This window comes from Melopsittacus undulatus, chromosome 2 (assembly GCF_012275295.1).
Source record: "Melopsittacus undulatus isolate bMelUnd1 chromosome 2, bMelUnd1.mat.Z, whole genome shotgun sequence".
NCBI classification, from domain to species: domain Eukaryota; kingdom Metazoa; phylum Chordata; class Aves; order Psittaciformes; family Psittaculidae; genus Melopsittacus; species Melopsittacus undulatus.
Genome location: NC_047528.1, coordinates 17,376,438 through 17,430,881, shown reverse-complemented (window position 1 = coordinate 17,430,881; position 54,444 = coordinate 17,376,438). Strand labels below are relative to the sequence as shown.

General features: G+C 36.8%; 1 protein-coding gene across 5 annotated transcripts; it reads right to left on the bottom strand.

The window, feature by feature from the left end:
• Positions 1–5,861: 5,861 nt before the first annotated feature.
• On the bottom strand, positions 5,862–53,515 carry IFT88 (intraflagellar transport 88). 5 transcript variants are annotated; one of them, XM_031049538.2, is made up of 26 exons: positions 53,283–53,515; positions 52,315–52,458; positions 51,255–51,317; positions 50,466–50,522; positions 48,760–48,813; positions 47,173–47,236; positions 47,027–47,096; positions 45,817–45,907; positions 44,553–44,651; positions 43,259–43,361; positions 42,483–42,597; positions 42,153–42,384; positions 40,504–40,574; positions 39,821–39,907; positions 37,002–37,101; positions 31,276–31,362; positions 30,397–30,583; positions 29,698–29,806; positions 28,150–28,300; positions 26,931–27,046; positions 24,031–24,083; positions 22,493–22,558; positions 20,627–20,733; positions 14,737–14,797; positions 6,784–6,879; positions 5,862–6,127 (listed from the first exon to the last, which is right to left on the bottom strand). In XM_031049538.2, the coding sequence occupies exons 2-26, from the start codon at positions 52,417–52,419 to the stop codon at positions 6,006–6,008; spliced, it is 2,466 nt and encodes an 821-aa protein (XP_030905398.2). In that variant the 5' UTR covers positions 52,420–52,458; positions 53,283–53,515; the 3' UTR covers positions 5,862–6,005. The 5 variants fall into 5 exon arrangements, with proteins under 5 accessions (XP_030905398.2, XP_005149809.2, XP_030905400.2 ...); XM_005149752.3 differs by having other exon boundaries at positions 52,315–52,408; XM_031049540.2 differs by having other exon boundaries at positions 53,420–53,515.
• Between the last annotated feature and the right edge of the window lie 929 nt (positions 53,516–54,444).

The window sequence follows — 54,444 nt, the reverse complement described above, 5'->3', positions numbered from 1 at the left end:
CCTGGCCTGGAACACTGCCAGGGATGGGGCAGCCACAGCTTCTCTTGGCAGCCTGTGCCAGTGCCTCAGCACCCTACCAGGAAGAACTTTATATTTAAACTAAATGCCTCAATAGACAAGCCCATTGAGGTATTTAGTATAAGGATAGTTAAATATGAAAATACTAGTCAGGAATAAAGGAAAATAACTTCGTAAGTCATACAAGGACTGTGAAACCCCAGCTTGGTAACACAGAAATAGAGGACATCAGTTTCACAGACCAGACTGGAATTAAAACAGAATGACCTGGCATTCACCATGTGATGAACTGACTTGATTTCATGATTTCTGAAAAGTGATTAAGTTGAATCTGTGATTTTTAGTGGTTTTGGTACCTTATGCATCACAGGTCAGTATCACTCGTGAGCAGTATCTTAAACTTGAAGTATATGGGATTTGAATCAGGTTTCAACTCTGAGGAATAATTTTATTTAAAATTGAATTCGTAACTCTCCTTTGCAGTTGTATCCTCAGGCTGGGGCAAGGTGGCTGTCCATTTAGCTTAGTCCAGGCTCACTCCTGGCTCACTCCTCACTCTGCGCTACATCTGGCCTTGTATTGCTTCAACACCTTAAAGTGGTATGTGTGGCAACATGACTAATACTTATCATGACAGATCTTTTCATATTACTCTTCCTATGATATCTTTCCTCAGTGCTTTCAGAGTACTGTGAGAATGTCACACTTGGCTTTGCAAAACATGACTATTATGAACTTCCTTCATATCCATGGACATTTCTGGGAGTGGTCCACCTCAAAAAATCACAGCAGAAGGAAATAATGGCACAGACATCAAATCGCCAGTGAGTTTAAGGCTTTGAGTTTCATCTAGACAACATTCTAATTCTGTACATTAGTTGCATCATATTGTCTGGTTAGCAATCTCATTGATTCAAATAACAATAAGAATCACAGAAGGGCAGCAAATGAAATTCCATTACATGGGAGCTGAAAGAGAGCTATGCCAGCTCTCATGGCAAAGACATCTGAAACATAAAAAATAGAGTTTTACACATTGGCAAAACATAGGTTCTTCCATGGCTTGAGAAGTTACTATGATATTACTAAAGTACCAGTGTCATTGTCATTGACTTTGATTTATAAATTTCTCAGAATTAGAGGGGCTTTAAAATACCTGTATAATGAAATACTGAGGAAAAAAATCTTTCATAATTAAAAAGTCTGTCCTTGATTTGATGTAATATATTGTAGTATTTCAATCAATAAATTCAGAATAGCAGCCATATGCACCTTTATGTGAATCTATAGGGAATTTCTCTTTCCAAGAGAAAACAGACAAGCCAGTGAGATGTTTTCCTTTGATGGCCTCATGTGAAAATTCCCACTGACAGAGCACAGAACATCTCTCCTGTGCCCTTGACAACAGCTGACCTGGTGGTGAGCTCTGTATGGAGCCCAGACTGTGTCCTGCCTCATCCTGCTGACCAAAGGATGTAACTCTTTGCTATTTTGTAGTGGCACCAAGTGCCGTTTTGTAAAACGTGACCCACTCATTTTCATGTGCTCTGTGATTGTCTAACGGCCATTTCTTCACACCAGCCATCCCTTCGTGCCAGCCCTACAGGGGCCTCAGAGCAGGAAGCCCCTCCTACAACAGGGGCCACCATGTTGTTTCAGATGTGAGTTCATGGCAGGTAGTCGCCATTTCTGACAGCAGGAATGTAGTCCTTCCCAGACACCAATGAGCAACCTTGTCAGGACTTGGTTGGAGTTTTTGTCTTCCACAGCTGCCCTGGCATGACAGCCAGTTCCAGATACTATGGTTCACACATAGATAAAGCACATTATCATGACAAGCATTATGAATGATGCTACAGCAATGTGCTTGTCACAGCAGTGATACTATTGCCCTAAACTGGCATATTCCAAATGTTCATCCCCATCCTGCTACAGCAGTGTGTACATTAATGAGAACCCATTTCTATTGCAAATGATGATGTGAAAAACATTTAAAAATCATTGTATAGATCTTCAGGATGAACAACTCATATTGTTGTATGAAACATGCATTCAGTTTGCATCACCAGCAGGTATAAATCTTCAGGCAGAGAATTAAATTACTCCCCGAAGATGTCCTTCTTCCTCACATTCTGTTTGCAGATAACTGTTACCCAAACTGCTGATTCTGTTCCCATTCCTTCTCCCTGCATTTGTGAGCATTGTAATGTTTTTTTGCAGTGGAAGCACACAGCAGTTTCCACAGCATAGCATCTTCTACAGCACAATCTCAGCATATTTTACAGCTTTTAGGCCATTTAGCTTTGTAAAATTGAATTCTTGCAAAGTGGAGAGTCCTTAATGACCTTCATTTTGCAAAGGAGGAAACTGAGGAGCAAACAGGTTAAAAACAGCCTTCCTATTGAAAAGCTAAGCATCTGCACCTTAGAAATCAAGACCAATCAAAGCTTAGGAAATCAGATAAATTTCTTTTGGCCTCATAGTACACTTTCAAAGGAACCAAGAAAAGAAACAGCCTGTCATAAGACTCTCAGAACTATTTACCCTTCCTTTGTACAGCTTTCAATTCCCATGTTACTCTACAATAGCTTTGTTCTGGAAGCAATGAGTTATGCAGTGTGTAGTGAAGGATGTCCAGTGTGAAACATGCAATGTGTGAATAAGAATGCTTTGATACTAGGGAGTTAGGCTTTTTTAGAAATAAACAAACTACTACCCAGGTAATCAGTTATATTTGGCTACTTATGCTGCCAAGTTGCTCATCACCGGGGTAACCAACTAGCCTCCAAAGCTTCTGCTCTAAGAGGTTATTCTCAAAAGAATTTCTCCCCCATCCACTTTTGAAGCAGTAATAGACGTAGAAAACTCTAGAGGGGATCAAGACAAATGTCTGTGTCAAGGGACAGAATTGCTGGGATTACTTTCCACCTTTATTCAGGGAAACTGAATTTCTCTGTTTTGTAAAATGACAGTGACTCATAGGGTCATTACAGTACAAAGAGACATCTTTCATACATGTGAAGAGAAAGACCCCTTTGCATTTAACCGAATCTAGCACACCCTGAAGAAGACTCACAGAATATCCCAGGTCTGAGAATTCAGCTGAGGACTGTTTAATATTGTGACTGATACATTTTTAATGATAATACAGTCTAAAATAGCTCATTAGTCAGTTCCTCAAGAACATTTGCATTTTGCTAGGTTTAATACTGATTCCCTCCAAGATAAAAATATAAATAAACTATTATAATAGCAGTCCTGTTGCATTTGCCAACACTTTATTCAGGAATTTTAATATTAATTCCAGAATGATAAACACAAAATCAGGCCTTAAATGGTGCGGGAAACACATACCTGCAGTGTGGCTTCTGGAGACAGAGTCTGTTTTGCACAACCAAACCTAGCTAATTACAATTCTCCTTGAATATCTGGGATGAAGGTAGAATTACTTAGCTCACACTGTTTCCATTCCTGTGGTTTCTAAGACCCATCACAGGACTGCAGGTATCCTACATGGTAGGAGGGAACACAATGCATGTAACAGAGCTAAATGCCAAGCAAGCTACCCCCAGGATGGGGGCAGAGCCATCTCATCAACATAGTGCAATCATTATGTGTAAACCAGGTAATTATTTTGGACACAGCACCCCACTGGCAGGGCCACACTTCCTCTGAGGCATGAGCTGCCAGAATCATGCATTCACTTACTAAAAAAGCTTGAAGCCCTCCAACAAGTTGATGTGGCACTTTGGACATGCACACAGCTTCTTTCTCCTTAAGAGGTTTCAGTTATATTAGTCCTCATCAGAAACCACTCTCCACCCTTGAGTACAGGTGGGATGTCACATCCCATGCTCCTTCACACAGAAAGTCTCACACGGCACGAGGAGGCTGCACTGAAGCTGCTTATGAAGAATGGTTCCTGGCCCAGATGAATCTTGGGTCATGCAAAGGAGTTGTCTGGGAGATTGCTAATAGTCGCAGGCCAAAATTGTACTGGGGAGTGTGCTATACAGGTCTTACAGTATGGATGGTTACACATTGGCTCCTCTGCTGCCTGAGCTGGCAGTCTCGGAACTCTGGTAGAGATGCAACCATAGTAAACATAGTTTTGAAAGAGATGAACTTGGACTAAATCATTTTGACTGTCAGCAGGTCTTATCATGCCAGTGTTGGAGCTAGATCACATGGCTGTCTGTCAGTTTAGAACAAGCTCAACTGTGCCTACAAAATAACGTGCAAGTAAATTGTAACCCAGAGCACGATATAATCAGATCCTCTTGCTATGGGAAATGGCATGTTCCAGAAGTTCCTAAGAGTTTGTGCAGGAGTGGAATAAAAATGCAATTCTGTTTGTAAAACACAGAATTTTATATAATGTACAGTTAGACTTCTGGGCAAACCAAACCAAAAAAATGCTGCTGATTAGGATCTCCATGATAGTCTGTAGAAACACTCCTATAGACAAGTCATGAACCAAATAGAATCATAGAATAGTTAGGGTTGGAAAGGACCTTAAGATTATCTACTTCCAACCCCCCAGCCATGGGCAGGGACACCTCACACTAAACCATGTCACCCAAGACTCTATCCACCCTGGCCTTGAACACTGCCAGGGATGGAGCATCCACAACATCCCTGGGCAACACATTCCAGTGCCTCACCACCCCCACAGTAAAGAACTTCCTCCTTATATCCAATCTAAACTTCCCCTGTTTAAGTTTCAACCTGTTACCCCTTGTCCTATCACTACTGTTCCTAATGAATAGTCCCTCCCCAGCATCCCTGTAGGCCCCCTTCAGATACTGAAGGCTGCTATGAGGTCTCCATGCAGCCTTCTCTTCTCCAGGCTGAACAGCCCCAACTTTCTCAGCCTGTCTTCATATGGGAGGTGCTCCAGCCCCCGATCATCCTCATAGCCCTCCTCTGGACTTGTTCCAAGAGTTCCATGTCCTTCTTACACTGAGGACACCAGAACTGTACACAATACTCCAAGTGAGGTCAAACAAAGTCATAACTATTGCACCAAACTCCCACCAGTGTTTTAAAAACAAGTGCCTGCCAACCCAGCATACCTGTTTGGCAAATAATTATTAAGAAATTCTGAACACCTGAGTAATATTTGTATTTCTGAAAAGTGATATAGATCAGGTATCCCATGTTACTATTTAACATATCTCAATGACTGCAGACAAAACTTGTTCTGTTCATACGCCACAAATAACGATTTCTGTAACTAACATCTTTGCACATACTCAACTGAGGCTGTAGAAAGCCGCTGCTGCCTCTGTGTAGTCAGGGCCACAACCCTCAACACAAGGTTCAAAATCCATTTCAACTGGCAATACTGAACAACCTAGACTAAAATCCTGTCCACTCTGACCACTCAAAATAAATAAAAAATGAAACCTTATCTTTGTAACTGCAAAAATACCCAGGAGGCTGCCATGAGACTGCAAAATGGCCCTAGTTCAGATAAAAATAGACTAAAGTTAAGATGCTTTCTTCAGCATCAGTATTAAGTGCTTTGCTGAACTGGGGCCTTAAAGATGACCAAGGTCATACAGAAACATTTTCAGAAAGTCAGTTTGCAAGCCTTAAATACATTCTGGCTTTGGATGAAGGATATCGGACTTTCAGCCTTACAACATGGCTTTGAGGTATTTCACACGAAAAGGTGAAATTTTAGAGGCTGCTGTGTTTCCTATTATCACTGGACATAATCTCTGAAAGCAAAAGCTTTACAAATTTGGTACAGCTTGCAATGAGTAACTGCATAGTTTTTATGCATCAGTGAAATAACCTCAGCATTATTTAAAAAATAAAAATCAATTATAAAAGACTGCAACTTCAAATCATGTGTTTAATGTAAGATACCATATACCCAAAGTGTTTCACAAAGATTTTATCAAAATCCAGGTCATCATGGATCAAAGTGTTATTGATAAAAAATTTAAAAGGATAAAAAGTTGTGAGTGGACCATATGCTACTCTGGAAGCATATCCTCTCCTAGTTCTTCATCAGCAAAGTCATCTTCCTCAGCTCTTTTTCTTGCAGCAGTTTTTGGTCTTTCTGCTTGTGGGCCAAGTGGATCTATGTAGGAGACATCTAGGTTTTAAAAAAATACATTTGAAACAGTTACCTACAAGTAATTTTAGCTTTGTTTCAAACATATATAATCAAACACAAGGGTGGGGTTTAGCATTACACATCTGTAAGATATGTCATTACACATCTTGTCTTTGATATGCAGACCAGAAAGAACAACAAGATACTGCATTCGGAATAACTGGGCAGGCATGCCCCAGGAGCAAAGTACCCGAGTGCTAGTGATAGGAGCTTCATTCTTAAAGATAAATTATCTTATTACAGTCATTAAGTGAGAAAAAAATTGGGAAAAGTGGATGGTGCAGCAGGACTGATGAGCTGGTTAAGGAATGGCATTTTAGGAAACACTACGTTCCACATGGATTTGGATTTTTAAACCCCTTTGAAAATTGTATCTCAGTGAAGAACTTCTAACTGCAGAGCCACAAGAACTGGCAGCAGATGTATCAAAAGTAGTAAGTATTTACATGGGCCACATTTACTACTGCTTTATAGTGAGCTCTAAACAACAAACCTGAAGCCACTCTTCACATTTATTTTACAAGGAAAATGTATTTCTAATTGTCTAATTTTACATGCTGTTACAATAACTTATTTTTTCCATCTCCCCGTCTTTAAGGGCCAGTAAAATATGAAGGTGTAAGATGCCCACTTACCTATTTCTTTACAGATGCTACTTTCATAGGGTTCACTTGTTTCAGGAAAAGCTTTTAGTCTGGCATTCAGCCTTTCCCCCTTGGTGCCACCACTATCTGGGAGGGGGGAGAAGTTGAAGACAAATAGTATGCTGTTACATTCTGTGAAATCACGATACAAGGGCAACATAAATTCAGCTACTATCTGTCAAACAAGATTTGGATGAAACCATCTTTTCATGATGGATACAGTACTTATTTGTAATAGTGGTCATTAAAACACAACGGACACTGTGTCTACATGTATGTGTTTTAATTTAAAATACATATACATATGCAGCCTTATTTACTTTGGAGTAAACACATTAAAATATTTCTGCCTCAAATGCTGACATTTCAGTTGCTTATAAATTACAGTCACATTTTGGAGTTAAAATAAGCATGATAAATATAAACACTGTCACAATGTATATGGACATTTCATACATCTATGTGCTTACTAATATGTTAGTATGATCCACCTGTTGAATACTGTCACAATTAAATGCAACACTAAGATTGCTTTTAATTAGAAGAGTATATTTGGCATGTGCTGTCTGCATGGCAGGCGGGTACAGTTCATGTACACAGACCATCCTGGCCCTGCATCTTGCTGTAAACACTGTACTGGCAGCTCAGTTTGCAGCAGGGCCCCAAGGAATGTGTCAGCTCCAAGGGCTGCCTCCTGCCCAGACAATGTCAGATTAACATTCTCTTGCCACAGCAGTATTCCAGACACTTTAAATATTCTGTTCACCTCTTAATCTCTTTCTCACATTCATGGCAAGCTTTCAATCTCTTCTGCTACAACAAATTTTAATGCAATTTTTCTCGTAGGAGAAAACTTTTAATGTTTGGCTTGCTATATTTACAAGGCAGGATATGCCACGCAGCCAAATACAAACACGCTTATTTACAATACGGAACAATGCTGTTACTAAAACTCCTCCATCTGTATGGAGGAAAAACAGATTTAATTCAGCAAACATGCATTACAAAGTCTGGAATTGGCGACACATTTCCATTGTCTTGTTTACTATAAATGTTCTTTTTATAAACGCTGTTACTATTAAAAAAATATTAAAAGGGCAAACCAAACCAAAAACCTCTTCCACAAAGATGACAAACCTTTATTTCTCTATAAACACCACTGCAGACTTCAGTTTACTCAGAACTGCAGGACAATGTCTCTGCTCCAAGAAAGATTTAATATAGTCACACATTAAACACTTAATATGTTTACAAGACACAAGTTACAGTCAAAGCATTGAAGCATGGAAAATCTATTTTAATGTACATCAGCCTCCCTTGGATCAATTCTCACTGATAGGTTTAATAGAAGAAGTGAATGCTTGATGAAGGATTTGAAGGAACTTAAAGAAATCAATGGGTTTGATTGGGAGGGCTCAACAAACAGGTTGTGAAATGACAAAAGGACTGCATTTTGATTTCACTGGGCTTTGGACACCCTGCACAACAAGGAGATGCGCACTGAGCTTCAAAGATTGTATGGTTGAAAACATTCTGTGGACTGTTTAGAGAAGAATACAGAATGTTTTAACAGGGAGAGAAAGAGTACGATAGAAGCAGGCACAAACTCTTGTGCAATGGAAAACAAGTAATTTATGAACTGATGAATAAAGTTGGAAGAAGCAGCAAGAAAATGCAAAGACAGGAACAATACAGCCGCAACTACACTAGGGGAAGACTGAAGTAGTAAAATAAACTCCATAGGTTTGGCTGGTTCCAGAAAGGAAGAACTGGGTGTAATGACAGTAAAAGAAGAAGAAGCTGGCGTATCAAAGGTTTTCAACTGTGAAGGAGAAAACACACAGCTTTTAGTGATAGTACCAGAGGAAGGCAAAATATTTTATATGAACTAAAAGAAGAAAATAAAGTGTAGCACTCAAACCAAAATGGCTGTGATAAACATAACACTGGAAGTTACCTGTACATCTTACTGCCTTAAACCAACTGAAAACAGAAGCATTCTTGGGCATCCTAGGACCCTTAAGTTTTATTAGGACTACATCCAAGATGTGAATGAAGCAGCATGTCCAAAATTTGAAGCTGAATTTCCACCCCTTTTCTCTCTCCATCTACTGGGTGTCCAATCCTTGAAGTATCTAAACCTCACCAACTGCCCCCCCCTCCCCCCCTGCATGGCTCTGACATTTCTTAAGCACTTACTGCTGTGACTGAGATGCCCAAAACAGCCATCCTGAGCAGCAAGATGCCTGCCTGATGTTCAGCATGTAATCTTGGTGCCCAGGCTTCCCTTTCTGAGTCAGTACAGTAAATGGAATTGTGAGCACTGTTACAGTGAGCAAATTTAGCTGTTCACACAAATGTAGCTTTTTTAGGTTTCAGACTTTGTTCAGTTCACCAAACACATTATTTACTGTGTTTAATGCACTCACTGAAGGGTTAGATTAAAGCTAGAAGAAGTGCAAAGGAATCAGCAAGAATATATGCCCAGGAATGGGAAAGAAAAGAAATGCTGAGGGGGACCGGACTTCCCTGAAGTTGCAAGTTATTTGATCAGTATATCCCCCCTTGACTAAATGCACCATGGAAAAAACTATGAAGAATAAACGCCTATGGGCACAGTGTCCTCTGAACACTTAAAATATAAGAACATAAGGATGCCTTAATAGATTAAAGATCTATCTAAACTGGCTTATTGTCCATACAAAAGAATGACAAGATGCTTAGGGAAGAGCATCACAAATAGAGCAAGCATATATAGTAGTTCTCCAAGAATAATTTCCTAGCCTCCCAACAATCTGTAAATCAAGCATATGTTTGGGGGCTGGGGGCTGCTCTTCATATTTAATAATGGATTGATTGATTTATTCTTCGAGAACTTGTTCAGTTTTCCCTTAAGCCCCTGTGAAATTTTTGCATCCAGAACAGAGATGAGGAGTTCCATCTTTCATTTCCTCTGAACCTACCAATCTAGCCTCACCTTGCCACAGAAAGGAGTACCCTGCCCTTTCTGCCCTGCCACATGCTGGCAAGTGGCAGCAGGCTGTGCTGGAGCAGGTTACCAGCATGTTTAAAACTAACCTAATGAAAACATTTTTTTTTTTTTTAGGAATCTCACTGGTTGCAATTCCAGTGGTGGATACTGTATGAGAAATTCCTCCAGTATTACAAAGGACATAAATTAGAAATGTAAGTAACATTTTACTGGTATTAAAGGTACCAAAAGGTAACGTTGTTTGGTAATCTACCTCCTCTGGAAAATGTTTATGCTACAAAGTGCATAGTGGGCTAATGTTTTGAAAGACTACAGGTGCGTTGCTAAATCCATGATGTGTTTAAATGCAGCTCTGTGTATCTTTCATATTTGGGATGAAGACTCCACCTTTGGAGAAGAGGGGGCTTTGGTTTGACCAAAGAGAACAGTAAGTTCAGTGTAACAGGCAGAATGTGAAAACGGAGAAACAGCCATGGGAAGCAGATGGAAGTTCATTTTTATTTGAAATTCTGTTAAATAAAAATCAACACTGTTTCTGCTATGCCAGTTCAGATAGCTCTTTAGGCAATTTCAGTTGCAGAAAACAGATTTTAGATGTTTTCTTAACTCAAGTATTTTCCATATTTATAAAAAAAGCTAAATCCTCCCCCCTCTCAGCCAATGGAATTATCCCACAATGATTTATAATGAGGTGTGAACAGGCACACAAAACCTACAAAATATAAATGATTTCAAAGTCCTGGCTAAAGGGTAACAAGAGAACCAGTTGCCTGTATCACAGTCAAGATTAAGATGCTTACAGCCCTAACATCTATAATGTGCTTCCATACAATATGATGAGACCCCTATGGGCTGGTAAAGGATGTCTGACTATGGGATGTTTGTTTGAGAGGGACAAAGCCAATTTCTCCACTGATACTGTCACAAGTAAAAATGAAAAAAAGGGAAAAAGACACCTAAATTATTCTTGCATTGTTTCCTTTCCAAATTCATCTGGCTAGGCTGAAGTAACAAGGAGAATGAAAAGTGCTCAGCCTTTCATCTACTAAGTTCAACACTGCTTCTTTGGGCTCCTGTCTGAGACAGCACGGCTCCTCTCATTCAGTACAAAACTCACCATTCACAGAGCAGGGCAAATGCAGAGACCAAGTAAACACTCCTATGGTAATGTATTCCTTAAAATCATACTTTCCCTTATCTATGAAAGGCCTTATGCTATTGAACAGTAAAAGTTTCTTAAGGTAATAAAAACCACAGTGCCTGAACTTCCAATTTCTGGATATTACCATCACATTTCTGCAAAACACAAAAAAGATAAGCATGAAAACAAGAAAAGCTTATTGGAAAGGAAATCTTTGAGAACTGCCTAACCTCAGATGTACTGCTAGCTCCCTCCAGGGGTTTGTGTTTGTTTGTTTGGGGTTTTTTGTTTGGTTTGTTTGATTGTGGGGTGTTTTTTTTGGTTGGTTGGGGTTTTTTTTGTTTTGGTTTTGTTATTCCTCCTTTTTTAAATTAGAAGAGGGATTTTAAGGGAGTGTACCGATGTCATCTACTTCCAACATGAATCAGAAAGATTACAAGTGGTAAATCTGGTAAAGTGGGAAAAAGGCAATTTCACTTTTTATAACAACAGGGAACAAGCGTGCTCAATTTTGGGTAGGCCTTTTAGATTTCATGCTTATCCTTCTCACAAAAGTAGACTTTAGTTGACACAGATCTAGATGTCAGTTTTCTTTTTCTCGATTTTTCCATTTTGTCTACTATCCATACATGCAGTAACCATATACTTCAAATTATGCTTTGGTGCATCTCATGCACCTTTTTGTTTAATTTATATTGGCAAAGTAGTAGGTGCTCTATGACGTACAAACACTGCTGACTTAAATTCTCTTCCCTCTTAACTTCCTCTTTAAAAGCAATTTTAAATCTTATTCCCTAAACCAAGGAAGCCTGATTTATTAATACTCCTAATATAGATAACCATATAGGGACAAAATACTTTGGGGGAAAAAAAATCCATTGTGCATGCCAGCAGGGTATGGGGATAGTGAGCTGGTGAAAGGAAAGAAATAAAACATGCATTATACCTAAAATATTTGGAATGCATACACACTTCATTTAGCTAGTAAGTACTCCAATTTAGCTAGCAAGTACTAAACTAAGAAGGATTCCATACTTCACTGGGTTCAGTAATGATGGCAAGTCCCTCATACAGGGTGGGAAAATGATCCCTTTTGGTCTTGGCAGCAACACTGGGAAAGGCTAATCTTAAACACAAATTTTCTTTTTTTTTTTAATTTTGAAGCCTTTAATTTATCAAAATTGTACTAAGATTCTGAAATAAAACAACCCATGTTTATACTTCATATGTGACTTCACTGCAAAATACAGATTCATAATCTGGTGAATAATGCCAAACATCGGACAAAATCATGTTTGGGCCTTCAGATTTCTCTCAGTCATCCTCAGTAAAAGGCAGACAAACTACATCACAGTCCTTAATGTCTGCTGCTGTGAATCATAGAATAGCTAGGGTTGGCAAGGACCTCAAGATCATCTAGTTCCAACCCCCACGCCATGGGCAGGGACACCTCACACTAAACCGTATCAACCCAGGCTTCATCCAACCTGGCCTTGAACACTGCCAGGGATGCAGTTTCTTCACTGATAAAAGTTCCCCAGAGTCAATCATAGTGGTTAAAAAACGTGTAATGTCCTTGACTCCTCCTAAAAATGCAGAAGTTGTACATCTCACCACAACTTTTAATGAGGAATCCCAGCAGTAAGTTAACTCCAGGCTCGACACAGGACCTTCTTTGTACCTCTGCTTGTTTGCCAAGTCATATCCAGAAAGGCTGGATCTTTGCCACTACATTTGTATAATGGAGACTTCTCAAATATGTTCTTATAAAGACTTGTTCCCAAACTGCTTTTTCCCATTCTTTCATAAATTTGACGTCATGTTTTGAGCAGCAATCTTAAGAGTTACTGATAGGACAAATTATAGGTAAATTCTGACCCTGGTTACTCTTTCATCCTTTTTATGTTGGCATCCTAAATGTCTGCATTTGCTCTTCTTGCATTACTCTCGTTATGGAGAGAAAGAGTAATGCCTTGTAGTCACTAGAATTTGCAGTCAAAGTTCCTCATGTGATCAACTTCAGAGTGGAGCGAAGGGATTTTTATATATTTTGTAATTTTTAAAATAAGACAACTTTCCATAGATTCTTCTGTCTTTAAAAGACAAATCAGTACTTTGGAGGATTAATATTGTCTTTGCATCTTTCCAGCTTGATCATTATTTTTATCCTCTTTTGTTAAATTACTGACTTACCCTCTCCTTTTCTGATAATAAGGGTAGAGATAATTACACAACATAGCTGTATGAAGAGAGACCCTTTGTGCCATTTACCCATATACCTCATGCAGTGTTTTGCACAGCTGTCAATATCCTTGCCTGCTACAAATGTTACTCTTAATTTCTATTTATTATATGCCATAGTGCATCTCCACTTTATGACAGAAAACAGGCACTGATGAGGTCTCACACTGCTGTTTTGCTGGTACCTCCAGCTGGCTGCCTGATCCTTATGTAACAAAGGAGAGTTCAGAAATGTTTCCATCCATCTCTGTTACCAAAATAAGGAATTTCACCCCAAGAATTACTTTGGCCTGGGGCCCAGAACAGGTAAAATTCAATCCTAGGTGAATGGTGTTTTTTCTGCACATCAAAAAATTATTTAAAAGCTTCTATTGTGAAATTACTGAGTTGAAAAAAAGGAATGAGATCTCTTTTAAGCATCCAAAACTCATTCTTAACCCTTAGAGAACCCAGGAGAGCAGTCTTCATAAATGTAGCATCACACAAAGGTTATGATTACACTAGGAATTTCCATGACTTTCCATGACCCTACAGAATTGGATAAATGTAGTAAAGTTATGTAGATGAAGAAATAAAATTTCCAAGTCAGAAAAAAAAATCTGTAAACTATTCCTCTGCAGGAAGAAGGGAAAAGTGGCAGGAATTTATAGAGAATATCTTTTTATGATGCCCACCAATATTAAGATAAACCAAAAGCAGAATACAAAGAAACCATTTCCTTTTTGAGTCAAAATAAGGATGTTTTTTCCAGCTGTCTGAAGCAGCCTGAAGTCTGCTAGTTTCCTTAGAAGAGCAGTGGGGAACAGTTAGGTTTAACATTACTAACATTCTGTGGATTTAAGAATGGGAGGGAAAAATCATTAGCCCTATAAATGCGGACTACTAAGTAGAGAAAAGACAAAGCAGGCCAGTTTCCAGACTTACATGGCTAAAGTTTTACATTTATGAAAGTCAGCATTGTAAATCTATAAAGGCAGAAAGACTGAGTAGTCAGAAAGCAAGCTTTCCTCTGTGGAAGACTCTAGTACTTCAACCTTGCTGTACTGGGAAAAGGGGGAGGAGCTCAAATATAGCACAAGTGTATTCTCCTTCTTATTGAAGCAGGTTGCACCAAACAGCTTCTTGAACTTTTGACAAACACCTAATGTAATAGGCTAGATGGTAGGCACAAACTCCCTTTCCTCCATGTTAAAGACTATGAATTCTTGGTTTTCATGGGTTATATATTCTGTTTTGCTAAAATAAATTATTCCTTTTTGTAAATATTCCAGAGTTAATGGAATAAAATGTTCAAATCCACAGTGAAAATAAGTAGAAATTTAGCTTTATGAATACACTGAGATTTGTATATAAAGCACAAAGCTTAGACCAAATGCATGCTGCTATAGTGGCTGAAGTTTCATAGAGCAGTGAGCTAATCAAAATGTGTGAAAATTTGTGAAGTACTTGCATATTACTCCATGCATGTTTGTGTGCATTTCAGAATGTAAGGGGGTTTTACAAACACTTTAAGAAAAACTGATTTCTTTAGAATCCAGACTAATCTGGTATTTAAGCATTAAGTACTTACCACTAATAGCATTTCCTTCTCTGCGGCTACGTGCACTGCCATCTCTTCCAGATTTAATGCGCTGGAGAAGTCAAAAAGGTTTGAAGAGAACAGAACAAAACCTCTATTTAGTAATATACAGTAGAGACAACTGAAAACTCAACTTACTAATAAAACAGTAGGAGAACATTAAACTAGGCTTGCTAAACTATAACTAATAAACCTTGTTTTTTCAATGCATAAAATTGTCCCTAAAATCAGTGTTAAATCCCATGTTTACATAAAAGAAGAGGTCTGTGAAATTCAAACAAAGTATCTCAAAAATTATTTTTCTTCAGATAAAATTTATATAAGGAATGTGTGTAAAAAAAGTTCAGATGTACCTTCATATATTACAGCTGAAAAAGCAGGCAACATAGCCCTGCTTGCATGAGTTCAAAGTAGCCTCTGCCTATTAACATCTTGTAAATCCCACAAGCTTTTTATTATTGTATAGATTCAAGGGGAGGAAGTAAGGAAATCTATAAAAAGAACTATTCACCCCATATATCTTAAATTTGGAATACTTGGCATGCCACTGTGCTTCACAGCAAAATTTAATTTGCTGTTGAGTGTTAAATGCAAGATAAAGGTGAAGGTAAATACTTTAAAAGCTGTGTTTAAAAAGTCAGCTCTCTTGCACTGAGGAAGGTACCATAAACATCTTCCAGCTGTGGGGTTTTTAGTATAATTTGAAAACTTCAACAGTTTATCAAAGCAATACCTCTGTATCACATAGCGGACTTGTCTTCTGGCAAAACACCAAATTTCTCATGCATGTACCTTGTCAATTACAAGAAGGTACATCTGGATGAAGGACTTTTCAATGGGTAGGTATAAAAACTTGATGTCTGCAGCATTCAACTGTTAGTAATCTCTGCATCTTATTTAAAAATATGAATTTGAGATCTGATTAACACACGTGCATGCTACCTAATCATGTATTCAGGTCAATTACTGTAGCTTTTTCACTCATTTTTCATCAGAAAAATACCATGGAATCTGGCAAAGTTGGAATGACACAGAAGAAGTGAATGAACTTTCATGACTCATGCCAACAGAAAGAGGAAGAACCCTTAAATCAAAACTCATAGAGTCAGACAGGAAAGCAGCAAGCCTAGCATGAAACCAGGAATGGTCTTGGAGCAGCTCAGTCTGGGACCAGAATTTCTCATGCTTTTTATTTATTTTGGGAAATCCTCAAGTCTAAAATATGTTCTCTGAGTTTTGTATTAAATATCCTATTCATGGTCCTGTGAAATAGCACATATTGGTCCTTCAGGAAGCATGTTCAGACTCCAAATGCTAAATGACTGACAAGTCTGCCAGTGGAAGCTCAGCTTCTGTCTGCCAGAGGGAAGTGGTCCCTGTATGACAGAGCTCTCATGGGATTTAAATCCTAGGACTTTACTCCCAAAATATTATAGAAGCACTGCAGCTTAAAACATATGACTCAATCCTGTAAAGTTCCAAGTGAGTAGTTTATAAGTCACCCCATTCTAAAAGCAGACATTTAAAATAGGTCCAATGTTTTCCATGCTATAAATGCCTATTTCTCTCCCATGACTGCAAAAGACATCTAGGATTATTAGTCCAGATGTAGCTATCTGAAGGTAAAGGCAGTAAATCCCCCTCATCCCCCTCCCCCATATTTGCACCTATGACCACTGCTTCACACCACTACCAATTAGGCCCTCACTCACAGTCATTAAGCCCACTGAAAGGAAATAAATAGCAATGTGCATATACATCAGTGCTAAGAAGGTTATGTGAACTTTTACACTATTATCTGTCTTTTTTAAACTGAAACATGAAAAACAAAGATTAATGCAGTCAGGAGGGGAAGAAGAAAAAAAAACAGCATACAAAGGTTACAGAAAAATCCAATGCTGTGAGAGGCAGGGAGAAACACTTCTACACAGAATGAAACCCACAGATGTTCCCAGATTCTTGGCTGGATGTCTTTAACAACTTGTCCGTATTTGAGAACCGAGTGCAATAAATCTTATAGAATATTTATTTTGGTATAAACTCTATGTGGATGTACATATTCTGGAAAAAACAATGCCAGAACAGCAAATTTTGATAAATTTCTATAGGAAGACAAAGCCTGTGTGCAGACTTTGAAACGTCACTATATTACACTAGCATTTATCTTTTCTCTCTATACTGGGTGCAATCAAGAAATCACAGGTTGGTCTGAAATTTGGAGCAGGAACTGAACTATATCTGGTATTACTAACTGAAACCAGTGTTCCTATTAGAAACTTAGGTGGTTGAATATTAAAGTTTGGTAATTTTAGAACTTGAAAGTATAGTTTATGACTATACATTCATGGATGACATAAGGAAATTCTTTGGACAAAAATACCTTGTAATTTCCAAAGCCAGATGGTAGACATAAGACTAAAAAACCACACACACACAAAAACCAACCAAGCACAGAAAAAAAAATAAATCCCTCAAACCAGGGGATGGGAACCCAGATGTAATACCAATAGCAAAAAAGAACTTCAAGACAGCATTGACATTGAGATCCTGCCCCAGAAAGATACTCAACTTATAATGCAGAACAGCAGTGTACTAAATTGCAGTAAGTTAATATAAACATCATACAATCAACTATGTTGGACATTTAAGATCAAGACCAATCATTACCCCAGGACTGCCAAGTCCACCACTAAACCATGTTGCACATTTTTGAGCACTTCCAGGGACTGTGATTCTACCACTTCTTTGGGCATCTTGTTCCAATGCTAATTTCCATTGTTCCAATCCCTAATTTCGAATCTAAACCTCTCTCATAAAGACAGGCTGTGAGAGTTGGGGTTGTTCAGCCTGGGGAAGAGAAAGCTCTAGGAACGTCTTATTGTGGCCTTTTAATACATAAAGGGGGATGCGTGCAGAGTTTTTACTGGTGCGTGTAGTGACAGGACAAGGTGCAACAGTTTTAAGCTGAAAGAGGGTAGACTTGCATTGGACATAATTTAAAAAACAATTATGATAAGGATGGTGAGACATAGGTTGTCCAGAGCAGTTGTGGCTGCCCCATCTCTGACACTGCTCAAGGCCAGTTTGGATGGTGGAAGGCATCCGTGCCCTTGGCAGAGGACTTGGACTAGATGATCTTCAAATGTCCCTTCAAACTCAAACCATTCTATGATTCTGCTTTGCAAGGTTAACTTGTGACAGGATAGAGTCACCAGACTCTTAAATAGGAATCCTGAATTATAATACACAGAGTGAACTTTCCATGTGATGCCTGAATTATGATCAGTATTGAAGTCTGAATTATGATCACTATTAAAGTCTTAAAACTACTATGTCGTAAGTTCTGATACTATACATCTTTAGTGGATTCCACTGATACCTCTGTCATTCAAGTACCACCCAATAAAGTGTCTTAGCACAATGTAGTCAGAATGGAAAAGAACTAAACAATTTAAACATTACTTCTGTGCTACTAAAAATCTTTTAAGTATTTTACTGGTAGCTTTTTCCCCACCAGAAAGTACAGAAATGTGTTCAGGAAAGCTCCTGCTTCCAACATGAAATGAAAAAGTGATGTGACAAATTATTTTCATATTCAAACATTAGCCACCTTAAAGGACAAAGAACCCTCAACATTTGCAGATCTACTATACATAATTAACATCTTCAATGTAAAAAATGTTGGAATTATATGCAAGTAAACAGATAACCTTTCCATCCCCATGGTTCTCTTTCTTTTATTAGCTATAAAAAAATCCAGTTTTAATTGGTTTCATCTCAGTTTTCCTGAGTAAAGCACCGATGTATTGGAAGTTATTGCAAAGACCTATGTATGTCACCAACATTAAACTAGTAGCTCCTGGAAACCAAGCAAAGCCTGTTTAACACACTTCAGAGAGATCTTTTTCTTGCCGAGTTTTGCAAAATAAGAACATTGTATGTGGTCATCTGTTTTGCATACGGAAACCATTATGGGAGAGATAAGGAGGAATATTAGTCTCACTGCATTTGTGGGTTGCTTTTTTTCCCCCATTTTTTTCCCCATTTTCCAAAGTGCTTTAAGTTTTACATTTTCTGAAAACCCAAACTGTAACCCCAAAAATATACTTCAACTACCTCCCATAAAGTAAGGCTGTAACATGGATTTGGAATGCTTGGATCAGTGTTTCCCTTTGTGAGTTTCATTTCTAAAATGTCCTAATGTACATGTGCACATTCAGGCTCTCTGGAATTGAAGTAAAAGTGAAGTAATTAGGGATGCATTTACACATTATCTGACATCAAAAGTGAGCCAGTAAGTGTTTCTAGGAGCAGAGTAAATTAGGTAAAACTTCATGTGTCCTAACGTGACTATGTAGCTTTGAGGCAACTCACTGGATATGAAAAGCAAGCTTGAAAACCTTGCAGCACAAGAGCATAGATAATGCTTTCCAAACAAAAAGCTAACTTTAATTTCAAAATCTTACTTTATCACAGGAACAGCAAGAAAACTATTCATACAAGTGCATGCATCACACATGCTCACTCCTCTGAATAGAACACAAGGTATAATTCCATACCTTTCAGCCTGTAGCTTTCCCATGGAACTTCTTTCGTTTTCCAGTTTAAAAATTGGCATTAACATTAATAATTTACTTCCATCTATGGAACCTGTCAATGTTACAACTTTGCGCACAGCAAAAAGGAGCTCTACTGCAAGGCCAAATTCTTAGGCTTCCCTTCTCTCTCTGTAGTTGCGGTATTATTTGGCTCAAAAATGCACTTTATACAGTCTGGCAAATAAGTAGGAAAGATGACAATCCATAGACATTGAATTATGCAGGTGGCTCCAACATTCCCATCACATCCACATAATCTATCTTCCACTAATATTTAAAATCACAGAAAATCTGGTGCTTAAAAACCATTCAGATATAAGACTGATTACGTAGTTTATAACTAACAAAACAGAAGCCTCTCCAAACCAGGAATTTAATATACTTTTTAACTATCATAAAGGCCATTTTAACTTCATCTGTATAGGTAGTGAAACTGTATCATAGAATCATAGAATAGTTAGGGTTGGAAAGGATCTTATCACCATCTAGTTCCAACCCCCCCTGCCATGGGCAGGGACACCTCACACTAAAGCATGCCACTCAGGGCTTCGTCCAACCTGGCCTTGAACACCGCCAGGGATGGAGCATTCACAACATCCCTGGAAAACCCATTCCAGTGCCTCACCACCCCCACAGTAAAGAACTTCCTCCTTATATCCAATCTAAACTTCCCCTGTTTGAGTTTTAACCCGTTACCCCTTGTCCTATCACTACAGTCCCTAATGAAGAGTCCTGCCCCAGCATCTTTATAGGCCCCCTTCAGATACTGAAAGGCTGCTATGAGGTCTCCATGCAGCCTTCTCTTCTCCAGGCTGAACAGCCCCAATTTTCTCAGCCTGTCTTCATACAGGAGGTGCTCCAGTCCCCTGATCGTCCTCATGGCCTCCTCTGGATTTGTTCCAACAGTTCCATGTCCTTCTTACACTGAGGACACCAGAACTGCACACAATACTCCAAGTGAGGTCTCACGAGAGCAGAGGGGCAGGATCACTTCCTCTGACCTGCTGGTCACATTCTTTTTGAAGCAGCCCAGGCACACTGAAGCCAGCTCATGTTAAGTTTCTCATTCACCAACACCCCCAAGTCCTTCTCCGCAGGGCTGCTCTGAATCTCTTCTCTGCCCAACCTGTAGCTGTGCCTAACATTGCTCTGATCCAGGTGTAGGACCTTGCACTTGTCATGGTTAAACTTCATAAGGTTGGCATCAGCCCACCTCAGAATCGTGTCAAGGTCCCTCTGGATGGCATTCCTTCCCTCCAGCGTATCAGCCAAACTCAGCTTACCTGCTCTCTTATTTCTTTTAATTTTTCCACTTTCTTGAGCTTTGTTGTGTATTCCTGGACTTCTTTCATACCCATATCTGTACAAAGATGAACTAAAAATCGGAGGCCTATTTGAAAAAGCAAAACATTTTTTAAAAAAGGCTTACAAGCAGTCAAACTACAAGTACACCCACCCTAACAGAACCGGACATACAGAATGGCAAATAATGCAAATAACTAGCAATGCAAGGTGATTCTAGTCCAGTATCCCTATACAAGTTGTGATATTTTGAAAACAACTTAACATTTTCTATGACGCAGCATCTATATCCATGAACAGTACAAATGCCATTTATACATGGGAAAGGCATATTAATTAATCTGTTTCAGAACTCTTGATGTCTGCAAAGTATTTTGGAAACTAGAAAGTGCAATAACAATATTAAGTTATTACCAAGGAGTCACTATCAACAGCATTTTGTTGAAATAATTTTTCAAATGCCAAGAGAATTGGAATGGTTCAGTTTTTCTGTTACTGTGGTTGATTATTTTTAAAGATTAGTATTTATAAAATTACAAAAAAAAAACAACAAACCAGACAGAGATTGACTATAACTGCATGATGGAAGCAAAAGAACCTCTAAAAACTGTCTCCTGAAATATTATACCAAGCCCTGAAAACATGGTTGCTATTCCTATGGGTTTGTCAACTTCTCTTTGAAGTAAAAATCAGCATGACATGACCCATTACTCTTCTGACTGTTTTCACAAGTATTTTATTTTATTTTTGTGCTCTTATTTTTCTGCTGGTTTAAGGAGTTGAACTTGTTCACTGAGGGATCAAAAAAGCATCAGAACAAGCATAAAGAAGATGGTTGGGAGCACATGGCCAGGGAGGAATGAGTGAAGAACCATTGTTTCAGCAGCAGAAAATTTTAAAATCCGTTAAATTGTCTAATCTTTGCCTCCATTTTGTAAGTTGCAGAAACTACATTCAGAAAAATAGTAGAATTCTAACAGGTTTACTAAATACTCTATCCCTCTGAAATGTGTGACCATATGAACATGACATTTTGCTTATAACTTTGAGGAGTCATACTACTGTATCTCTTTTGTACAACAGAACTGTATGACAACAGTATGATTATGTATGAGCAGTGTGTTTGTTAAAGCAGAATGATACAATTTTTAATTTTATTTTTTTTAAATACAGTGAATATTCTTCCCACATAGCATTTAAAAGTGTAGGCTTGTTATTAGTGAGGCAGTGCAGGACAAAAGAGGATGTTTGCACAACCACAACTAACCATTATGTTCTACAGGGCTTAGTCATTTAAAGTACATGTTTGACTGATTCTGCAAATATCTCACTCTTCAAAGTTATGTTTCCTGTAGCTCTATTTGAAAGTCTCTATGGTGTTACCAAAGACTGGCTGCCTAACTATACTTAAAAACCCAACAACAAAATCTCACCTTCTACATTCTTTTGAAAGGCCTGGCTTTGGTAAAACTTAACAATAAGATTTTCTCATATATAGAAACTTACAGCGGGAGTTTCAACTAGCAGGGACTAGAAGTAAAAATACATACATTTCATTGTAAAAAAGATTAAATAAATAACAGTTACAAAACTTAGGAAGTATGTATGAGGAAAAACTCAACCAACCCACTACAGTTAAAGTTTATTTTCATCTCTTCAGCATTACCTTAGTATTTCTTAAATCATGCTTTTGTGTTGTCACAGAAAACATACAGCATTAGCATAAATAAAAATGTTAGTTCATTAAAATATTTTTGTATGAAAAATACTTCCATCATATGATTACTAACACACATACTCAATGTGATAGTGTTTCCTCTGATAGCTGTACCACTCAATGAACTTACATTCAATGTTCTCTGGGAATTTTCTGTGAATTACTTTGTATTTCTCTAGAGCTTTCTGGTAGTTACCTGCAAACAAATCAAACATCTCCTATCCACATATCCAAATACAATAAAGAGTAACTTGTGAGAAACTGGTACAATTTAACATTACTTCATCTTTTCAGTATGAGTACATGATTTAATATTATAAGACCTGGTTTTTGCTCTTTTTTGACCTGCTTCTAGGACCCCACTGTTGCATAAACTATCTTCTAGACAAGCTGTATCAAACACCAGGGCTCATCTGAGGCTGCATATGTATGGATTGACCAAACAGGAACGTGTACCAGCTGAGCTTTGCCTGTCCATCCTTCCATCAGAATAATAAATGTGTCTCTCTCCTTTGCCCAGATCTGGTAGTAAAGTAATTATTCTTTAGGATTTTGCTTTGAATTCTGGCTTGGCTTGATCATGATGGAAAGGACTGACAGATCCTGTGAATCTAAAACCTCATATCCATAAAATAATCTGACAATAAAGTTTGAGATATCACTGATTTTATTTTTCTAGTGTGAGGCAGAAATCAAACTGACCTGGTATGTGTTAACATGATAAACCGGGAATTTTGCCAATGAGTCATACATGAACTAAAAAGCAGCCAAAACCATTGTGTTTCTTTGCTGGGAAAACAGTTAATATGTCTGGTTTTGGGTGATGCTCACTGTTCTTAATTCACTGGCTTCCCTAAATCATGTTCTTTTCCTCATTGTTGTATTAAATATCTCAGCAAAGTGAGAAAATGCATTTATTTATTATGAAAGTCTGCTTTGTAAAGCTTTAAAGAAGCATAAAGAAGAGTGATAAAATGGGAAAGCAAGAAAAGAGGAGTATCATTTACATCATCAAGAGTCTTGAAAGCATTTTAGGTGGTACAAAAACCCCAGAAAGATTGGTCTCTTTCCATTTTGCTTACTGGTGTATTATATTCACAGTAAGAAAATACAGCATATTAAGACTCTCTTTGTGTAATGTAACTACTACTTTAATATTGAAAAATTATACCCGATGTTGAAAAGGAATAGGAATTACACAACTTTAAAATCTAATTACTTATTTTAGATCAGATAGTAGTATAATTAATTACATTGAAAAGATTTCTATCAGATAATTTATGCTGTACTAACTTCTTTATTTTACTTATTCAATAGCCATGGACAGGGACACTTTCCACTAGACCAGGTTGCTCAAGGCCCTGTCCAACCCAGCCTTGAGCACTTCCAGGGACAGGGCAGCCACAACTTCTCTGGGCAACCTGTGCCAGTGTCCCCTACCCTCACAGAAAAGAATTTCTTCCTAACACCTAATCTAAATATACCCTCTTTCAGTTTAACACTGTTACACCTTGTCCTATCACTACAGATACTGATAAAATGTCTCCTTTCTTACAAGCCTGTTCATATATTCTTCAGGCTTCCCTTCTCCCAGCTGAAGAGCCCAAATTAATTACAAAAACAATGTTACTAACCTCTAACCAATAACAAAAAAGTTACAGAACTTACCACTTCTCCTGTAGCAACTGGCAACCATCAGGTGCCACTTCTCTTGTGTTGGTCTGCATACAGATAAATTAAAATTATGCACTCTGCCAAACAATGAGTAAGCTAACCCACCTGCAGAGCACTGATAAAGATCTACTATTAAACTACTTTTAAATTTTTTCACCTAACATACTGCCTTCCAAGGAAGAATTTAGCCTGCACAGTCCACACAGAGTTTGCCCTTGCATCACATTCCTGTTCAGGCCTTGATGTCATTCACTTGTAGTCTTATATTATAGTCTTTCTCATGGTCATGATTCTGTGCGCTAGACACAATTAGCTGAGCTGACATATGAATGACTAATCTTTGTGTGAGGTACAGAACCATGCAATAGGGGAGGACAAAATGCTAAACCGTATCTGAGAAGAAAGTCCCACCAGAAGGGTCCCATGCACACCCAAGGGATGGATCCCTGCCAGGAAGTACACTCACTGCTTCAGACTCTGGCTGCTTCTGTCATCACCTTGATGGCCTAGTTGCTACCTGTCCTTGTCTTTTTAGCACATAATGGTGATAGATACAGTCAAAGAAAATATTTGAGATGTTTGAGCATGTACACCAAAACTGTTGGACTCTCCTCATTCTTATCAAGATAACGTGAACATTGGGGATTTTTCATGTCAACATTGTAAGGATGCTCTGTAAATTAAAGCACTTTTCGCACATGGATAACAATTCAACAGTAGCACATCCCAAAAGCGCTGTATGCTAATTTTTTCAGAACAGTTTTGTACTTATTCTCTTCAGTTTTTCCCTCCAATTGCAGCACAGGCCGTTTTTAACTCTAAATAATCTATTTGCCAGGTAGTTGCCAAACAGGTTTATGAAAGACAGCTGCTTCACCTTTTTTTAGTTTCTGCTGAGTATGTCTCTTGCAAACAATAAAGGCAGACAAGCAGACTGCAAAAATAGTTTATTTTGCAGGTCAGTACAAAAATTCTAGAGAGAATTGTCAGCAGCCAAAATGAGCTACACAATTCCTTTTATTTATCATAGATTTGTGCAGGCTGGTAAAATGTCGAATAATAGAAAACTGTTTCTCAATTCAATGTCTAACATGATATTTTAGATTGCAATTTAAAATGTAATTATTGCGATTAAAACACTGAATATACTAAACAAACTAAAAAAGTTAAACTAGAAAATGCTAGTCATGGTTAAAATAAACGTAGAATTCTAAAATATAACTTTATTTACAATTAGTAGTAAATTATAAGCCAAGATTCATACTTATCAATTAACATATCTAGACTCTATTTTTAATACCAAATAAACAGCAAAACATCTGTTGTTTCTACTATTAACAATCTCAGCCCCCAGAGAAATAATTTCTCTGTATTACAGACAGATTACAATTACAAATAATACTTAAGAATTTCATATGCCAGTTATTCAAAATTACTTTACAATCCACATACTTCATGCATGGAATGAGTGCAACATGAAGCATAAAATACTTAGATCTTTGCCAAAACAAGATTATGAAATAATCCTTTTTAGTTTCAGCTGTTTCTTTCCAAAGCTTCTAAGAAGGCCATGAATGACAGCATATGCAATCTTATAGCTTGACTAAAATACTATTTTTTAAGGTGGACAGTATTTATGAATAAAAGAATACTATGAACTGTGATTTCTGCAAACTGTGTCCAGTGTATTTTCATCTAATCTACAGCTCTATTTCTTTACAGGTCTACATTTTCCTATTTATTTTTGTTTCAATTTTAATTGTTATTTAAACCTCATATTATCTCTTCTGTGATTAACATCTATTCTAACTCAAGCCCTTTCAAAATTAGAATTACCATTTTTTAATGAACTAATAACCTATTCATGGTATAAACTCTCCTTTATAATACTGTACAAATTTTTGTTCACATCTTGTTTATGCATGTCTTTTAGATTCACAGAACCAAAAGAATGTAAAATTTTGTATAATCACAAGACAAGCAACAATCAGGTTTGCTTAGCCTGATTTTTAATCGGTTCCTCAAATCACAAAACAAAGAATGGAGTGAATTTTAGTTGCATGAATTTTGTTTGGCCTATTAACACAAAATTCTTCATGAACATACAGACAAATACTTGTTTCCATATGAAAAGAATATACGGATGTACTTTTAGAATTCTGCTTAAATTCTGAATTGCAGATTTAAGTTTGACCAAATTTCTGTTTAACTATTTGTCTGGTAAGCTTTCATTCTAATCTAAAACAAAACATATGGCCTACACACTTTCTTAAGTGCATCATATTCTGCTAAAGGACAATATCAGCAATTAATTTCCTGAACTGAACTCAAGATATTTCAGATATCTCTATCAGGATCGATTTGATCTGTCAGCCTTCACTGACCATTGGTAATTATGCACTGCACATTTTTGCTTACTTCTACACCTTATTTGTAATATCCTTTCCATGGAAGGAGAAGTTATGTTAAAAGTAGAAATACAGCAAGAACTGCTGAAAGATGTATTTATCTAAACCATCAAGTCATCACCACATGATAAAATAATAGAAAGGAAATATTTCACATACAGCAACAAAGAAGGAGATCTTGGTGGCTTAGGAGAGCTGTTCCCCACTTTGTAGCTGTGTTTAATGGCAGAGGATAGAAAAAACAGATTCTAACACCTATTACCTTGGGCCCAATGGAGGATCTTACTAAACATTGAAATTACACAGTAAGAGTAAAAACATGCTGTAGATTATTAGAAAGTTGAGAAAATTAAATAATATCCCAAATATTTTTAACTTTGGTATCTATTTACAGTATTAAAATTATCCAACTAATTTGTCTCTAGGTATACTTAGAGATGTCTAATCATGAAATATTTCAGTAGACACAGAATAACAATTACTTACAGGATAAGTGCTGCTCTTTCAAAGTACTCAATGGCTTTTTCACAAAACTGGGTTTCAATGTAATAGGCTCCAAGCCATTCAATGACCTCAATGTTTGAAGGGAAATACCGGTATGACTGACAAAATAGGAAACATGAAAGAAACACAATTTTAGTGATAAACAACATCTTTGTTACTTCTGGAATATCTTACTCAGGTGTTTAATTCTCCAGATGCCAAAAACATGTAATATATGAATGGAAGTAGTGTGCTACACTAAGCAATCCTGAAGAAAAAAAAAAAAAAGAAAAAGGCATACCAATTTTTCTAATTACAGAATGCTTTTTAGAAGTTACCCAAGATGAGTCTGTCACATTTTCCATCCAGCCTTATTTGAAAACTTATTTAAATAGTTTGCAACAGCAAAAATGTTTCGTTACATCATGTCTACATTTGAGTATATTACCTAGAACATTAAACAATGTTAACTAATAAGTGTACAGTTCCACACTCTAACCAGTCTGCTAGAAAACTCACTTAAAAGCATTATTTTCTACAAAACACATTATGTATATAAATAACAGTTTCAGCTTAGAAGTTCCCACTGAAAAAAGCAACAAAATTATCAGCAAGCACAACTCTCCACTAGTATTCAGATTGCAACACAGCCTTTGGTCATCTTCGCTTTACACAGATGAGAAGAACTCTCAGACTGTGGCAAAGCAACTTCCTGTCTTATTCCTGTTTCTCAAACAGACTATTCTCTACAAACTACAGACAATACTATAGCTGCTTTGAACTGAGAGAGGATGCCTATCTTTAGGCACCTGTATATATACGAACTGAAACACATTCTATATATGTATCTCCCTATCCACTACGTAGATACAGCTTCCAATCAACACAATTACACACCTTTAAAATGAAATTTATTATATCCATTTTTTTATTTAATCTTTGACCCCTAACAATTTTAATTTAAAATATAGTCTATGTAAACATGAAAGTCTGAGGTCAAATACCATGTGGAAACACCAGCTATGTGCTTCCTTAGGATCTGACTTAGAAATGTTAGATTTTGTCAACTGTCTCCCAAAATTATTTTTTTCCTTTTTTCCCTTTTTTGGATTACATTTTTAAAGGTTTAAATAAAAGTTTAATCAACTGTTAATTTGATAGAGAAAACTATGGCAAAACTTTCCTTAATTATGACAAAGGGCATTGGAAAATCAAAAAGTACCTCACAATAGTAATGAAAAGCCTGAGATTTATCCCCTTCATTATCATATAATTTCCCTAGCTTTGAAAGTACATGCGGATCAGTTGGTACTACACTGATCAACTGCAGAAGCCACTCTATGGCTTGATTGGGATCTCCCATGATCTCATATCTGAGTTTTCTTCAGTCAAGGACTGATACTGATGATATTTTGATTTAGTCATAATTCCTACTACTTTACATAATGTGATCCGTATGCTGGACAGTTACAATAGTCACTGAAGTGTGGAGATACATTGTCTTTTCTACACATTGTTTTCATAATTTCATTTGTATGATAAAGTATTTTTCCTATGAAGAAGAGAGAAATACTGAGAGGCTTTGGCTGCTCTTTCACCTTAAAAACACCTTGGGCTTGGTTCTCCTCTATCTGTCACTAATTTTACTTTGACTTCCTCATTTATAAGGATCAAGTGATCTATCTGTAGCCTTTACAACTGGGTTGGTTTCTCATAATACATAATTTTGTCCTAAAGTAAGTGGTCAGGTAAAATTGCTCTCCTCAAGTACAGACTTTTGCCTGCAGTGAAATTTTCTGCTGTACGTCTAAGCAGGACAGCACAGATAGTGTATGATGCTGGTACAGGGAACAGAGGAAGCTTTTGCTGTAATTAGGCCTACAGTATGATCTCCCCTCCTCCATCACCTTTAGCAGCACAGACCTCTACAGCAATGGGAGCTGCCCAACATGTTTTTCCAGTTTCTGCACCCTTCCCTTCATGGAGACAGCTTGCCAGTATTGGCGGAAAGCAGTTTTACATAGCAGTGGAGTAGAAAAACTCTTCCCCAGATGGGAGTTGGGAGTTGTAGAGCCATTTATGCTGTTGTAAAAGAGCTATATGAGGAACAGAGATCACAGCCCTTTTGTATTTTTGGAGGTTACTTATTTTACTAAAATATATTTTTATAACCTTCAGTATTCTTAGAAGTGTATTACAGCAAGTGGAATTTGGGAAGGATTTTGCACATCCTCAGAAGCATTACTAAAGAAATTCAGTGTGAAGAGTATCACTGGTGATGTGCAAAGCCAACCCTTCCCCTCCTTAACTTTTCAACCTGTTGACCTGTTGCAGTGATAGGAGACAGTTATTTTTTTTAAACATTAACTAATCTAGAAACAGCTTTCAGAACAGAACTTCACTTTCATTAACTGTATTATTTTTTTTCTGAAAGGGTTTACTCAATTGTGCTTACATCTGTCACAGTATTTCTGTAATAAAATCAGCAGCATTTTAAATACTCCAGGACACAATACTGAGTGTAAATGTATTCCCTGCCATGTGCACAGTATTAATGTATTTCTTCACTTGCTCCACTGCTCAAGAAGGTTCTAAGGTTCTAAGTTCTGTTCTCATTTTCATCAGGGAATGAATCTATGCATGATCATCCTAATTATATTGGACATTACAGTAAATTTCTAAGTCATCATGTCATGACTGATACACATTATTTCAGATTAAAAGAGTCTACCAAAACCACCATGCTTTATCATAATCCAGAAAAAGATACATGTTTGCTATCTGGTGAAGGACTTGGGCACTATTTCGAAGGATTGCATGGAGTTTCAGAAAACAATCCAAAGCTTCATCTATTCTGTTTAACTTCTTGTATGTTAAACCTAAAAAAAATAAAAGGTTACAATAATATTGCAATGAAAAAAAGATTACTTTAGCATATTAACTGACAGGATAACCAAGAAAAATGCAATAGGAACACGGTACTCAGAGGCAGTGTAATTGCCTTGGCATTGATGGACTTTTATTTGTGAGAGCAATGCTTACAATTCTTACCAGCTACTACAACCTACCAAACTGATAAACACAAGGAACACAAATGTAATCAAAAACCAAGAACATATGCAATCACCCTTTTTTAACAACATGGGCGAGGGAAGCAGAGGGAGTGCTTTTACAGGGGAATGACTGATCATTTAATAATGCTAAAACTGGTATATTTTTTGTTGATAGTAGAAATGTTTATCTTTGAGTGACTTAATCAGCTGCAGTTACCAGTTGATGTTGTTTGTTGGTTTTTTTTTGGAAAAGAGATAGGAAGTACAAATTAACACCTTGCTATAACATAAATTACTGAGTAAAGTAATAATAATTAGTATATATTTCTACACAAGAAAACTTTGAAAGCCAGAGTCTTAGAAACACTAGTGTTACTTATAGACAAATCTAAATCCCAAAAGCACTTTTGGCTTACCAAGATTATAGAGTGCTTCAGTGCATGAGGAATCATTCCCAAGAGCTTCCTTATAAAACTCAGCTGCTTTTTCATAGTCTCCTTTTGCAAAAATAGTATTTCCTTTGTTAGTTAGAGCTGCTGGATTGTACCTATCTGAAATTACAGCTAAATCTGCATAGTTAGCTGCTTGTGCCAATTCATTCTCCTACATGAACAAAACAAACATTGTATTAATCATTTGACAATTTCCTTGCAGCTGTGTCTTCTTACACTTGGTGGAATTTCAGAAGATTGAAGATGAAAAAAAATAATACATTCTTCAGTTCTAAAATATTCCGTATGTATTTGCATAAGGCAGATCATCTCCTAGTTTCAGAGAATTTAAGATGAGGACACAATATGTGTTTTGTCCCATTCAGTTTTCTTTGCAACAAAGCAGTATTTCTATTTAAAAAAAAAACAAACCCACACTCACAGCAAAACCAAAATCAAAAAAGCCCACCACACAAAAAAAACACATCAAAATAAATTCCCATATTCTATAGACTTCATACACAATCACACCTGCCTAAGCTACATAGCTACATATTTCACATGTTCCTGAAGTTCAGCCAGAGTCTTCAGGACCTGAATTTTAAATGCAGCTGCTGTTTTTCTGCACAAATCACACTGCAGGCATACTTCTGGGGCCTAAGGCTTAATCTCACTCTTTCTCCCAGCAACAGGACATAAATGACATGTTCCAAACTTAAACTACAGCCAGAACTGGTGTTCCAGAGTTAACATACAGATTCTTGTTATTTACAGAGATTCAAAGACAGAAAAATTGCTACAAACATACAGAAGTTGCTACATAAACTGTAGTTCTTTACTGGTTTTGTTGAATCAAACACTTACCAAATAATAAAGGAATGAAAGGTTTGTTGCTGCTGCACTCTTTACATTGCTATCCTTTTGCTCGAACATTTTTAAAGTCTCCAGTGCCTAGAAGTAATTTGGAAACAACTTACTTCTCATTGAAGCAAACTTTTACCTATGTTCTTTCAGAAAACATTCATAAACTTGACAGCAAAGATTATCAACTCATATACATGACAAATACTTGAGCTTGCAACACACTCTTGTAAGCATGTATACACAGAAATACATCTGTAGTAAACACAATCTTGGTCACAACATTTCAAACGTATTGGCTATTTATTACTATTTAGAAATTTAGATTAAATATGGCTACCTTGAAGTACACAGGTATCTGACAATTCTACACATACAAAACACAAGTTTATATTATTTACATTTAATCTAGTCAACTAATTAAAATTCTCATAACTCTTTAAATGAACACAAAAGCACTGACATTAAAAATCTTATTAAAAAGCTAAAAATGTACTCACTATATAAAAAATACATAAGACTGTAGGACTGGATTTCAATTTGCAGTTGTTTCTTTTAAAAAGATGACAACACCTGTCTAAGTTTAGGAAGTACTCAAACATGAAGACTAAGATCGGAAGATTCATTTTAAAAACACTTTTACATGAAAACTAAATTTCACAAACTTCAAAATAAGAAAGTTTGTGGCCAAAAAGTAAACAAATTTGTAGCTAATAAACCATCAAAGAAGCTTTGAACTAAAAGGCAGCTTTTTTCATTGACTATGTGATAACATTTGTAATTGCAGACTACATTAAGAAAGTCTGGCCTTTTTACACTAAATATTTATATTAACTACACAAACTGTTAGAATATCACAGTGAGCCCAATTCCATCATCTATTACAACACAGATACTTCAGTTTTGCCATCAACATTAGCAATGCAAAAAGTTTCCTTCTTCCTTTATGTGAAACCTAAAACTGCTGTTTACATATCAAAGTGAAGGCATGATACTGTATGTGGAATGCCAACACAAACAAACGAAACAAATCTTAACTGACTGCCACACATACTGTTTTTACAGCTACTTTACACAAAAAACAGGACTGTACTAAAGAGGTGTAAAATGACCAAGTATATACAGCTAGATGTAGTTCATTGATTTGGTCAACTACATTCCACCCAAGAACTATGTACTACTAAAGATTATAATATTCTCCTAAGAATAGTAAATTCTGTGAAGAAATACACCAATTTCAATGAAAAGAGCATTTTAAAAGTTAGGCTCTAGATTTTGTGGTCTCTGAAATCTAAGACTTCACTGTAATAATGTTAAACTTATATATATATATATATATATATATTTGTGACTTTCTCCCAGAAAGGAATGGTCCCAAATACTTACAGATGGAAGACTACTATAGCTGAGATACTCTGTTCTTAAGAAAAGATTCAATTCTTCATGGAATTAATTTTTAGTAAACTTAGAACTATATGTATAGTTCAAAGGCTCTTTCTGAAAAGCTATTTCCCATTGTAGCTGATTTGTTAACCTTTGCTTTGACTGCTAAATGGCACCTTTGACAACAAAGATTAGAGTGGAAGTAACCTCTTTTTCATGTATAATGAAAATTTTGTATGTCTCTGAACTCTATTCACTTAATGGCAAATTATGTTACAGGTCCCTTGAACCATTTCAGTAATTACGAGCCCCAGGATGAAAATCCATAGCAATATTTCTTCTGCTCTTGCAAAGCAGAAATGTTCTCACTGTATCATCAGCCAAATTTATGTCTTTATAAATAACTTATAAATTTTTAATCCCAAGAATAATGATTAGATTCAAGAAGCAAAACACAAGACTGTCCAAATTATTCTTTGTGACATGTTTCCAATGTACCTAAATCATTTGCTTACAGAGGTTAAACTTCAAAGCACCTTGCCTGACCCAAGCAGGGTCTACAAGAGATAATGGGGAGTTGCATGGCTAACCTGCAGAATTTTGTTTTTAAATTAATTTTCAAAGTTTTTATTTGAAATTAAGAAAACATGCAACATCTAATACACAAACCTACTTACTAATAAAATAGAATCTAGATATATTATGGTAATTTCCACTTTTTTTGCTAGGACTGTTTTAAATATCATATTCATTATGATAAGCACATAGTTAAGCCCATTATAGTAACAGCAGAAATCTATTTTAGTTCTTTTTTTCACAACACAGTAAAACTTTCGACCTTGAAACTGAGTACTTCAAAAAGTTTCCATTCTTGTTCTTCAGCCAAAGGTGTGTTGAGCAGGTGGTGAGTTAGTAGGTATATGAACAATAGACAAACAGGATGAATACAAGTGGAAGCTGCAGTTGTATTAGAACAAAAAAAAAAAAAAACCAAAACACTGCAATCACCATTCTGCAGTCCCACTCTAAAATAGTTTCAGTGCAGGTTAGAAGTCTTCTATCACATAATCAAATTAAAAGAGCATCTCCTCCACTTACTCCTAACTTCCAACACCTTTCCCTCTTCCTCCAGTGGAGTACTCCACAGAAGCATCACCAACATTTCTGTATCTCATTTTACCTCTGAGAATTGTTAGGGATTTCTTTCACTGTTGGTTTTCATTTGTTTTTTTAACCTATGCTGGATACTAACTGGAATTTGCAAAGAATTACCATCAGAATAGTAAATTCTTGAGATCATATAACTGTTTACCTAGTTGTAACACTCTCATCCTTGAAAACTTATCATCAGTAAGGCTACTAGACTTTTCCCGAAATTTTCCAAACTCTCTTAACAGCTTCCTGATCACAGAAAAGCTATCAGTCAGACATGCAGTATAATAAAGGATAACTTTGACAGTCAGCATGGCTTCCCTAAGGGAAATCCTGCCTGACCAATTTGGTGGCATTCTATGACTGGGCTACAAAAAGTGATGGACAGGGGTAGAGCAGTTGATGTCATCTACCTGGACTTGTGCAAAGCGTTTGACACTGTCCCACACAACATCCTTGTCTCTAAATTGGAGAGACATCAAACTGATAGGTGGACCACTCAGTGGATAAAGAACTGGCTGGATGGCCACATGCAAAGAATTGTAGTCAAGCTGGAAACTGGCAATGAGTGGTGTCCCGCAGGGATCAGTATTGGGACTGGTCTTGTTCAACATCTCTGTCAGTGACATGGACAGTGGGGTTGAGTGCGCCCTCAGCAAGTTTGCCAATGACACCAAGCTGTGTGGTTCCGTTGATACGTCGGAGGGAAGGAATGCCATCCAGAGGGACCTTGACACGCTTCTGAGGTGGGCTGATGCCAACCTTATGAAGTTTAACCATGACAAGTGCAAGGTCCTACACCTGGATCAGAGCAATTGTAGGCACAGCTACAGGTTGGGCAGAGAAGAGATTCAGAGCAGCCCTGCAGAGAAGGACTTGGGGGTGTTGGTGAATGAGAAAATGAATATGAGTTGACAGTGTGTGCTCACAGCCCAGAAAGCCAACCATATTCCGGGCTGCATCAAAAGAAGCGTGACCAGCACGTCAGAGGAGGTGATCCTGCCCCTCTGCTCTCGTGAGACCTCACTTGGAGTATTGTGTGCAGTTCTGGTGTCCTCAGTGTAAGAAGGACATGGAACTGTTGGAACAAATCCAGAGGAGGCCATGAGGATGACCGGGGGACTGGAGCACCTCCTGTATGAAAACAGGCTGAGAAAATTGGGGCTGTTCAGCCTGAAGAAGAGAAGGCTGCATGGAGACCTCATAGCAGCCTTCCAGTATCTGAAGGGGGACTACAGCGATGCTGGTGAGGGACTATTCATTAGGGACTGTAGTGATAAGACATGGGGTAACAGGTTGAAACTTAAACAGCAGAGGTTTAGATTGGATATAAGGAGGAAGTTCTTTACTGTGGGGGTGGTGAGGCACTGGAATGGGTTTTCCAGGGATGTTGTGAATGCTCCATCCCTGGCAGTGTTCAAGGCCAGGTTGGATGAAGCCTTGGGTGATATGGTTTAGTGTGAGGTGTCCCTGCCCATGGCAGGGGGGTTGGAACTAGATGATCTTAAGGTCCTTTCCAACCCTAATTATTCTATGATTCTATGAACTCTCTTGCTGTATCTACAGGTAAGGAAAAAGAGGACAGGACAGACAGGAGGAGAAAGCTGCTCAGAAAACCAGAAGAGCTTAAATATGAGAAGAAAAAATTTTCTAAAGTTAAAAAAATGGCTTTGTGTGCTGCCCTCCAAGCTATGGAAAGGTTAGGGACTAAGAAGATGAGAGATATTAAGATAGTGAGAGATATTAAGCTTCAGCTGTAATTTTGCTGTACATGATCTCTCATACTTCTTTCCACACCTGCAAACCCAAGGGTTGCTATATTTCTTCTTATTTATTCATCACTGCTATTATCAAATGTACTGAACAGTGCATGTTGGAAGGAAATTGAGCAAATACTTCAAGTATCTGAGCTTTTTATTCAGATGAAGTTTTTTTTTTAACTGCTTTCAGTTCAAACCAAAAATTTTTTCAAACACACACAGAGACAATAAAAAAAAATCCCATGAGATTTTTTATGAAAACCTGGTATTATAAATTATAAAAATTTGATGAAGAGAGAAAAAATACATTTGTCTTAAAAGAAAAACCTTAAAAGAAAACTGCACATTCACCTCTATAGTACAACTTTGAAAATTCATTTGCAATTTATATGCATACAAAAGGTAGGCTACAGTTAACAGCCTGATGTACTTATTAGCAAGAGATTGAGGAAGGCAGTTCATCATAAAATTCATCTGCAAAGATGCCTCTAATTAATGACTGGACAGCCAGTTGAAGAAACAGATCTTACCTACATAAACATACATAACTAATTTCAATATGGCCAAAAATTACTTCACACATGTTTTTTAAAATACAACAAAATAATGAAGAGGGAACGTGTAATAATATGCATAATAAAAACTGTAAAAATCACAAAGATTTTGGTAGCTCTATTGTCTGAACAGTTAATGAGGTTTGAGCAATGAGCTATACTTTTACTTGAAAGTATCAACACTGTATCTTTCCTATGACCTCCCCCATTTGCTAACATACACTGTGGCTTAAGCTGCTATAGTATCTTTTCAGAAACAGGGATTCAGCCTAGCACTCTGCATTCCAGGGGATCAGTCTTTCATAAAAGATGTACAACTGTCCAAGCTCCTGAGCAGATGCTGAATTTAATTCAAGTTCATATTTCAATGGAAGTATAGGAGAGCTGACTGAAGTTCAAGGTCAGATTATAATATTTTAAGAGATGCTGTAAGAATTCCATAACCTAAAAAATACTTATGAAGTGCATCTGCATGTATTTTGGTACTATAGTCAAGCTAACGGAAAGATTCAGCTCACACCAATAAAAACACTTCCACATTGATTAGCAACATGCCTTCTAGGCTCCATTGACTGTACTGACTACAGTTCCATTAACTGTAATGACAGCCTGGACACCCAAGGAAGATAATTAAGTTTAGGCCACTGTAAACTTCTGCCACTGTAAATCTTCAGCCACTGTAAATCTTCTGTGGCAGAAATTTCATTTAGATAAAACTCATCTTCTGCCAGTGTTTTAATAGTTATTTTACTGTGCAGCATTGATCTGATTATTATGTTCGTATAAATCATTTCTCCCTTCTTGAAAAATATGCTATGGCTAAGAAAGATATCTTTGCCAATACAATATTAAAAAGTAGTAATGTGAAAAGCTACTATACCTGTTTAAAATCCTGCTGCCTCAAGTAAGTAGTGGCTTTATTTATTTCCAGGTCATTGGCTAACTCTACATATTGGGAAGTTTTTACTGCTTCAACACACCTGCAACAGAAAGAAACCCATTACCAAAATGTACCTGTGCAAATACTACCTTAAGTTACAGACTTTTACAGCTAATTTGCTTTCCAAAATGAGTTGTTTCTAACCTTTCTTCAACGAGACAAAGAGCACATTGAGTAAAAATGTGAAAAAAATCACAACAAAACAAAAAACAAGACCCATTTTATTCCCCTAACCTACCTTAACAATAGAATCTCTGCACTCTGTTGTTTTTTTTTTTTGTCAGCTGCCTAAATATCATGTTATTTTCCACCACTGAGTGATACCCCGTGTCAGATACTGACAAAAATGATTTTTCATACCATATTCTTTGGACATATCCTGTGAGTTAATTTTTTAAACCTTATATCCTGTTGCATATCCTTCCAGGCCCATAAAACAACATGGTGGACAAAGCCAGAGACTGCAGATTGTGTCCTTAAGCTACATAATAATAATAATAATAATAATGACATAATAATAAGCCTCTTCCTGGTTATCCCCCAGTTACTTTTGGCTTACGGTCTTATGCAAAATGAGGGCAGAACAGAACACAGCAGATAGTTCACATGTTCATTCACAGACACCATCTTCCAGGGCTTGATGTGGTGTACTTTAAAACAGCCTAGTCATTTGAAGCATGAACTTTATTTATTGTAGACATATACTGTTCTCTCAAACTGGAATTAAGTACACTTTGTGGAACTAAGAACAACTTTGTGGGATGCTTCTTTAATCCCTTCAACATTTTTTTTTTAAGTGGTGGAAAGCCACCTTCCTTTCTTCTAACAGTTAGCTAATTTGCCAGCAAGTTTAATTTAGCAAACTGCCTGCTGCTGGAATTGGGTTGGCACAGGGACAGTCTCTGCACAAAGTATAGGAATGTCTTTTGATGTTGGAAGAAAAATTATATAGACAAAAAAGCAATTTCTATAAAAACTGTAATAAAAGAAAATTCAAAAAACATTTTCAGCTATTAGTTAACAACTTTTAACCATAAAATCCAGTGACATCTAACTATCCAACTGTCCCTCACAGAACATGACAGAATAGTCCCAAGATCATGTCACATTTTAAGTAAGAATTTATGAAATCCAAAGATTATTTTTCCTCACTTTATTGTTGTAAATAAAATTAATCTGATTAAAAGCACATTTAATACTCAAGGGCTCATAACAAAGTGCAGTATTTGGAAAACTAAGCTCATGCTGCTAATTGAATTTCTTCACTGAATATCTCAGCTTAGAAGAATAGAGAGTAAATCTGTCCTGTTATACACAAAATAATCCCACACATCTCACCAGAAGTTGTTTAGTCAGTCAGAACAGGTATCATAGTGGCTTACTTCATGGCAAATATTTGGTGGATAGCACTATGGAAACTGAGTATCTAACACCCTTTTCCAGTTTTCTTGAACCAGAAACAAAATACAGAGCAAATATATCTGACTTCCTCATGCTAACAAGTTATAAAGCAGCAAGCTGATTTTCACATGATGTATTGTTTAAGTTCTTGTAAATCAGAATGGCAGAAGTAGAGAGATTATAAAATTATGATTATTAAAACATCAAACACCACCTTGTGGACTCTAGACGACTACACATGTCTGTGTCAGAGATTATTTCATGTTAGTATAAACAGCTTTATTAGCTAATTATAATTATAGGACCTGCAAAATTTTAAAATAAACCTAACTGGGACAGAAGAAAACAAATCAATGAATCAACCAAGCAAAAAATTATGAACAAAAAAACCAAGTAACACTGAAAAAAACAGAAAAATTCTCTTTTCTCCACTGAATTTCCTTCACTTCCCAAACACTAGGCATACCTTTTAATAATACTGTGGCTGGAGATACAGAACATTCATTTGCGTACATGTTATTTTCCAATATTATTATTAAAACTACTAAAAAAAATAAAGTCCTTATAATAGAAAACTAAATAGTAATCAGAAATAAATCCTGAAAAATTATGTTAATCAATTTTATACTGTCCTTAACAGGAATTGTGTTTATTTTGTTTCATGTCAAAGAAAAGTTTGCTGTAGGAAGTACAACAGAAAGCAATAGCTAAGATGTAAACTGAAAAATTGAGTGGATTCAGAAGGCAAAACGGTAAGCTGTTTCAGCAACCTATCACTGTATACACTTGCATAAGTGTTTGAGAAACCATACATTAAGTTTATATTTATAAGCATTAAGTTTATAAATGAAATGCAAATAACCCTTTCTAATAATATTTAGATTACAGTGTTTTATATAATGGCTCTATGGAGTAATGAAAACTTCTAAGGTCCCCCAAGTCTTCATTATGCTACCTTCAGACTTACAGCAAAGAGTAGCAATCGCTGCCTTCTTCATAGCATTTGCCTGTGGAGACTTTTAAAAGTTCTTTAGTACTCAAATCATTTTTTCAAATTCAACTGAACTTTAAGAAGCTCTTTCTGTGCTAATACAGAACAGTTCAAAATGTATGATTAATATTTGAGTTTCAATAATAAATGACATTTATTTTTAACACAGAATAGACTCTAATGCTTTGGTTTGTTCTTCTCCACAGCATTATGGAGGTAAACTGAAAATAGGCTGGACACTATGTTTGAGATGTGAAGCAAACTTATGTTTCCCAGGCTGTTTGTTTGTGCATCTGGTTTCATAGGCAGCATATAGAGAAGCTGGCATATAGTTCAGACAAAAAAAAAGCCCCACTTGGACTCTTACCAGTCATAGCCCACTGCAAAAGATGTCTCAATTACTGGTGCAATGAGTTTAGCAGCTGTCATGATGTAATCCTCTGCCATGGATTTCCTGAGAAAAAACAAAAACAAGAAAAAAGAATTAAAAAAAAAAAAAACCAATACACAAACATGTCACCATTTCAAATACATGAATAACCAACAAATATAATAATATACCCAACAAATATAAAAATAACCAAGTCTGTTCTTGCTTCTTCCTGTACTCAGGACAATCTTAGAAGTTAATCTAACCAGTCCTCTGCTACTGTCCTGTATCTTGATAAAGCTCTCTGTTTTCCTGTTTTCCTTTCACTGCACACTGTAGTTGTATTTAAAAAAAACCAAACAAAATAACAAAACACACAAAAAAACCCTAAACCACCAAAACATCAAAACCAAAACAAAAAAAAACCAAAAACCCACAAAAAAAACCCCAATAAACAAAACCACACCAAAACAATGCTGCAAGTGTTAAGTAATTTGGGGTAGATCTTCTACTTTAGTGCAGTACACTAAACTGAGTGATCCAACCACTTCTTCCAAGCATACTCTTTCCTAAGAATTACAATGACACTTTTATAACAAGAGTTGTGGACAGCTGAGAAGACTGATAATACTTTCAGGAGCTCAAATCCATGACATCACAGTCAAAGACTCCACCATTACCTCTCACGTTCCATTTGTCCTAAGCTGTCATTTTTAATAGCTTCAATCAGTAGATTTGTATGTGGATCATCCTGGAGGAAAACAAAGCAACAGCAGATTACGCCAGAACACATGCATTTTAATTATTTTATAGAAAATATGACTAAACATAAATTGATGCAAATTACATAGTCTATAATGTCACTTACTACTTCTCACACTTTAAAAAGCTAGCTTCAGTTTGAAGTAGTTTTCTAACCCCCAAATCTGAAATTGTCATTACAACTACTTTAATCCTGCTTTCCTGCTCATGTATGAGGTCATAACTCACATTAGCTACACCCAGTAACAACCCTAATGTCACATGTATCAGACTGGGAAGGCTATAAATCACAGTGAGAATACTCACATGCTTAGAAGAGCAGCCTTAAGCATCTGATGAACTGCAGCAGGTGAGGACCTGTGCTACCTTCTCATCACAATAAATCACATGGTCATCTTGTGGTTTCTATCACAGATCTCTGTTATTTCTAAAAGAACTAATGCAAGTATTCTGTGTAGCCATCCCTTCCTCATTTATTGAAGATAGATCATAAATTTATACAAAACAAAAACCAGAAGGAAACTTTGTGATCTTTTCTAACCTCTTCATAACAAAATACGTAACTTGGAATGTTAAAGCTATAGCTTGCCTATCCTTATAAAAAACTTCTACAGTCTAAAGCCTTCCTTCCGATGGATAAATCTTATGCAGTCTTCAATTAATCTAAGTGTTTAATGACCCTTACTGTTACATAACTTCTAATATAAGAAATTTTATATATATACATTATATATGAATATATAAGAAGTTCTATGAATATTAATATACATACTACAGCTATAAAACTTTATTTGCTTATGCCAGGACAATAGGAAGCAACAGCTACTCTTAAGCTGCAAATAGTTTGAAGACTAATCATATCTTTGATCTTTAGGACTGAAAATGGAAGCTTTGCATCACTGAGAAAAAAAAAAATTGTTAAGAGAATATGAGTATCTTTCTATAGAGGACCTTCCTAAGAGGGACCCTAAACCTATTAATTATATCTTCTCGTCTTTAATATCATGAGCTCCTGGTTTCATGGTACAAAGGAACACCACTTTCCAACCAAGTCTAATAAACTAAAATAAGCACCTGTGAACTTTAATGGAACTTTCTTCTGTAAGATAACATTATGGTATTTCAAGTTTATTAACATTCATTTTGCGATAACTTGCATTAACTTACTCATTGCTTTGCTCCCTTTATTTTAGCTTATAAATATTTTATTACAATTTTATATGAATAAAGGAAGTAAAGCAGTAAGAGAGCTATGTAAGTCAGCTCAGATGAATTTCAACAAAATCATTATGAAGACAACTGTCTGGTGTGAATTTTATGCGTATTTTTTATCTTTTGAGGAAAAAAGGATTTCAATGTTCCCAGCATTATTTTACACTTCTGAGCAGTACTGCCACACTAAGTTCATGCTAATAAAAAATGTTATTTTAGATACATAAATACACAGCTACTTACATATTCAGTACAGTCCAAGCATTCAATGTCTCTCCCTCTTTCTGCTGATTTACCATATAAAGACACAGTTTGTTTTGTTCCAACATACATAGTTTATTTTGTTCAAACTTACATTTGGTGAAATGTATTTGTCATCGTAATTCACTTCACAGGGAACTGCAATCAGTTTTTGGAAGGCTTTTTTCATTTGCTCACAGTTTCCAATAGCAAAATAACATAGGATCAAGTTGAAGCCTGTCTTCAGGTTTGGGGACATGCTCATTATAAGTTCAAATGAAGAAATGGCATCAATGTATTGGCCAGTTTTAATAAATGCAACACCAATATTTTCCATTATTTTAATCCTAAGTAAAGAAATCAGGATTAGATTATACTTTTAACTATCAAATCATACTGTATCCAAACCTTGTACTCAGAACTGTGCCTACTAGCAGTAACTCACCTCATCTCTTTGTGGACGCTAGGAATTTGGTCTAGAGCCATACGGTAGAATTTAATAGCTTTGGAATAGTTCCGTTGTTTTAAATATATGTTTCCCATATTGACCTTCAGTCTCCCTATCAAAAGAAGTCAATGAGTTACAGCCTTTTAAAACATAATTACAACATTCTTACATTGTTTCAAAGTGACAGACGAGAACAACTTCTTAACAAATTTGCCTTCAGTGCCAGGGTACTTCAGGGCCATTTGTACCAGGGCCCCAGACGCACTGCACAGAACAGCCTCTTGTGAATTTTCACCCAGAGGGAGACACAGTAATGAAACCTGGAAAAGAACTGTATTCTGATTTTGATTGTGAATTAAGTGATGTGGTAGAGATTATTTATAGTGCTATCCAGGAAGACAGCTGCAAATAAGCATCTCTGAGAGAAGTGCACCATGGGGGTGGCAAAGATGTGCAAAATACTAAAAGAAGCTTTCAGAAGAAGAAAGCTGAGTCAAAAGAAAAAAAAAAGGTATTTCAGCAGACAATACAGTGTGTGGTGTTAGAAAATTATGTATGTGGCTTTATGTTTATCTTAGCCTACGGAAAGGGAAGATTTCATTACTTGAAGAATAAAACCACATTAAGTTATACTAAATCAAAGATTACGAGTGTCTGTCATCCACTCTGACAGATACAAGAGCTAGGATCTCTGTGAGTCAACACCATGCAGACAAAGTCCTCATGTTGACTGTCTGACTACCAGTTTTAATCCACTTTGAAACGTAACCTACCTCCACTGGTGAACAACTTATTCTTCACTATAACTTGGTAACTATTCAGTGCTTCAGCGTACATTCCATTAGCAGCATACTGACAAGCCAGATTTAAAAGAACCTACAGAAAAACGCAATTATAGGTACAAGAAAATATGTTGTTCTCTCAACAGTAATAAACATTAATTCATAATAGGTCATTTTAAATTAATTTTACCTTGTCAAAATTATTGCTTTTACCAATTTTAAGCTTCTGATCTTTAATGCTCCTTTGTTCTTGTACATTGACATTGAGAAAACAAGTTTCAAATCCACTTACTTTAAGTAATTATTTTAATTTTGTACTTAAATTTAACTACCATTAAAAGTCATGCTAAGTGGACCTCAGACCCAAGCAAGCACAATGTTATAATGCAAGCTTATTAGAAAACATTCATACAAGGTAATTCTCAGAGATTGTGTGTAATTTATGACTCCAAACATGTGGAAAATGCTCCTACTATCCATGGTCACTCAGTTTATGAAGAGAGAATTTTTTCAAACTGCTGTTTCAAATCGAAGTTCTGCTTGTGTCTGGCAAAATATCTCTGCATTTTTTAACCCAGCTTTACTTGACCTTCACCGTAAAATGAATTACTATGTCCGTCTAATTCTATGCATTCATTATTAACAATTGTCTCTAGAGCACTACCTGCAGTACAACTTTAAATTCTCCTAATTATTTTTATGTGTATTGTATTCATTTCTTAAAAATGTCTACTATTCATTTGAAAAACAGGATGTAGATCTATATGCCTGCTTTAAGATTCAGGATTTAAGAATATTACTATGTCCTACTTCATATGATTTATTTTCTGTCACTTTACGGCTCAAGTTAAATGCAGTGTCTGATCTCTCCTGTCTTCTCTTGTCATGTTACATTTTCTAGACTATTTATTTTTGAAGTACAGGGTTTACATCTATTTTGGTATACATGTTTTGCATGTGAGTAGATAAATGGAACAGGTATTCATGGGCATCTTTCTTCCCTTAATGTTGACTACATGGTTTCTCTGGTACTTGAAATTGCAGGGGCATAGACTCAATGATCTAAATGAATCTTTGCAACTTTTTAACTTTTGGACTTTTTAACTTCAAGAAGTCATCTACTTTATCTTCATAAACTTCTCCTACCACCAAATGTAAACTGTACCTGATCTGGTACACTGCTAGGAGCATTACAATAAACAAACACTCAGCAAACACTAAAACGTCCCTTCAGGAGACTTTTTTACCAAGACCTTTCACTCACTGAAGATTTCTAAGCACTTACTGAGTAAGTGAGGTCTAAGTTTTCTGGAGAATTAATTTGTTCACGTTGTCTCACCAACACTCTTTCCTTTCTCCCGGCCTCTCTTGCTTTTTCCAGAGCCTTAAATAAAACACTAGAATATAAGCAATGCCTTGAATGAACCCAAAACAAGTATGAAAAGAATATACTCCTGTCTATTTTCTTCAGATGCACTGACTGTACCCAATACCTGAAAAGTAGCAAAATAACCCAGATAAAGGTGTTGATTAGCAGTAAGAAGACATACAGTTGTCTAAGTCTGCTTAGCTGACTAATGTTAGAGAAGTATAGTCACAACTATACACACCATAATAATTAGATAATGGTGACCCTAGAAGATTATTTTACTTGTTTTAATCATAGAAACCACACAAATGTTAAACAATCAACACCCCAAGCCCACACCCTCATCTCCATGCCCCCCCCCCCAAAAAAAAAAAAAAAAGAGCACTTGGGCTTGGAATGTTTCCTTAGTTGCAGAATCCCAGTGCATACAGGTGTTGGAAAGAAGAAACTGAAGGCAGAAAGTGAACTTCCATTTTACGCACATGGAGGCTGTACATGTACTTTGACTAACTGGTAAATTGCTTCCCTTTTTTTATCTATCCACAAGTGGTATTTCACATATGTTCACAATTAGAGTAATTCCAAAATAATTATTTTATCCAGTAATAATCTTCTGCAGATTGGTGTTAAGACCCTTTGTATAAGTAATGCTATGGGTCTGCATGTGCCAACAGCAGTCTTGTTTGCCTCTGCAAGCATGAAATGTTCAAGAAAGTAATGGCTAGCGCTACTGCTATTTGGAAGGTAGCAGTGAAGGAACTACTTCTCAAGGTATAGCTTGATTCTTAGTCTTCATGACAGAAGGCAAGTCCAACTTGACTGTTTCATAGCTAATGAGTTGGCAACTTTGATGGCAGAAAAATTTATATTCTGCCTACTCCCACAGAGCCCATAGATTAGACTGGACAAATCTGTGCCACTATGACTAACTGATCAGACGCATCTGAAGAGGTCAGTGGGGTTATGGGGAAGAGAGCTTTTTTAGCACTGAAATCTTCATGAATATATACACAAGAAATACAGCTCCTACCCTTTTTTTTGACAATACAAGGTACCATTGGATTAGAAGTTACAATTAAGATGATTTAATAATTTTAAACATTTGAACCCAAGTTAGTTTGAAACTATTTATACAAATTGTTCTTGCCATAATAGCAAAACTGAAATCCAGAAAAATTACCAATTTCAAGTCTCCACAGCTGTTGGCAATGCAGCTTTCTTCAACCAGTTCATTCACTTTTTTTTCCAACTGCCTAATCTTCTCTTCTGCACTAAAATAAAAATAAGATTAAAAGGATTAATACCAGTAACGTAACTGCACACACCAAGCTTTTACGCAGGATATTCTCAAAATAACATAGTGATGTATCACATAATACAGATAACTGGTTCTCCCATCAAAGAAAATACAATGTGAAATTATGCCCAGAAAAGATCCTCCGAAGATATCACATACACACTTTCAATCTGAAAACAGACACAAGAAAAAAATAAAACCTCTTATGAGAATAAGACAGACAAGCAAATTCCATGGACCCAATTTGTTCAGATGTAATGACAGAACAAACAAACGGGCCAGTAAACCTTTCAAATCCAACACTTAGTGAAATGAAATATTGTATAAAGAGCAATTCATTGAACTTTCATTTGCATAGATAACTTTAAAGGATACCTTGCAAATGGAGATTTTATTAAAAAGTTGTTATTTATCTGGATTTTTTTCTCAGTTAAATAACATTTCAGTAGGATTCCCTGCTCCTATATAGCCATATTTGAGGAGTACAACTCCTGTACTGAAAAGCTCAATGACTTGTTCTGAGTGCACTCAAAATATTTGCATTGGCACCAGCCTGCAAGTTTTACCTCAAGTGCTAAGGTTAAAGTGAAACAGGAGAAACAGTACACAAATTCTCCCAAGTCTTCCTAGAGAGCTGCAAGAATTATGGTGTTCACATACTTTTCCATGATCCTCTGCAATTCTACATAAGTATGACAGCAACTGTATGGCAACAACTGTGTCCAGGCTGCTGAGCTAAAGTCAGATCCAGAAGTCACTGAAATTGGACATTCCTGAAAGTCAGGGCCATTGAGTCTACCTGCATAAATGTTTGTGCCACTGTTTCACTTAGTTAAGAGTATGGCTCCTCGAAGTTCCATAACTGTCTGGATGTGAAACATAGAATCATAGAATAGTTAGGGTTGGAAAGGACCTTAAGATCATCTAGTTCCAACCCCCCTGCCATGGGCAGGGACACCTCACACTAAACCATACCACCCAAGGCTTTATCCAACCTGGCCTTGAACACTGCCAGGGGTGGAATGAAATCCTATTTCTACCCATAGTTGATTTTTTGTTGCTCTGAAGTAATTTAATGCAAGACTGAACAAACCTGTCTGCATTTTTTGCTTCCAGAGGTGGAACAGGACCTCTTCCCTGACCAAGAGGATCAAATGGAGAACCTGCACAATAAAAAGAGCACTGAAAATTGTAAAATAACATCTCCCTCTGGCAGCTGGCGATTTCTACAAACCATACCTCTCATAGCTGCCCTAGTGTAACCTGCAGCACGCACTGCTGTCATTGGTCGAGCAACCCCGTCCTTAAATAAAGAGGAAGACATATTAGAATAATCCTCCTAAAAATAGACTGTGGACAGGAGAGACATCAGTTACATATTACAAAACTTTTAAATACTAAATCAGTTGTTACCACCTCAGTAAACTGAGTATTTTTAAAATGCTTTTATTTCTCAAATATTATACATCATAATCTGTCTGCAATGTAGAGGAGCAAACACTATCAGGAAACTGCAACAAGGGAACACTTACAACTTCGTGTCAATTTTTTATGTATTCAGAATACTTTATTTCAAAAATCCTTCATTTTTAGAACATTCTTAAAAACTGTTGCTCTTGAGATTTGTAATGTACTCTAGTCTACTGCCACACTGTTTCAGACCTCAGTTTGTTTTTTCATTTTTATTGACAATAAAGAGAATCCTACGAGATTATGGATCAGAATGTTTTACTTGGTCTAAACTGAGAGACACAAACCAACCAGTTTTTAGTATTTGTAACTTATTACTAGACAATGCCTTCCAACACATTAGTGTCTGATCCCACCCCACACTGGTTTATTAAACTTACCTGTCAGGACACCGAGTGTACTAATAAAGACCTCAGTGGCCCAGAACAGACTCATAGGGGGTCCTTTAGCTACATACCATACCTGTAGGTCCAGGAACTTTGCCTAATCTCAACCCTTTTCCCTCAGCCCCTGCCCAAGCTTTGCGGGAAGACTACTTGTTTCCTCATCAGCCACTCCTATGCATGGCTGGAGAGTCCCCTGATGCAGATTTCAACCTGACCTCCTGGACTGAGTTTAGCCTTGCCTTGTCACTATGGATCTGGTCAGTGATCACTGGTGCTAACCTTAGTCTATGCACTGACTTTTTGGCTTGACCTTGGACCTGCTTCATCACCATGCTATTGCATTATGTTCTGGACTTTTGGTTGGACACAGACACCATTTCTGGGTGGATCCTACTTGCCTAGCTCAAGTGTTGTGGAAATGGGTCCTACCTGGTGAGGCCCCTGCATGGCTGGCTATGCAACTTCCACCTAGGCTCCTGGCTTGCCTTCCTTCAGGGAGTAGCTCTACTCTTGATTCTCCCTGATAATTCCAGTTTCCCTCTTGGGCTGACACAAAAGAATATAGCGACTGTATATATATTTAATATTAAGTCGATATACTTAAAGGTGTTGGTGAGAAAGTCATTTGTAAATTGCAGCAGATTCTTATTAGAGTACAAGTACCTAAGAAAAACATTAAAGCCAGAATGTATCTCTTTCCTACTTCAACAAAGAAAATATTCATTGCATGTCAATAAGTGTTAAAAACACTACACTGATACTGCTTCCAACCCTGTTTTCAAATAAAATACTCATCACAAACAAATACTCATCACAAAATTTTCTGACGGCAAGAAAAAGGACTAATTAAACAGTGTAATAATCGGTATTATTTCAATAATCTTTTTAATACTTGTATTAAACCCAAACATATAACAGAAAACTTCACTGTTCCAAATCAATATAAATTGTAAATATTTAAACTTTTTACCTGTATAGCTCCTGTCACTGGTCTTCCCATAGATGAAGTTAAAGTTGCCTTTGACTATAAAAATAAGTAAATTGTTTGAAACTAGCATTCACAAAGGATTAGAACACTGTAAAGGCTATGTATGGTCTTCTCAATATTGAGTTTTAGAAGTTGATTTAACTCCCACAGAAGTTCATAGAAAAGTTCCCATTTATGTTATCCACATGCAATATACTGCCAGTGCCCAGTAGATTTAAAGATCTTGAACACTTCCATTAGCACAAATTCACAATACTGTTTTTTATGTCTAGATATTTCTGTCAGATCTTTTAAAAAATTTATACAGAAATTTATCTGAGGCAGCAGTACTTTGAATTATTAAATTATTGAAATTAATACCTTTAAATTAAACAAGTAATTTATACAAAATATATTGGTAAGATTCTCAGGACATCTTATAAGATATTAATACTAGGACAGACTTTAAGTCATACTTTCATACAGATTTATTTTACAGTAAATATAGATATACTTTAAAATTGACAATGAATATTTTTTCCCATTAGCTGACATGCCACATACTGTTCCTCTGTAGCTGTGTTAAAATCATAAAGAAATAAACATGAAATACTTAGTAGTAAGTGCAAAAGATTGCTACAAATATACAAATACAAACGTACAAAAATTAAGGTTTTCAGGCCATGAAAAAGTATTCCATTAATTCCCACTCAGATTCACTATTTTACCCACTATCCATCACACATCATGACTGAGTTTTGGTTTTCCTGATAAGGCTGAATCTGTATTAACAATGTCTGTAGTGCATGAGAAGTAAATCTGAAGAATGAAACAGGCAGTACTGTGGAGTGGACAATGCTTTGGAGGTTTCTGGCTCTACTACTGCAGATGACCTCAATCTTTATTATCCTTAGGAGATGCCTTTTTGTGCACTCCTTTAAGAAGATAGCTTTTCCTGTTACAGTGTGTTACTGCACTAGACGTCTGCAAACACAACTGCTAAGAAAAAGCAGACTTAAAAAGGAATATATCCAGAGCAGGTAACAGAAGGTTCAGAAGGTTGTACTTCAGTGATAGAATTCAGGTGTTCTTGAAGTTGTTAGCCAACTAACTTGCATGAGAGATCTAAAGCACTGTGATGTTCCTTCTTGTCATAAAACTTACAAGAATCTAAGAGCACTGTCTTTTCAAACTTGGCTGAGACAGCCTAACAGGTTTAAAATCTATTGGGATAGGGGGATAGTGGATATACCACTAGTGTATAACTTCTATTTCCATAACAAACCAGGTTAATGAGATAGTTATTTAAGAATTACAATAGATTAAGTATAGCAAAGTATATAACCAACTTTTCCTGATTAAACTAGAGGTGATTTCAAAGCCCACATTTTTTAAGACTTAATTTCACCTTAACTTCCAGACAACTTTCCTACAAGAAAATCAAGCTAGTATCTTGGAATCTTCTGCCTTACACAGTACAGAAGTTGATTTGGAGTATGGTTTGGGAGGAAAAAAATAAATTAAAAAAATCAGTGACCATGCCTTGTAATGACCAACTTGTACAAGTGTAAAGTTGCAAATGAATTAAAATCAGTGAATACATGTGGTTCACTGGAAGGAACTATCTACATAAAAAGAGCTCAATTCATGCAAGGCATTTCTGGTAAATGCCTCATTTTCATTAAGAATACAACAGAACAAAAACCTACCCCAAATCCAGTAGCTAAAGGTCTTGAAGTTGGTGTACCAGGAATTCTGGCTGTCCCCTGGGTGGGGAAAAAAAACAATCAAAGAAACACCATTTAACAACCATATATGTTAATTTTTAGTCTTTCTATACAGTTTCTATAGTGAATTCATAGAAATAATGCTTCAATTGTTATAGAAAGGATTTTCACTGTACCAACAGATTATTCTAGCAAAGAAGTAATATTAATCAGACAGTTCCAGCTCTTTTTTAGACACACCACATATACTTCTAAAGTACAGCTGCCAACTTTATATTTGGTTTTTAAAACTGAGGTAATATTAAATCAGAGCTAAATGAAAATAAAAAATAATGCAAATTACATTAATATGAAGAAAAAAATCAGAATAATCACACATGGTTTTCTAAATCCCACTGTTCAGTATGCATCGCAGCTTCTTAACTGTATGTCAGAGCTACTAATTCTATATACAGAATATTACACAAAGTCCTTTCAGAATGTATTGCTTTGCTTTTTAACAAGGTTTTATCCCATTTTATCAAACAAGAATACATATTTTTAACCAAAGTTCCTTGTTCACTCTAGCTTACTCCCTGAACTTAATAGAAGTCATGCTCTGCTAATTTTTTAACTTATTTTTGCTATAAATAACTGAAGTCTGTATCTTCATGTTACTGGTACACAAAAAAAGTTAAGAGGTTCCCAAGAAAAGTCTGTATCAGTGTCAAAATTATAGTTAGCCCTCTAGAGAAGGCCTCCTCTCCTGCAATGTTTTTTAAAGGTACTTACAGGGGGTCTTCTACCATGACTCGTTCTTGCTGCCTGTTGAAAAGCTACATCATTTTCTAAATCCTAGAAAAAAAAAATACACCTTTTTAAAACCCCCAAAAGCCAAAGCCACAGTTCCAGAACCTTAGGACCATTGAAAGCAGATAGGTAAAAAAAAACAACTCTTCTTCCAAAAATACTTGACTTGAAAATAACTGAATGACAGGTTTTACTGACAATACATGTTATGTTATTTGGTCTACCTTTTTTTGTATTTTGGATCATTGAATGTAAAACCTCATTATTCTCTGAAAAAATGAAGACACACTGAAGAAGCAGAGCTTAAGTGATGAAATGTAACATGTCATTTTATTTCCATCCAAAAGCTTACTACTAGCACTATTTCTACATTTTAATATTAACACGTGTCATGCAAATACATTGAGAGATTTCATGTCTCAGGTCACATTGAATTTGGCACTGGGATTTCACATAAGATGCTAATTCTTGCCAGAGTGGCCCTGCTTTGAGCACGGTAGTGGGTTTGGACTGAATGACTTCCCTGATATTGCAATTCCATTACACCAGCAGTTACCAGGAAGTGGTCTGCGGGGCTACCTTAAGTTATCCCAGATGCTCTACTGATTGTACAGAGACCTGCAGAACTCTGCTCTACTGTTCAGCAGCAGGACTGTAAGAGACTAATGACCTACTGACCAGTTAAAATGCCTCTTGTCAGAAAACTTGCTGCTGCACACTGTCTGGGAAACATCCCATTGAAAGCATCTAAATGTGAATATGGTCTTCAAATAACTAGGATTTTATACTTCATAAATTCTAACCATTACAGCATGTTAGATCTGCTACAAGACGTACACAGGTATTTTGTTGGAATGTAAAACTATCAAAGAAATAACTATTTAAGACTTGTGAAAATTTATATATTTTTTGCTAAATAAAGAAAATTTCACTTCAAAGTAGTTAGTACACTTCCACATTACTATACCCACATGTCCTTATCTTGTACTTAGATGGTAAAACCCTATGTATGGGAAAGGTGGAAAACAGCAAATATTTTTACCTCTGTGTCAAAAGTGGGATTATAATCATTGTAGCCAGAATAGAGATCATCTTCATCAGCATCAGGAGCCAGATGCACGTTTTCCATCATTTTTCTGTGAAACATTTAACGTGCCAAGTATTCTCTCTGTGGTTTTACATAAAGCTTTTAAAATGTGAAACATAAATACTAATGAGGTTTGCAAGTTCAAAACAGTACAAATTGCATGTAAAATTTTAATTGCTGTCTTTGAAATGAAAAATAAGTTATTAATAGTCATAACAACTAGGATTTACCTATACAAAGTATTAAATGACACCATTTCATGCAATTGTATTTTGTTAGGTATTTATACCACTGTCACAAAAATTGTCTTAAAGGTATTTATCATTAAAACTGAATCATCACAACAAATAACTATTATTTTTAGAATTATACATTTACATTCTCAGATAATTCAGATTTAAGATAATTCTCTAGTATCCTAAAGTTTGCCTTTTTTACTGGGCCATAGTAGTCAGTCTAATTTGAAAGATATCTCTTCCAGCTTCAGATATTCATTCCTTTCATATAACTTTCCCATTTCCATTCAAATGGTTTTTAAGAACTTCCAGGAGCCTGGGTTCCAATGACTTTCTTCACAAATACTTCAGTGTGCTACAAAACAGGCTAATACAGCTGCATTCACCTTGTGGTCTTTCCACTACTGAGGACACTAAAGAGGTCTCTCTGCCTGACTACATATTTTCATTAAAACCTTAAGACAACATTTGGTTTTATCTAGAACATGAAACACATGCCCTGTAGCAAGTGAGCCTTAGCCAGGAGGAAGTGCAGCGCAACCCACAGCGGACCGGTTCCACTGCAGCATCCCCCTTGAACGTGGCCTGTTCTAAGCTCACGCGGTACCACCGCAGAACGAAGCCGAATCGCTCCTGAACGCAGATTTCGCCAATCAGCACTGAAAGCTGGAGACCGTGGCGATATACCTCACAGCGGCTCCGCCTTCTCGAGGGTGGCGGAGGGGCGGCGAGAGGCTTAGCGAATCAATGCTACGGTGCCAACACTATGGTGCCAAGACGCCGGTGCCAACATCCCCACCCCAACACGGACGAACACAGCTCACGTGTCCTGCTCTCAGGTCAGCCACGGCCCTCTCCCTCCACGCCGATAAACGCCACCAGGCCCAGCCTGACCGCGTTGCTAGGGGTACGCCGGCGGAGGCGGTCCCATAATGCACCGCGCCTGGGCGGTTACAAGACGGCGGAGCACAGCGCAGCGCAGCGTCCAGGTTGAGAGTGTTCGCAGAAGCTTTTTACCTGCCTGTGTGGCCTGCTGTGGGGGGATGGGTTCGCGGTAAACGGAAGACTCCTTGTGCGAAGCAGTAAAAGTCGTATCATATGATAGACGTGCAAGCAAATTTTGTTTCCCCCTATGCTTTCCTCATCTTCTGGAAAAGGAACACAAAGCTACTGGTAAGAAGGGGAGGCTTATCAGACTGCTTACCTTTAGTCCACAGAACAAAGAAAACATAAATGGAAAAAAGATCTCTCGTGGGCTGGGCACTGCGTCACATTGTGCAAATAAAAGTCTGTGAGGTGGATATTTAATGACTGTAAGGGGAAAATTAGGATAAATGAGTTTCTGAAATATTAAATAGACAACAATTAAAATAGGGGGGGGAAATTCTAGCCTTCTCCATAATGAGAAATTTAGAATTACAGAATCACAGACTAATTCATGCTCAAAAAGAGCTCAGGAAATCTCACCCATCCTAGTTTAAATGTCTTTGTGTCTCTTCCCAAGAGTAAAACCAACCTGCTGATATTTTATGGTGAAAATTGATATTTTAGGCTATAGATTTGCTATCATGAGAGTAAAGCAAATCTGTTGTCATAAGGTAAATGGCTTCTTGCATAGTTGTCAAACGTTGTGTTCAAGCACAAGGCCCATAACTGAGTGTACTTCAGAGCATGTTTCTCAAGCTCCAGATTATTGCTGGCGTGTGCCCTGTGGAGTGCGATAGGGCTGCACCTTAGGCACAGCTCTTGGGTAGGAGCCAGCACCTGTGGACAGAGACCTCATCACAGCCACCACTCATGTTCAGGGTACTCAGCCACACCATTTTCTCCACTGAGCTGAGAAATCCAC

Coding starts and splice junctions, on each gene's coding strand:
- IFT88 (XM_031049538.2), bottom strand. CDS start 52,419: ATGTTTCACAGAAAAATGATGGAAAACGTGCATCTGGCTCCTGATGCT. Junction 51,318..52,314: donor ATCCCACTTTTGACACAGAG/GTAAAAATATTT, acceptor TTTTTTTTCTAG/GATTTAGAAAATGATGTAGC. Junction 43,362..44,552: donor ACTTAGACCTCACTTACTCA/GTAAGTGCTTAG, acceptor GTTTTTCTGTAG/GTTCTTTTAAATCTGGCTTG.